Below are 70,960 nucleotides of genomic sequence, written 5' to 3'. Positions count from 1 at the left end.
TGCCTCTGTGTAAAGAAACTGACGTCGCCTCAGATTATTCTTGAGAAAGGACGTCTCATTCCACTAAAAATGTGTTCATCAAATCCTCTTTCCTCGTGCGTAGATGCAATAAAGGGAACTGAGATTCACCCCATGACTGTCTGAACAGGAGGAGGTCACATTTACTGTCTGTAAGTCTGATGTGTGTGTTTGTTTTCTTCACCTCTGCATCATCAAAGCTCAAGCGCTCATTGCTGACCGCCTTCACACAGCGGTTGTCACCCATCTGGAACCAGTTTTCATTATTGATCTTGTGTCTACATGGTATGGCTGGATATTTTGTTTCACACGTCTGCTTAGGATCCCCTGTGACAAAGAAAGAGTGAAGGGAAATGAAGTGTTGTCCGTATTGTGTTCCTGTTGTCTGTGTTGAACATTATGTTGTGACTGTTTGGTTCTTACATGCTGCAGAAGCCGACATGAACATCAGGACCAGCAGAAGAAGGGTGGCAGTTCCCACAATAGGACGCATGGCTCAGGACTCTCTGACTCTCACAGCACTCAACAACTGGAAAATCACCTAATGACACAGGACCAACTGATGCTTTTTTAAAGATGCATTTTACATATATAAATAAAGATGTATATTTTTTTAGAAAGTTACAGCTCAAGTGTTGGTTAAAGCTTCTAAGGCTCGGAGAGAGAAACTGGCCACTAAATTAAATTCTCCAGGACTTACCCCGAACCAACAGGCAAGAAAGACACCTCTGACTCAGATTTCAACTTTAAAGGGTAACTACACCCTCAGATTCTGCTTGTTCTTACACAATGTGTGTATTGTTGGAAAAATCACCTGTATTAACACCATATGGCGACAAGAATCTCTGTAAATACAGAGCGCAACTAAATAATAATGGAGTGTGTAGTTCCTCTTTAAGGATCTCAAATCTGCTTTTTAAAAAAAGCTAAACTGCAACAATGTTTCTCTCAGAGCAACACAGAGAGAATAATACACACTTAGATATCTGCTAGCCTTGACTTTTGTTTTTCGTCATTTAAGTTTGTATCTGTTTTAACATTTTGACATTATACAAATATGCTTTTGATTTACAGTCCTAGAGCAAATAAATCAGACATGTTTAATTAAAACGAAGAAAAATATATATCCCAAACCCTCTCTGATGATGAAGATGTTGCTCCATTAATGTATGTCAGAAAATGATTTGTCAAGGGTTTTTTTTGACTACAGTTACCGACTATCATATTTTCAAAAGACGGTTGGCCATTGCAATGCTCTGTTATATCTGTTCTTCCCCAAAAAGTCATGAATCGGTTACAGTTGATTCAGAACTCTGCTGCTGACTTCTGACTCGGACCAGAAGGAGAGAGCACATTACACATATTTTAAAGTCTTTACAATAAATGAATGAATGACATCTTTATTATTGTGTCATGCATATAACTCTGCCCAGCTCGAATGGGCTTACAAGACACCATAAAATCATACCAGCCAGGACCAGAGTGCAGCGTTTGCATTTCTAAAACAGAAAATGTCAATGTTCATCAATTGTATTATTATCTTTCTATTGATCTATTTTATAGTTTTCATTTCTTCACTTTTATCATTACTATTTTTCGTGCATTTTAGTCTCCACTTGTTTTATGGTTTATATTTGTCTCATTGTTAACTTGTAAATCACTTTGAATTCCACTAACCTGCATGTCAGTTAGTTATTGTGTCGTGTACATACACGACATGAACAGAACTTCTTACATATAGCATATAACGTTACATGGCGAACAAGGAACTTTGTTTTCTGTTCCAAACTCAACAAAACAATTGCCACAAAAAAGCTTCCCCTCCTAAAACACAAGTCAAGGTTTTAATAATCATCCAACCAGAAGAACATTTGACTAAAAATATGAAAGGTGCTACAAACCAAGCGATTGATTGGAAATGTCCGTTCCTGTTCTCCTGAAACAGACACAGTAACAGGACTCACCTCAGGTGTGTCGTCTCGTTCCTCGTCCGTCTGGATGTCAGTCTGATCTTTGACGCGGTTAAATATGAAAGCTGATGCCCTGAATACCTGTGATTTTAATGAGCAAACACAGAATGGTGAGAGAAAAATGTAGTGTCAAAACCAACAAAAAAAACGTCATTCTTATGTAACGAGACCCATGAGACTGACACACATGGCCTGTGTGCTGCAGCCCAGAGAACCCCCTTAACAAGCAGAAGCAGTGGATGGCACCTGGTTGAGTTATCACTCAAGCTTGACAAACTATATGTTGTCTATATGTTTGTGTGAATCATTTTAAGATCCCAGTATCACTGTGACAAGTTTCTCATGTGGTAACAGGAGAATATACAGAGCAGCAAAGAAAAGTCAAATAAAAAAGACAATAGATAAAAGTGGGAGATAACTTACAACTTACATTTTTACCAAGTTTATGCCTCTGAAAATGTAACTGATTATCACTTTTTGATAGTTTAAATTACAAAGAGGTAACGTTCAGAACAGACAAGAATCATGTTATTTTTCTCTTGTACACTATAAACGGGGATTTTGGAGGCCACAGTAAAAGCCTGAGCTCTTATCCAGCAGCTGAACCACTACGGTCACATTAACCGTTCATTCAGCCCCAAAAAGGACACGATGTCACAGTTCTGATGTGGGTAATAAATGAATATTGATCAGCGCGATGACAAACTGAGAGAGCAACAATACAGTTTGCAGTGTGGTAGTGTAATATTACCTACTAAACATGGTGATGAAACACAATAGAAAAATGACTGAACGTAGGACAACTTTGAACTGACACGTGGGCGGTAGAGGTGGGCATAGAGGTGAATGGACCAAATGACGGCATAAATATTTGCAGGAGGGAAGTGTGATGCGGCCGTACCTTAACATGCCGCCCTACATTCATTAGGAAGTGGCTGTAGCAGGGTGGATAAAATACTAATTACTGACACTCAGGACCAGTGAGTTCTAATCCAATTCATGTACTTCTAGTACAATTTAATTCAAAATATATCACTTTCTCCCAGTCACAGCTCACGGTTGGACTGAAAGGGGAGACCACACATGAGCTGTAGGTTTGTTTCAATCAACTCAAAAGGAAAAAGGCAGAAAAGGTAAAAGTCATAAGAGAAACAGAGTGACGGTTGAACAGCATTTAACAACATTATTATTCATTTCTTCTTCTGAGAATGATTCAGAGAAGCTGTTCAATATTTACTCTGTAAATGTCTGTTTGCTGTGAAAGCACTTCAGGGTGAGGAGGATACCTGCACCAACAAAAAACTAATTTCTTAATGACAGTCAGCAGAAAGATCATCAGTCTATTCTAATAAGTTGTGGGAAACGAGGTGAAAGTAATGCTGTGTGCTGTGCTCTCTGTGGCTCTCTGTACCTCTCAGCAAACGGTTTTACTGCCACCAAGAGCGATGTGAAAAGAGATTTTGAGTGTCAGCACACCATCCATGTGATGTGAAGCTGACACCCTTACACCCACTGCCCATCACAGCACAGACATTTACAGACATGTTGACTTGTGCTGTTTGAGAGGCAGGGGTGAAGAAAAGTTTTTAAAAACGGGCACTAACAAAAACACATGCAAAGCAAAAAAAATACAACTGGGGCATTTTCAGCTATAGAGGCATCATGAGGGCACATTGTCCTACACGTAGGCGCATGTGGAGGCCAACTAATTTTCCAGCATGTAGTGCGCGTTTTTTGCGAGTTCCATGTTATTGCTGTATTGCATTTTGTCCACTGGAAGGGCACCCTATCAGACCAAGTCTTCCCCAGAAAGTTCGCCAGTTATCTACATAGCCCACATCATTTGCTAATGGTTGAACTTTTTTCCAACTTGCGTACCCACCGACGCTGTGTGACCATGGCAACCGCAGTGAGGAGAGTGATAAAGGAGCTGATTTATCTGAGTTCCCCGAATGTTGCACCTCTTCACCAGCAGAGAACAGAAACATTAACTAACGATAACGGTCTCAGAGCAACATCACCTTCAAGTTTGACTATCTGGTCTGGGCCACTAAAAACATACTGTAATGAGCCGAAAGTACTCAGAGGTAACACAACGTAGTTTCACATCGTGGTTTTAACCAAACTACGATGTTTCCTTGACTACGATGATACAAACTACGATGTTTCCTTGACCGTAACCAAGTTGAGTTTGGGTCAAAACCGAACCAGACTTGGACCAAAGTGTTGTCACATCATAAAACAGATTTATGTGCTATGATTTTAATGAGCAAACACAGAATGGTGAGAGAAAAACGTAGTGTCAAAACCAACAAAAAACGTTGTGCATTTTTATATAATGAGACCAATGACACTGACACACATGGCCTGTGTGCTGCAGCCCAGAGAACCCCGGCATAAATATTTGCAGGAGGGAAGTGTGATGTGGCCGTACCTTAACATGCCGCCCTACATTCATTAGGAAGTGGCTGTAGCAGGGTGGATAAAATACAAATTACTGACACTCTGGACCAGTGAGTTCTAATCCAATTCATGTACTTCTAGTACAATTTAATTCAAAATATATCACTTTCTCCCAGTCACAGCTCACGGTTGGACTGAAAGGGGAGACCACACATGAGCTGTAGGTTTGTTTCAATCAACTCAAATGGAAAAAGGCAGAAACGGTAAAAGTCATAAGAGAAACAGAGTGATGGTTGAACAGCATTTAACAACATTATTATTAATTTCTTCTTCTAAGAATGATTCAGAGCAGCTGTTCAATATTTACTCTGCAAATGTCTGTTTGCTGTGAAAGCACTTCAGGGTGAGGAGGATACCTGCACCAACAAAAAACTAAATTTCTTAATGACAGTCAGCAGAAAGATCATCAGTCTATTCTAATAAGTTGTGGGAAACGAGGTGAAAGTAATGCTGTTTTGGCTCTCTGTACCTCTCAGCAAACGGTTTTACTGCCAAAGAGCGATGTGAAAAGAGTTTGAGTGTCAGCACACCATCAGAATCAGAATCAGAAATCTGAATCAGAAATACTTTATTGATTCCCGTAGGGAAACTCTTTGTTACAGTAGCTTGCCTTTACGTCAGTGCACACAGGAGAAAGTACTCCATGTGATGTGAAGCTGACACCCTTACGCCCACTGCCCATCACAGCACAGACATTTACAGACATGTTGACTTGGGCTGGTTGAGGGGCAGGGGTGAAAAAAGTTAAAAAAAAGGTCACCAGCTGTCTGCAGAAACACATCCAAAGCAAAAAAAAAATACAACTGGGGCATTTTCAGCTATAAAGGCATGATGAGGGTACAATGTCCTGCACATAGGCGCATGTGGAGGCCAACTAAATTGCCAGCATGTAGTGCGCGTTTTTTGCGAGTTTCATGTCATTACTGTATTGCATCTTCTCCACTGGAAGGGCACCTGTTAGTGCACTGGATAATGATTTCTCCACTGGAAGGGAACCCTAGAGTGCGCTTTATCACATTTTGTCCACTGGAAGGGCACCCTATCAGACCAAGTCTTCCCACATCATTTGCTAATGGTTGAACTTTTTTCCCAACTTTCGTGCCCACCGACGCTGTGTGACCATGGCAACCGCAGTGAGGAGAATGATACAGGAGCTGATTTATCTGAGTTCCCCGAATGTTGCACCTCTTCACCAGCAGAGAACAGAAACATCAGCTAACAATAACAGTCTCAGAGCAACATCAGCTTCAAGTTTGATTATCTGGTCTGGGCCACTAAAAACATACTGTAATGAGCCGAAAGTACTCAGAGGTAACACAACGTTAACTGTCCAATAAAAACACGAACCTTAACTTCACCTTCAATCAAACCAGTTTGGCAACAAGAAACATTTTATTACAACTCCAACGCTTATCTTCTAAAAGGACTTATATCTTATGTTCAAAATGCTACAGAGACATCAGAGCTACCAGAAATTCACCAAAACATTAGCAGACATTATTTTTGATAAATCAACCACATATTCAAAAACTAAATGGATTCATTTAATTTATCGCCTGAAAAAAATACCAATACTAACTTTTAAAATAAGACGGTGTAGTCCCTCATTCGTCCAGGAGTGTTCTACGTAGAAAAGGTTTCAGTCGTAGTCATCTGGACACTGTTTTCATCATCATCAATTTTTTTTCACAATTGAGAATGACTTCCGGATGGGAGCCGAAACGTCTTGATTTTGAAAACAGTGTCCAGATGACTACGACTGAAACCTTTTCTACGATAATACTAACTTTTGTGACAGAATAGCAATTCAGGGAGGAAAATTATAACAGTTGTTTGGTTCATATCACCTGCCATGAGCCAGGTTTTTGTTGGTCAGATAAAAAAGGCATTTTATAAACCAAACAGTTTATCAATGAATCGACAAAATAATTTGCGGATTAATTGATAATGGAAATTATTGTTAGTTTTAACCCAATTTTAACATAACTACGATGTTTCCTTGACCGTAACCAAGTTGAGTTTGTGTCAAAACCGAACCAGACTTGGACCAAAGCGGTGTCACATCAAAAAACAGATTTATGTGCTGTGATCTGTAACAGTTTGGAAGACACAGACAAATGATGTTATTCTTCTGATCCGGACATCAGAAAACAGCCACACTTCTGAGACTGAACTCTGACACGAGGATCAAACACTGCTTCACTGTACATGATATATATTTACAATATTCTCCCTCTTCACAGGGAAGTTAAGGGGAAAAAAGATTAAAGACAGATGTAAATGGTTCAAATTAACTTTATTTCTCTAACTGCATGTGTCTACAATTAAAATGAGGACATTATCTGAAGTTTAGGAACTGAAAACAGTCTTGTGTGAAAAGAAAATGCAAGGGGCTGTGTGGGTTGGGGCTTCAGGTACAGGTGAGGTGATGAAATATGATCCAAGATCCAAGTTTCACAAAATAAATTTGCAAACACACAAATGGTGACAGCGTCACGTTTCACAAATGGCACAAATGACTGCCAGGAGACTTCCCATGATGCACCTCTCTCCTCCTCTCCATCTGTATGCACTCTTATCCCATTACTGCATGTTACTAACTCGACATCTTCTCTCTCCCGTAATTTTGTGCTTTCTCGTCTCTCTCCTCTCTCCTTCTGTCACTTTCAGCAGGTATTTCTGCCTCCAGAGCTGCAGAGTCTGGATCTGTGATTGCGGGCTTCCTACTACCCACATGTTCCTGCTCGACGATCGGTACTACAGTTATTATTAGTCATATTACTATCATTATCATTATTATTCCTATCATTATTATTACCATTATTATTTTTTTAAAAGGTCCAGTGTGTAACATTTAGGAGGAGCTATTGGCAGAAATAGAATATGATATTTGTTGTATGTATGTTTTCATTTGTGTATAATCACCAGAAAATAAGAATCATTGTGTTTTCGTTACCTTAGAATAAGCAGTTTTTATCTACAGAGGGAGCGGGTCCCCTTCCACGGAGGTCGCCATGTTGCAGCGCCATGTTTCTACAGTAGCCCAGAACGGACAAACAAAACACTGGTTCTATATAGGGCCTTACGTGTTTTTCACGAGTTTCGTGGCCAAAGGCGAGCAGTATTCAAATGGTTGAAAACTACAATTTCACCACTAGATGCCACTAAATTCTCCACACTGGAACTTTAATATTAATATTATTACCGCTACCTACCATTACTATTTTATTTATTTTAAAACTCGATTTAGAATTTGCATTGTTCAACTGTATGTTCTCTTTCCCCCTGCTCCCTGAGCCTATAGGTTCTGCTCAAGGTTTCTGCCTCTTAAAGGAAGTTTTTTCTTGCCACTGTCACCAACTGCTTGCTCATGGTGTGAATTGTTGGGTCTCTCTGTAAATAATATTATAAAGAGTACAGTCTAGACCTGCTCTATAGAAAAAGGGCAATGAGAGAACTTCTGTTATGAATTGGTGCAATATGAATAAAATTGAATTGAAATGAATTGATTGTCTTCTGTAAATTACAGATAAACTATCAACTTGTACAGACCGTTGCATGCTAATGTCTGGGTTCCAACTGTTTGTTCTGATTAGTGAAATGTGTGAGAGGAAGTGATGTCATGTTGCAAGTCGCAGCTCAAATGGGCCACAGGAAGTCCAGTTTGATTAACAGATCCGTGAGTTTGAAGGTCAGAGACCAAAACACAGAGGTGTATGCACCTATCAAGAAGCATTTAATCATTCATTTGATCATTTTTGGAAGAAAAAACATTTCCACTGTGAGACTCTGAGGATGTTTGGCTCTGGAGCCAGCAGAGAGCAGCAGGTTGTAAAGTCACTGTGTGCAGGACTTGAAACTACCTTTAGACTTTAGCACCACCTGCTGACAGCATCTGGAAGGACAGCAGTGCATTCCCTGAACTAATCTAACAAACCCCCTTTGCAACAAACCTTGGGTGTTGTATGGGACATAGTTGAACTGCTTTATTTATGTCACACTGATCGCAGTGACACATGACTTACTACTGTGATGCTTCGTCAGACTGCTAAACACACCTGCAGCTTAAAAATCAACTGGCAAATGTTCTTTTTTAAATTAAGTGAAATAACTTACATTTAATTTATTCTATTGATGTTCTTCTGTGAAACACTTTACTGAAGAAATGTAAAAAGTACATTGACACAGATTGCTGTTTGTCCACTAAGTTCCACTCTGACAAAGAGGAATGAGACACAAACCTCTTACAGTATTGTCACACTATATTTATGCTCAGAGCATGGTACACCAGACAAAAGGTTAGTAGACCCCGATGAAATGCCGTTCACTCCCTTTATACCTTGGAATGGTCTTCGGTCTGGTCAAGGTTGCTTCTTCCAGTAAACATTCTTATCTGGTTTGTTCCCGTGTCGGCTGCTGTGGCTGCCCTCCTACACGCCATCAGCCTTGGCCCTCAGAACAGTTGACACATTTGGTAACATTCCTCTGGGACGACACCACTTCTATCAAGAGCACCCGTCTCCCTCCAAGTTTCACTACCTGACTGGTTGTTATACTTTCTTGCAGTGGTGGTCAAACACTTTCCATACAACTTTCTGTTACATCAACAGTACCTTAGTTAAGCTATCAGGCTAAGGCTCACTCAGCCAAAGCTTACTATGTACAAGATTCAAAAAGATCAAACAAAATGAAAATTAACATGTTTTCATGTGAAATAAAAGTATTTAAACATGATTATTTGTGTAGTATGTGTAACTTCCCTTACAAACCGCCTATGTATTATTTCTAAGCATATAAACATTTAATACATGGTTTATGTAAGCAGATATAAGTGTTCTTTTTATTATTGTATTATTGTATTATGTACAGTATTTGTCAACACTTCTAACTTCTCCTATGAAGACATATTTTATTATTATTACAACTGTGTTTTATTATATTGTCATTCATTATCTGTTCATACTGCAGCCTCCATTTATGAGTGTCCACAGGAGGAGTTATAGTTGTTGACAAATACATTAATAAACCCTAAAATCTGCTTATATTACAGTGTGTTATAAACCACTAAATGTTTATGTACTGTTTATGAATGCTAACTGGGGGACTGAAAGTAAAGTGTTGCCATTTTGTCAGATATTTACAGTTTTATTTATATAAACACATTTTCAACATTTTTTTCAGAAATAAAATAAACGGCTGCAGTGAATACAGTTCTGTTGGTGAGATTTTCTGTTAAAAATAGAGGAATAGAAATAGATATTAGATAATAGAAAATAGAGAGAAATTTGGCTATATCAAGTATCCACAAAATCTTGTCTTTTAGTAACAACAAAACTTTCCAATTAATGAAGCTCTAGTGAACATTCTGTCAGGAAGACTATACTCTGCATGCTTAGGCTAATTTAATTCTTATACCTTCCTGCCATTCACTCCTTTCACGCATTGCTCACTCATATTTCCTGCTGTCATCATTCGGGGCTGTCAAATTGGGGTATCAGCTGTTCCATCAGCTGGTCTCATCTATCCAATAGCACTGTGACACACCTGCATTGTCAAACTTATCATCTTACTACCGTCAGTTTAAATATGATTCTCTCTCTGCCTTCAGTACGTTCGTACAACGATTGTGCGCATCTGTCACCATGCAAATCCTTTATGTTGCGTCTATGTATTGCTTTGCTGCTATTCCTCGGGCTGTCACCTTTCCTCATGATGTCAGACCCAGGCGTGACAGCATGGGTCGAAGTGAAGGGTAGAGGAGGTGAATTCGGAGCATCTGAGGAAACCAAAGAAAGCCAGCAGAAACATGGCTTCTAAGGTTCGAGCAGCATGAGGGATGCTGTGTCCGGAGCGGATGGTGTGGATGAAGACTGACAGCAAGTCGGCTGTAAGGCGGCGCAGATTTTGAGCTGGCTCTTGACGTTGAAGTCCTCTGAGAAGTAAGGTTATCTGAGGATGTTTAGAGGCCGGGCCAGGGCTGCCAGTTAGAGGTTTGGAGAAGAAGCTGATACCGCTACGGTAAACTTTGATGTGTGTTTTGATAGCCATCACAGGACAAGGTGACAAGCTCAAACAACGGGAAGGTTGTATTGTTCTGGTTGTGAAAGTGGCAGAAAATCTTCCAAGCTGACCAGTAAATTGAGAGGGTAAAGGGTGCTAAGCTGTTGATGACTGAGATCTGGGAATTGATGATCAGGTGTACAAGGGTAGGATTTAAATGTTGAACGTCAGGGTCGAATGTGGAGGAACCGGTGTTGTGATGTGTATCTGCATTGGGGGGCCAAGCTTCTGAACTTCTGGAATGAGAAACGAGAGAGAGAGTCAGCGATGGCGTTGGAATGACCGAGAACATGTGCTCTGCGAAGAACGTATTGGTGAGTAACGGAGTGCCAGGTTAAGCAGCGCATGAACGGCATGATGGATGGGGTGTTGGAGCGAGCTTTGTTTATTATGTTGGCGGCTGTGAGGTACATGAGGATGGACTTGCGAGACCATTCGTGGCCCCACAGAATGGCTGAAGCTGCTATGGGGTACATTTCAAAGAGAGCAGAGGAAGTGAGCTGGCTTTCACTTGCAAGCTCTGGAGGCCCTGCTAGAGCGAACTGCTGTGGTTGCTGGAAATAGGTGGTGGGGGGTGCTGGCATCCTGGTGCTGAAGGCTCTTGCTGACATGAGCTGCTGGGACTAGTGAAGAGTGAGAGTGGGAGATGGAAGATACTGACATCCCAGTGCCGAAGGCCCTACTGAAGTCCGCTGTTGGAAGTGCACGGCTTGGCTGTGATGGCATCCCAGTGCCAGGAGCCCCAGTTAGAGCAAGCTGCCGTGGTTGCTTAACCTTGCTAGGCAGCTGGACTTGCGAGATCATGAAATCACGATAATCCCTCTTGCCGGGCTTCAAGCTATGCACTATGCGCCACAGTTGGTTTGCACCGATCAGCGTCCTATGAGGAAGTACTGGCAGCTACGGCATGACCTACGGAAGTGCCCTAACGCTAGGTGAGCGTGACAATAAATGTGAGGAGTGACTGTTGAAAACCAGAAAGCTAAAGAGGTTAGCGAGGTTATGCTGCTACCATCAGTTATATCAGAGGTGGAGAGTATTTCTTCTTTGAAGGAAGAGCGGCACTGAAGCTATTCTTGATGGAAAGCTGTTTTTGCTCCTCTCCCGGTTTGTCTACCTTATGGTTCGTTGATCTGATTAGTTGGAGTTTGCCCGAGATAGAAGGTGATGATTCCAATGACCATTTCCCAGATAGTTCTGGCATCCCGGTGCCAGGAGCCCCACCTCGAGGGAGCTGCTGCGGTTGCTGGGAGTAGGCGGCAGGGGACGCTGGCTTCCCAATGCCAGGTTCCCCTGCTAAGGCTGGCTTATGTGATTGCTGGAGTTGGATGACAGGAGGAACTGACAACCCAGTGTAAATTGCCCTGGATGATGTAGGCTGCTGTTGCTGGTGTAGAAAAAACTGATGAGAGGTGGAGTGTCGTTAGTAATGTTAGCTCACTTTTCTGAGTGTGCTCGAGGCGATGTTGCGTGGTGTTGGTTCTGGTGAAGAATACGAGAGCGAAGAAGAGGAGATGGGTTAGGTAGGTATTTATGGAAGTCCAGTGGCTGAGGTGTGGTCCTGCTCCTGAAACTCTGCTAGATAGCTCCAATTCATGTACCAGCCCCAGCACCAGTACCTCAACCATCTACTTCCACCACAAGCGCCCTAGCCGTGCCACAACATTCCCTGGCTTCTGCTGTCTCTGCTCCAATGCTAGGTAGGCCATATGTTCCTTCTGGAGCTAACATCTCTCCTAGCTTAAGGTCAAAAAAGGAAAAGATATTAACCTCATCGGCCTAATCCTCCCATCCAGAAAGTGTGAAAACAAAATTTCCACCGGTGATTAAATCTGCCGATCCCAGACTGTCAAGAGACATGGCAATAGGTGAATTTGAAGTTGCTTTTGGCATTTATTGCGATGTGTTGGACAAGAACTGGACACATATCTGATCAGTGACCTTAACTTGTGGAATGGGAAAAACGTTTTTTACCAATACCACAAAGGTTTCTCCAGCAAAGCAGCTCTTTACATCAAACATCCACTTGACTTATTGAAAATGCACCTCTTTACTCCAATACATGTCCCAGCTCTCGCATCAGAACTGTCTTCTCATCTTGATTCCGTATTTGTTGATCATTTGCTCACTGGTTTTTCCCAAGGGTTTTGGGTAGGGGTTGTCTCGTCCCTGTCCTCCTCGTACATGTCAAAAAACCTGCAATCCACTCTCAAAGAACCAGTCATAGTGTCTCAGCTTCTGAAAAAGCTGCTTGATAAAGGGTATTTAATTGGCCCATTCAACTAGTCCGAAAATCTCAGAAAACTCCAGAAAGAAAAGAATCATATTTAATCTTTCTGCTCCTCAATCCAGGCCAATTCTTAGCGTTAACAGTCTTATTTCACCGGAGCCTTTTTCTCTCCATTATTCCACCGTTGACAATGCTATCAAGCTCATTAAGCTAGCTGACAAGGGTGCATGGCTCTCCAAAGCTGATATCACAGATGCCTTCAAAATACTTCCAATACATCCTTTGGAGTGGCATCTCTTCGGCTTAAAATTGGAATCCAAACTGTATTTTGCAGTCCGCCTCACATTAGGCTGTCCTTCCATTTTTAATCAAGTTTCTGAAAGCCCGAGTTCCCTCTCTTCTCCACCTTCTCGACGACTTTCTTCTGATTGACCCTTCACATGACAAATCTGGCTCCTCACTGTCCAAATTGAAACACCTGTTCAATCATTTAGGCGTCCCTCACTCTGACGAAAACAACTACTGGTCTGGCTACCTGCCTCGAGTTCCTGGCCATTACACTAGACACAGTAGAGATGAAAGCTTCTCTCCCAGTTGAGAAATTGGAGTGTATTCACGAATTCACCCAGTCTTTCAGTGAATCAACAGAAGCGACAAAACAGCAAATGCTTTCTCTTCTCGGTCATCTAAATTTCGCGATGCACGTTGTTCCCAAGGGTCGCTCATTCATCTTCAGACTGCTGGACATGGCTTTGTTCGCGCCCAGTCTGCATGACGTCATTACATTAGGTGAAGTTAGTGGAATGCCGTAACTTTCTTCTATGATGATCTAGTTCATTCCTCCGATTCTCTAAAGTTTTTCACAGATGCAGTGCCCTCTTTGGGTTTTGGAGGGTACTTTCAAGGGCAGTGGTTCGCCAGCAAATGCCAGCCTTATCCCTTTCCCAAGCTCGAGTCCTCTTCTGCACTTCATGAAATCTATCCCATCGCAGTAGCATGTTACTTGTGGGGAAAGTTCTGGCAACTCAAACGCATCTCAGTGCAGTGCGACAATGAAAAATGAATCATGCCTTTCATGAGATGCATCACGCACAATTTCATAATCACAGCCTGTCAAGTGCCAGGTCATGCTAACGTCATTGCTGATTCTTTATCCCGTTTCAAGCTTCTAGGTATTTAAGAGCCTTTGCCCAGAAGCCAGCCCAACACCTACAGCAGTTCCCCCTCCAGAATCATTAGCCTTGCATTATATCAGCTTCCCCTGCAGTTATATCTAGAATCTGCCAGGTTTTAAATGAGAAAGGGTCTAGCCGCATCTACCCTAAAATCCTATGATTTTGCTTGAAAAACTTTTGCCTTGTTCTGTGTTTTTCTGAAATTTGCCTCTAAAAACCTGTTACAATCAGTGCTGTTTGCGCATTTATTTGTCATTGCATGGATGTGCGGCACTACAAGCCACAGTATAGAAGAGGCCTGCTTGCGGGTATCCAGTTCAGTGCTAGATGTTTTGGTCCTTCTTTCCCCAGACTAGTTTCCATCCAGCCATTAAATTGTCATTTAAAGGTATTTATAAAGTTTACCCCTCTAACATTGATAATAGACTCCACATTACACTCTCTATCTTGCATAAAATGCTTTCAGTCTTGAGACACGGTTGTTTTTCTCCCTACGTTGACTCACTCTTGGATTGTTCCAGCCTATTAACCTATTATGGGTTTTTACTTCATTCGATCCAGCTAAAGACTTTTCCTTTTCAGATTTAACTTTTCACCCAGATTTCTTTAGTCTTTTCCTCAAACACGCTTAAGCTGGAGGTGCTTGCGCTGTTATCATTGCTCGCACTGATTCTCATCTCTCTGTCCTTTTAAATCCATGTGTAAATATTTAAAAAACAGATCTGTCTCCGACCGTTATGTCCAAATCTTGGTTTATCCATCATTTAGAGCAGACACCTCTGAGATGTAACATACCCCCAAAGCATTATTCAGGTCATTCATTTAGAATAGTTGCCGCAACCTCTGCTGCCATGCGAGGTCTATCAACAGCTTCCCTTCAACAACTGGGCCACTGGACATCCTCTGCTTATGCTTCCTACGTGCGCCCTGATGCCACTGCAATCATCAAAGCTCAAAGATCCCTAAGGCCTTAACAGTTATGGTAAGCTATTGCATATAACTGGTGATTGGTGGTTTGTGTTGTCTCACCTTTTATTCAGCTGCACTCCTAATTACTAATTCTCAGGTTACTGCTGACCCTTCTGGCCAAATCCATTCATTAATGAATTTCTGTTTTCTATGCCCATTAACATCACTGCTCTCCATTTGCCATTGCCAGCATAGCTATACATCGCATGCAGGGCATTTCGCCCCCTAGCCATTGCTGGCCAAAGCTATAAATTGCTAAAAAGTAAAACATAAAAAAATACAATATTTATTCTTAGAATACTGCGAATTCTATTCTCTTAACCTCAAAAATGTTTTATGTCATGCACTATTATGCTTCATCTCTTAGCAGATTATGCCATCTTGTTTGATTAATCATGGTTGTTTCACTCCGGCTCGGTAAGTAAGCATTCTTTAGAGAAAATATTAGGCTGAATTGACTATATGCTGTGTGATGTATACTGAGAGGAAGAGGAGTCCTCTGAGTGAACTAAGTCTGGTTCGTCTCATGGGAGAGTTCAGATCAACAGAACATATTCTGCGTAATTCTGTGGAAGAAAGGACTTTCTGTCACTAGAGAAAGAGATATCGTGCTTCATGAGGAAGTTGTTTCCTGTAAACCACCTGCCTGTTCTTGGACTTGTTTTTCTCTCTGTAAGAAAACTCCTTCTTAGCCTTGGAGAGAAACTGCACTTCATCTCTGAAGTGTATTCGTCCTGTACAGCATGAAATAAAGAACTGATTCATGGCATCTGTCAACTGTCGACTTCTGTTTATTACACTTTATTTCCGAACTGTTAAATATGGATGCAGTGAATTCAGTCCTGCAGATGAGAATCTCAACTTAGTTTTGTTGTTAGCCAAGGTTGTCATTACTAAATAGAAATGAGACTACTGTATTACAAACTGTATTCTCTGTATATTTTTCATTATTATTCCTGCTTCATTGTGTTCTGTTTCATAAGTGTGTGTTTCCTCTGGTTTCTCATATTATGAAGCTCTATGTTTTGTATTGATGTCATGACATTTTTTATCTGTATTATACTCCCTTCTCTCTTTTTATGAGGATATTATTCAGCCATAGTCATATTATTCTAGTTTGGTATAGTACTTGCCTGTGTTTCCTTTGTGAGTCACCTCAGAGTGTAATGGTCTGTGAATTAAAATGCACATTTTCTGCATCGTTTGGATATTTGTGTTCATAAATATCCTACAATTTATAACCGAGCTGAAGATATTTCAATGATTTGAAATGCATAAGTTATCTGTCCGATCCAATCGATTCAGCGTCCTCTAAAACTTCTAAATTGACTGAAACTTCATAAAAATCGGCCCACTGGGAGTTGAAACATGGCCACTTCTGGATTGAATGGACATTTTGAAAATGTCAGAAATGGATTCAAGATCCTCAATAACCCCTCAAACCTCTCCAATATTGTCCAAATCTGCCAAGCAGTTGCTGAACTATTATTCATATAGGTGATTATGCTAATCAATGCTAATTATGCTAATTGCCCAACATATGCAAGTTAGCATCCAGCTGTTTCTAAATGCTGGGTATGCATACTGTACATTTCAAACATAAAACTTTGGTATACTCAAACATTTCCAGGTTCACATTGCTGGCAAGTAGACTATTAGGACAGATGGATCTACGATGGCTACAAACAGAAATAAAACAACATGTTTGCTGATGATGAACATTTATTGCAGTAAATGTCAAAGCTTGTGTTTGCAGTGGTTACAGTGAAGTTGACTGGTCCAACTACAGCAGCTCTTCGTGTTCACTCTGAACTAAGCGATCCTCACTGCACACATGTAGGACCTCTGCTGACCACAGTAAATGTTGTTCCACAGCGTCCACTCTGGAAAACAGGAAAAACGTGGTTCAGTGTCAGTGGGGTTTTAAGGGTTAATGGTAATGTCCCCCTTCTGATGTTTCTCAGGTGTGTGGAGGAAAATCAGCAGTGGATGAAGTACTCAGACCTTTTACTTAAGTAAAAGTAGTAATACCACACTGTAAAAATACACGATAAACATGATGTACTCCCAGGTTCTCCCTAGCCACTGTACATTTCTGGAAACCACGGATACGTTGTTGTACGTTGAATTGTAAATGTTGAATTTCTACGTTTGAAACATTTAATCTCTACGTTTCAATGCTGTGATTGTTGAAATGTTGATATGATGAAGTATTAGATGTATATAAAACGTAGAGATTCAACGTATTTGTGGTTTGCAGAAACGTACAGTGGCTACATTTCATTCTGGCGACTGGGCTGGCTTTGTCCTTCCCTTGAACCTGTGTCTCTTTTCCTATTGAGGAAACCCAGGACTCTGATTATATTGATGTACTGTCCACTCCTCCCTTACGTAATCCATGCATTGCCTACATACTCAGTGAGAAACCGTCTGCTGCATCACAGACATATTATTATTATTTTGTTCAATAAAACTTGCATTATAAACACATGTCACTTTTAAACATCATCTCTTATCTTCAATTCCTTTATAATAAATGATAACCTCTCCCCCTCAGCCTTTTGTTTACTTACCCGTGTAGTTCATCTCAACGCATTCTTCTCTGAGCAAAAACTTGACTGGCTGGCCAGAGACCCATCTGCTGAATGTATTATCAGTTCCATCAGTCCAAACATATTTAAAAGGAGAACCACGAACGTTGTTCTACGAATAAAAATAAGAATAATCAAATATCAGAGGGTGACTACTTTGCTGTCATTCACAAGGCATGTTTTTCAGATGAAAAATGATTATTACAATAGCCCCAGTTCGTCCCTCGAAGAGTAGGACGAGATGTGAGGCAAAGATAGTGTTACTGAAGTGAGTAACCAACTACAAGTAAGACAAAGAATAATAATTGGCGCAAAGAACCCATTAATATTACCCTTTGTCATTACTATCAATAAATCTTTTGGCAATGTCTCATCAACATGTTTTTACACTGATCCTCTATTCATTCGTAAACAGATATTTGCCCTGTGTTGAGTGCATTAAGAGAAGACATATGTCATTTCTGGCTACTATCTTTGTTTGGATCAGGAAAGTTGCAACTTTCAAACAAAAAACTGGTTTAAAATGTATTTAATTGTGCAGCAGATGGAATATTTTTTCATCACATGGTTAAAAGAATCTTTGAGGGTCTTGGAAATACCTTCAGAACTGTGGTATGTGTTGTCAAACCACCTCTTGGGCTTTTCAAAGATCACTGTGTGTTTATTTTTCAGAGAAACACATGCTTACCTCTGTGGCTCAATTGTAAACCCATTAGAGGCACAGACTGGGCGCGTATTAATGATTGAACAGAAACATTCAATGCTTACCTTTATCCTTTTGAGTCCGATCCAGTAATGATCTTTTTCAGGGTTAGCTCTAAACATGGTGCACGCCGCTTGGCGCAGCTCCACATCATCGTGGATTGACACCAGATTACCCATAAAGTTGCCATGTCTGTACTTGTTACAGGTTTTCTGAAATCAACAGAAATAAGAAGAATTAGTCGTCACCGACACTTCACCATGGGTGTATCCCAATTCCCTTGTTTGATCTTTCCTCGCTCGACCCGGGGATTGATCTGGTCCACCATCATGAAGGCCGTTCAAATTCCCTTATCTCTGCTCTGAGGAGACCATCGTTAGAAACAATCTCTAAGTCCAACACAGAAGCTGTTTTTCTGTTCGACCACCAGTCCCAGCCCAGGTGGGTGCTAGACATTTTTTAATACCCCATTAGCTTCTGCATCACAGGAGCTATTCTTGCTGGGGTCCACGCAATTTACATGGTGACAATACAAACAAACATTTACATTCACTCTACTCATCACAATACACTAACCTAACACATTGTAATGCACATCTACTGTAAATAAAAAAATAACAATTGACACAATTTAAATAACATGAACACAAAAATCATGATCTGACAGATAAATCTCATCATTTAACATAGAAAGCCCATGAAACCCTTACACACCAAAGAATACTTATTAATGACTAATGTTTCTATTTAAGTAATGCTCTTGTGGCGTTTTTTTAAAACCATAAATATTATGTTGTTGTGTAATATGATTTGGGAGTGAATTCCATTTTTGCATTGCTCTATATATTACTGTACGTTGAACTGATGTTTTGGATTTTGGCAATGTAAAACAACCTCCAGCAGCATGCCTCGTTGAATAATTGTGTGTATCTGTACTAAAGGATAGATTTTCTTAAAAAATAGATGGAGTCTTTCTTGTTACGACATTCCTAATGAAAACCATCAATGAATACAGCAGCCTATTTTTCACATCAAACCAAGAGAGACCTTCATGCATTTTAGTAACATTTGTTCTCAACCCACAATATAGAGCTACTCGTGCCACTTTATTCTGCACCAGATGCAATTTTCATATATTACCTCATGATGTATTGGACCAAACTGCTGAGCAATAATCCAGGTGAGACTAAACCAAAGCTTGAATTTCTCGTTTGATAGTTTGTTGTGTCTGATATTTTGCACTAGACATTGGTGGTGGTTTGAGGTGACTTTCCCCGCTCCACTGTCAGCACTTTGAGTATTCAAGATAAAGCACTATATACATGGAATCCTCTTCCGTTACACATCTACATTTCAGTTCAACTTAATTTATATAGTGCCAATTCATAACAGAAGTTATCTCATTGCACTTTTCCTATAGAGCAGGTCTAGACCGAACTCTTTATAATATTATTTACAGAGACCCAACAAATCCCAACATGTGCAAGCACTTGGCGACAGTGACAAGGAAAAACTTCCTTTAAACATTTAAACTTTTCAATTTCCATGCGCTATATAAATAAAATTGAACTGAATTGAATTTCAATAACGATTTGACGTTTTTTTTCCTTTTTCTTTTTAACATTTAATTCTGATTATCTTGAGTATTATAATGATAATTTATTCACCATTTATTTTATTTTTCCCTTTTAATTTCAATTCTTCCCTCCATAGCCGTGCCTCTGTGTAAAGAAACTGACGTGGCCTCAGATTATTCTTGAGAAAGGACGTCTCATTCCACTAAAAATGTGTTCATCAAATCCTCTTTCCTCGTGCGTAGATGCAATAAAGGGAACTGAGATTCACCCCATGACTGTCTGAACAGGAGGAGGTCACATTTACTGTCTGGAAGTCTGATGTGTGTGTTTGTTTTCTTCACCTCTGCATCATAAAAGCTCAAGCGCTCATTGCTGACCACCTTCACACAGCGGTTGTCACCCATCTGGAACCAGTCTTCATTATTGATCTTGTGTCTACATGGTCTGGCCGGATAGTTTGTTTTACACGTCTGCTTAGGATCCCCTGTGACAAAGAAAGAGTGAAGGGAAATGAAGTGTTGTCCGTATTGTGTTCCTGTTGTCTGTGTTGAACACTATGTTGTGACTGTTTGGTTCTTACATGCTGCAGAAGCCGACATGGACATCAGGACCAGCAGAAGAAGGGTGGCAGTTCCCACAACAGGACGCATGGCTCAGGACTCTCTGACTCTCGCAGCACTCAACAACTGGAAAATCACCTAATGACACAGGACCAACTGATGCTTTTTTAAAGATGCATTTTACATATATAAATAAACATGAATATTTTTTTTAAAAGTTACAGCTCAACCAGGATAAAACTGAAGTGTTGGTTAAAGCTTCTAAGGCTCAGAGAGAGAAACTGGCCACTAAATTAAATTCTCCAGGACTTACCCCGAACCAACAGGCAAGAATGACACCTCTGACTCAGATTTCAACTTTAAAGGGTAACTACACCCTCAGATTCTGCTTGTTCTTACACAATGTGTGTATTGTTGGAAAAATCACCTGTATTAACACCATATGCCGACAAGAATCTCTGTAAATACAGAGCGCAACTAAATAATAATGGAGTGTGTAGTTCCTCTTTAAGGATCTCAAATATGCTTTTTATATATATATAAAAAAAGCTAAACTATTTTTCTCTCAGAGCAATACAGAGAGAATAGGACGATGTAGTCTCTCATTCGTCCAGGAGTGTTCCATTGTAGAAAAGGTTTCAATCGTAGTCAGGGAGGAGTCTTCTGTTTACTTATCAGACCGCGTCCTGACACGGGCAGAAAAAGATGTACTCTCCAAAGCGCTCAACCTTTCAGTTACGTCCAACCACATGCCTACAGTGGACTACATCACAGCCACAGAAACAGCCATTAGGAAGAACAAGGTGATAGAAGCAGAGGCTGCAGACCTGAGGCTACGTGTCAGGGCTAGTTCTCAGACCATTTTCACAATTGAGAATGACTTCCGGATGGGAGCCGAAACGTCACTTCACAGTGATGAGGGAGGTGCAGCCAGAAAACAATAGGCCTGATTACTGGGCCATCATGGAAACAAAAGAAGGTCAGTTTCAGGTGAAACTAGGCAGGGTAAACAGCAGACACTCAGGAAGACTCCTCCCTGAGGGCAGGGCCTAAGCAACACAGAGTAGCTTAAATTTCTGAGTTCTCAGACCATTTTCACAATTGAGAATGACTTCCGGATGGGAGCCGAAACGTCTTGATTCTGAAAACAGTGTCCAGATGACTACGACTGAAACCTTTTCTACGACAAAGAGAATAATACACACTTAGATATCTGCTAGCCTTGACTTTTGTTTTTCATCATTTAAGTTTGTATCTGTTTTAACATTTTGACATTATACAAACATGCTTTTGATTTACAGTCCTAAAGCATAATAAATCATACATGTTTAATTAAAACAAAGAAAAATATATATCCCAAACCCTCTCTGATGATCTTCAGATTTGACCATCACTGAGTACAACAAAGTTCATAAAGTGCTGATGAAAACATTTACAATGTAGTACTGGAAACATCTGAATAAGTACTAATTATATAATCCATCCTGCCTTCATTCTTTTCCAGGCTTTTGAGATAATGTTAACAAACAGTTTCTGCTCATCTGTACACCAGAATATTGCAAGGTTTGTCGAGACATTTCATGGAACATCGACTCTCTTAAATCAGCATAATTTGTTCAACACAAAAGAAAATGGAACTTACTTTCCACTTCAATCGGCATTGGTTTTCTGTCAGTTTTTGTACTGATTTTAATTATGGTACTTCATGGTCTTGCAGCAGCAGTTTGTGTGACATGTTTGAACCAGGACTCCCCCCTCAGGTCCTCTGGATTCTTTTAGTGTTAATGCCTGACGAGGATCTGAGAGCAGCTCAAAGTGTTGACATCTTTAAACTGAAATTTAAAACTCTTTTGGCTGGCTTTTGATTAGAATGCTTTATGGAAATTAGTTGGTATTTTAGATTTTTCTTTCTTGTTCTTTTTATTGTCCTTCATCAACTTTTTTATTATCTTTTTATTGGTCTATTTTATAGTTTTCATTTCTTCACTTTTATCATTACTATTTTTCGTGCATTAGTCTCCACCTGTTTTACGGTCTCATTGTTAACTTGTAAATCACTTTGAATTCCACTAACCCGCATGTCAGTTAGTTATTGTGTCGTGTGCATAAACGACATGAACAGAACTTCTGACATATACGTAAAGTTAAATGGCAAACAAGGAACTTTGTTTTCTGTTCCAAACTCAACAAAATGATTGCCACAAAAAAGCTTCCCCTCCTAAAACACAAGTCAAGGTTTTAATAATCATCCAACCAGAAGAACTTTTGACTAAAAATATGAAAGGTGCTACAAACAAAGCAATTGATTGGAAATGTCCGTTCCTGTTCTCCTGAAACAGACACAGTAACAGGACTCACCTCAGGTGTGTCGTCTCGTTCCTCGTCCGTCTGGATGTCAGTCTGATCTTTGATGCAGTTAAATATGAAAGCTGATGCCCTGAATACATGCAATTTTAATGAGCAAACACAGAATGGTGAGAGAAAAATGTAGTGCCAAAACCAACAGAAAATGTTGTGCATGACAAGAATCATGTTATTTTTCTCTTGTACACTGTAAACGGGGATTTTGGAGGCCACAGTAAAAGCCTGAGCTCTTATCCAGCAGCTCTCCAGTTGAGCTGAACCACTACGGTCACATTAACTGTTCATTCAGCCCCAAAAAAGGACATGATGGCACAGTTCTGATGTGGGTAATAAATGAATATTGATCAACGCAATGACAAACTGAGAGAGCAGCACTACAGTTTGCAGTGTGGTAGTGTAATATTACCTACTAAACATGGTGATGAAACACGATAGAAAAATGATTGAACGTAGGACAACTTTGAACTGACAGGTGGGCGGTAGAGGTGGGCATAGAGGTGAATGGACCAAATGACGGCATAAATATTTGCAGGAGGGAAGTGTGATGTGGCCGTACCTTAACATGCCGCCCTACATTCATTAGGAAGTGGCTGTAGCAGGGTGGATACAATACAAATTACTGACACTCTGGACCAGTGAGTTCTAATCCAATTCATGTACTTCTAGTACAATTTAATTCAAAATATATCACTTTCTCCCAGTCACAGCTCTCGGTTGGACTGAAAGGGGAGACCGCACATGAGCTGTAGGTTTGTTTCAATCAACTCAAAAGGAAAAAGACAGAAAAGGTAAAAGTCATAAGAGAAACAGAGTGCCGGTTGAACAGCATTTAACAACATTATTATTCATTTCTTCTTCTAAGAATGATTCAGAGCAGTTCAGAAAGCACTTCAGGGTGAGGAGGATACCTGTACCAACAAAAAACTAATTTCTTAATGACAGTCAGCAGAAAGTCTATTCTAATAAGTTGTGGGAAACGAGGTGAAAGTAATGCTGGTTTGGCTCTCTGTACCTCTCAGCAAACAGTTTTACTGCCAACGAGCGATGTGAAAAGTGTTTGAGTGTCAGCACACCATCCATGTGATGTGAAGCTGACACCCTTACACCCACTGCCCATACAGTACAGACATTTACAGGCATGTTGACTTGTGCTGTTTGAGGGGCAGGGGTGAAGAAAAGTTTTTTAAAAAGGACACCAGCTGTCTGCAAAAACACATGGAAAGCAAAAAAATACAACTGGGGCATTTTCAGCTATAGAGGCATCATGAGGGCACATTGTCCTGCACGTAGGCGCATGTGGAGGCCACGAGTTCCAAGTTATTGCTGTATTGCATTTTCTCCACTGGAAGGGCACCTGTTAGTGCACCAGATAATGATTTCTCCACTGGAAGGGCACCCTAGAGTGCGCTTTATCACATTTTGTCCACTGGAAGGGCACCCTGTCAGACCAAGTCTTCCCCAGAAAGTCCGCCAATTATCTACAAAGCCCACATCATTTGCTAATGGTTGAACTTTTTCCAACTTGCGTGCCCACCAACACTGTGTGACCATGGCAACTGCAGTGAGGAGAGTGATACAGGAGCTGATTTATCTGAGTTCCCCGAATGTTACTCCTCTTCACCAGCAGAGAACAGAAACATCAACTAACAATAACGGTCTCAGAGCAACATCAGCTTCAAGTTTGATTATCTGGTCTGGGCCACTAAAAACATACTGTAATGAGCCAAAAGTACTCAGAGGTAACACAACGTAAACTGTCCAATAAAAACATCAACTTCACCTTATGAAGTTCTGCATGTTACTAACTTGACATCTTCTCTCTCCCGTAGTTTTGTGCTTTCTTGTCTCTCTCCTCTCTCCTTCTGTCACTTTCAGCAGGTATTTCTGCCTCCAGAGCTGCAGAGTCTGGATCTGTGGCTCCTACTACCCCCGTGTTCCTGCTCGACAATCGCTACTACAGTTATTATTAGTCATATTACTATCATTATCATTATTATTCCTAACATCATTATTATTACTATTATTATTTTATTAAAAGGTCCAGTGTGTAACATTTAGGAGGAGCCATTGGCAGAAATGGAATATATTTGTTTTATGTATGTTTTCATTTGTGTATAATCACCAGAAAATAAACTAGATACACATTATAGTGCTAAAAAGAGGATTGGGTTCATTGTCCCAGAGGGAGATTTGTTTTCACAGCCAGTTCTAAACCAATACAAAACACAACAACATACAGATAAACACAAAGCATAAAGTCCCCATGAACACACACATACAGTGGTGTGAAAAAGTGTTTGCCCCCTTCCTTATTTCTTATTTTTTTGCATGTTTGTCACACTTAAATGTTTCAGATCATCAAACTAATTTAAATATTAGTCAAAGATAACACAAGTAAACATAAAATGCAGTTTTTAAATGAAGGTTGTTATTATTAAGGGAAAACAAAATCCAAACCTACATGGCCCTGTGTGAAAAAGTGATTGCCCCCTAAACCTAATAACTGGTTGGGCCACCCTTAGCAGCAACAACTGCAATCAAGCGTTTGCGATAACTTGCCATGAGTCTTTTACAGCGCTGTGGAGGAATTTTGGCCCACTCATCTTTGCAGAATTGTTGTAATTCAGCCACATTGGAGGGTTTTCGAGCATGAACTGCCTTTTTAAGGTCATGCCACAGCATCTCAATAAGATTCAGGTCAGGACTTTGACTAGGCCACTCCAAAGTCTTCATTTTGTTCTTCTTCAGCCATTCAGAGACCCCACAACAACATCCAAAGAACTGCAGGCCTCACTTGCCTCAGTTAAGGTCAGTGTTCATGACTCCACCATAAGAAAGAGACTGGGTACCACTGTATATCCCAGCTCACAGCATAGTCAGTGAGGCAGCTTTTTCAATGCTGCAGTGGCAGAGGGGACAACACCCCTGCTGTAGCAAAATCTTCTCCATTTTAAGGTCCTGTATCTCCATCGTCCAGATGGCAGTAAGGTGAAGTGATGATGCTCTTGTGAGTGCTGGGCATGTGATGGCTCTGTCATTCATATCTGAGAGTTTGGGTGTGGGAAGGCAGATGATTTTAGAGGCAATACGTGTGATGTTAATAAGTTGTTGTTTTTTTTGTTGGAGCTGGTTAACATGGTGTAGAAGCGGGGGAACAGTAACGGCAGGATGGGTTGAATTATGCTTTTGTAAAGCAGCGACAGGAGGTGGGAGGCAACAGACAGTGCTCTAATTTTACAGATAACAGAGTCTTTGCTGGGATCGTTTATGGATCGGAGTGATGTGCTGATCAAAACTACTTACAGCACATCGCTTCTGCTGTGGCTTAGTGGCAGAGCTGGTCGTCCACTAATCGGAAGGTCAGAGGTTCGATCCCGGGTTCTCCGAGCCCACATGTCGAAGTGTCCTTGGACAAGATACTGAACCCCAAATTGCTTCCGAGGGGTGTCCCTTCGGTGTGTGAATGATTCGTTTCTTTGTATTGATGAATGTGATGTGTAGACTACAAAGGCACTATACAAGTATAGGCCTTTTACTTCTCATTACGGTTTTATTTTCATTTATCAGGGTATTTATTTCATCCAACCACCCACTGACCCACATTAACAGAATACTCCACAGATTTATCATTGCACTGACGCCGACTCAAGTGACATCACTTGAGGACATTTATCAGACTTCACACAGCTCCCTCTGGAGATAGTAAAGGCTATATAATATATTTTTCATGCAGTAGCACTCCCCAACAACTGGAAAAACTAAATCAGCACAGTTTCCCTTAAACTATCCACTCAGTCAGCTGCATTATGGTTGAATGGAGGCATTCGCTGCTTACTGTTGTTAATTTGAGTCCGATCCAGTAAGGTCTTCTGCTTTGGACTCCAGTTCACACCACTTGATCCAGCTCCACTATGTTGTGGATTCACACCAGCTAACTCCTTGCGACAGGTTCCCGACAGAAATAATAAGAATTAACCTTCACTGACACTTTACCATGACTGTCTGAACAGGATGAGGTCACATTTGCTATCTGTAGTCTGATGTGTGTGTTTGTGTTTATCACCTCTGTATCATGAAAGCTCAAATGTGGTGTGGGGGAAAAACGCCTTCACACAGCGGTTGTCACCCATCTGGAACCAGTCCTCATCACCGATCTTCTTTCTGCATGGTATGGCCGGATATTTCGTCTTACACATTTCAACAAGATTTTCTGTAACACAGAAAAAGAGAAATATTGTCAGCATGGCTCAGGCTCCCAGACTCTCACAGCACAACTGGAATATCCCCGGGAAATGACACAGTTCAGCTCTGTTACAGCCAACACGATTTCTAATTTAAGTCATTTTATTAGTTTGCAGCTGTTGAAAGAACTGATAACTTTGATTATATTTTTAATGTGCTGTGTAAGATTTAAACCAAAACATGGAGGTTCTGAAACTGCCAAAAGCACAGCTGATCCATTTGCGTGTGTGTGTATTATGTTGTGTGCATTATTATTATTATTATTAATTATTGACACACTTATGATATGAGCCGTCACCTTCAGAAACTCCAGGCTTCTTTATCTGTTTTGTAAGCCAAAGATTTCAGAACAAAGTCATTTTCTGTTCTCCTGATACCTTCACAGAGAAAAAGAGGACTCACCAGAGGTGTGCTGGTCTCGTTCCTCCTCCCCAAGTCTGATGCCCTGGATACATGTCGATTTGAATCTTCAAACATTAGTCTTAGAGTGACCTTCCACTTCATCCCTGAAGGGGGTCTGACTGACCCATTGTAAAAGTCAGCAGCTGTCCGGTGGATTTGAACCACCAGGTTTGTTTTGCCAGGAAAAGGGAACAAACTAAGTCTATTATAGTTATAACAAACATTATAATATGAAGCAGCTGTGCACAGGTGGGTAAAAACAAAGTACTTTTTCCAACAATTCTAGGTTTTGGTAGATTGCAACTTTCCAAATGCAGTCTACATGTTGATGTGTATAGGACAAACTAAAAGAGCTCTCAAAGGCCATATTTCTGAGCATAAAACAACAGAACATGAAATCTGGACTACGCAACAGACCTTTTTCACAGCAGACATCTTGGCTTGTCAAAACCAGAGGGGTGTTTGATAATATTAAAAGCGACTGTATTTCATTTAGGTGAGCTGGTTCCAGGGTCCTGGCTCACTGGGGCACACTGGGAAATTAGTTTCACCTTTTCCTGCTATGACAAGTCAAAATGCTGTGAAAAGGGTCTATGGTCAGACATTACATAGAGGCCAAACATGGCCGAACATTGTCTGTGTTTCATTGGCCTTGAAAAAGTGAGTATACAACACACACACACACACAGATTCACTGTACAGTTATTGTCAGTACTAATCTATGCAATTTCATTGAAGCACCTTGACATACCAATACAAGATAACATACAGTATGCAGCACTAGGCTTGCACCAACCATGTGCAAAATATATATATTATGAGGCACTAATTTAGTATTTACTTAAGATTATCATCCTTTTTTGTTTTATTTCCATCTTTAGTTAAGCTCTATAGTTACTCACGTTTCTTTCTGTATTTCTTATTACCTCTTCGAGTGTCCTTATGTTGTTTTGTGATTTATGTTTACAATTGACCTGTGGATCTATCTCTCTTTCCTCTTTATTACAAGCTTTTATACAAACCCTTGGCTTGATAACGTTCAGCCACATGTCATGTACTCACATTTAACTGCAATATAATTCTGTATTATACACATTGGCTGATCTGGCTGGGGTGTTTAATGATTATATTACTGTAAGTATATAAAAACTATAGTCAAATATATACAGATGGCACTAAGAACCCTGAAACAGGGGTAACAGGAATGGGTGTGGTGGTTCCAGCAAGAGGAACTGAAATCAATAGAAGAACATCTAATAATTTAGCAGTTTGTACAGTGGAGATGGTTGCAATTTGGTCGCATTACGTTGGGTGGAAGAAGCAAAAATCGACAGAATCATAATATGTACAGACTCAGCTTCAGCTCTAGTTAGTCTAGTATCGTTCCATTCAAGTCGACAGGATGTACTATATGAAATTCTCTACTCAGTTACAAGAATAACACACCAGGGAGGGCTAGTTAAATTTTTATGGGTTCCAGCACACATAGGAGTGAAGGGGAATGAAAAAGTGGACAAGGTCACAAAGAAGGCATTAAAAAAGGAAAATGTAGAAATGCAAATAAGAATCAGTAAAGCAGAAGTAAAATGTATAATCTGGGAAGAAAGGGAGACATTTATACCATATCCAAAAGAGTATTAAAGTAAATAAGGAAGGAGGGGGAAACAGAAAAGAGGAAACGGTACTAACGAGACTGAGGCTGGGACACTGTGCTCTAAATAAAACATTAAAAATGGAGGGGAGACATCAGACGGGTATGTGTGAGGAGTGTCAGGAAGAGGAATCGGTGTAGGAAACATCAGAGGGAGAGAGTGATGATGGATAATAGACTAAAGGAACTAGGGGTGCAGAAACTACTACTAAGTATGAATGATAGAGCACAGGTGAGAGAATTGTTGGGTTTTTAAGGGACACTGGGCTTTATTATAGGATATAATGGTAGCTACCCTACTTCCCCCCTCAATCCCTGGGAAATTGTAGATTATATTTAACTGACTGATCCACACTCCAGAACAGAAGGTGGCGGTAATGCACCATTAAGCTGGATGGCAACCGCCTTTAAAGAAGAAGAAGAAGAAGAAGAAGAAGAAGAAGAAGAAGAAGAAGAAGAAGAAGAAAATGAAGAAGAAGATGAAGATGATGATGATACACATTGACCCCTGTGAATGAATAATGTGGGCTAAATGTGACCAAGATTGATTCCAGCCATACGTAGTGAACTTTCTGGAGTCAGAAGAGGAATCAGAGCGCGAAATTAGAAACGAGGACCCGAGAGGATTTGAAAGTAAAAAGAAAAGGAAGAAGAGTAACTCAAGTGAACCCAGTCAGAAAGAGGAGAAGTATCTTGTCAGGATGGTCGCTGTGACACAAACAAACGGCATTTCAAGAATCCACATGGTTGGAAAGTTTGTAGGAGGAAAGCTCGGAGATGTCAGATCGGTCAGGATAACAGGAAGTGGGATGGTCATCGCTGACTGTGTGTCAAAGCGTCAGAGAGACAGAGCCCTGAAGATTCATGCATTTAGAGATCACAGCGGTGTGAACTGCTTCCCACTTGGAGCAGAAATAAAGAAGAAGAGAGCAGTAAGCGGCGTCATTTCGGGAGGTTGAAGGTGTGTGTGAGGCAAGAAGGATGACAAGATTCAGAAATGGGGAAAAGGAGGACAGTAACTTGATGTGTTTGACATTTGAGGAGGAATTACCGGAAAGAGTGGACCTAGATTATGTGTGTTACAGGGTGAGAGAGCTCCTCTCAGGTGTTTCTACTGTCAGGAATATGGACATGTTGCTGCAGGATGAAGAGGAGGCAGAAGATGTGGGAGATGTGGGAAGGAAAACTGTAACGTGGAGGAGTGTAAAGTGGAGAAAGAGCAAGCAAAGTGCCTGCACTGCGAGGGAAACCACCATACGGGATCAGCACAGAGCCCAGAAAGAATTAAGGAAATAAAAATGAATAAGATCAGAGCGGAAAAGGGATTGTCATATGCGGAAGCTGCTAAGAGAATGGAGAGAAACGGTGAAATGGTGGCAGTGCAAAAGGAAATGGAAATGATCAGTATGGACAAGAAACAATTTCTGGCATTTATTGCCATGGTTATAAACTGTGCGGCTGAAATAAAGGGGAAATCAGAAAGGATTAAGATGGTGCTGGACGCTGCAAGAAGATTCTTGAATGTTGTGGACATATCTGGAGAGGATCTGGATGTTACACTGAGGGAAGGAGTTGCAACAACTCAGACAACTGGGTCCGGGTTACAGAATTGACTATTGCATGGGATCACGTTGGGTGGACACTGTAAATAGTTTAAACTGCGAAGCTGTTAAAATTCAGTAGGTGGCGGTAATGCACATTTATGGATGCCAACCGCCATAAAACGCAACAGAAGAAGAAGCAGAAGCATGAATAATGTGTACTTTAGTCACAAACATCCGTGGTACTTCTCCCCATCCTCCTCTTCTCTTCGAGTGTTTTACGACAGTACCAGTGTCTTTACGGCAGCCGGTTTCTATAACATCAAACAACATGGCGGATGCGGCGCCGTGTCCCGGTGCTGAGGAGGTTTTAATGCAAGACCAGGAGAGTCCGGCAGCGGGGAAAGACAGCGGGACACCGGGAGCAGCTGCCCGGGACAAACCCGTGTGTCTGATCGTGCTGGGCATGGCGGGCTCCGGGAAAACCACCTTTGTTCAGGTCAGTTAGCGAGTGTGGCTAACGGTAGCTAACTGCATGAGTTAGCGTCTTTTAGAAAGTTAACAGTTCACATGGCTGTTTGAGGAAAAAACCCTTGTTCTGCTCCAAGTTCCTGTTAGACATTAGGGGATGTGATAGAAAAAGGGCGGGTTTCATCGCCGAAATCTGTCGCGTTGCTTGCTAATACTCACTGTTAAGTGTAGCTTTCAACTGTAGGCTAATTCTAGCTAACGTTACAGCCTCTCAGGTGAGCGTCGTTTGTACATTTCAGACTTCTGTATTAATGAGGACATTAGAGCTAACGTTACGTTAAGCTTTGGCTTCAGAGGATGAACGCAAGCTAGCTTAACTTTTACAAGCCTCGTTGTTCATTTGACAACACTTAACCGCAGTTTTGAAGACATTTTGTAATTTTTTTTTTGCCGACTGAATCCATACCACACCTGCGGTCTCGAGCACTTAAATGCGCGTTCACGCGGCAACAGGTGGTGAGCAGGTGTCTCACCTCTGAAAAGTGCCAACACACAGTTTACTTAACATGAGTCTGGTGATATTCTACATTTTTCTTATTTTCAACAAACCCGATGAAAAGACCAAACCATCATGAACGTTTCTGCTAACAGGTGTGTGTGTGTGTGTGTGTGTGTGTGTGTGTGTGTGTGTGTGTGTGTGTGTGAATCACAGTTGATGGATCTTCTTCCTCCACTGTTGTCCAGAAACTGTTAAAACACTGTTGCACTGGGCGACATGTTCCTTCATCACCATGAACACACACACTGTAGTTTATTCTGCCTCTGCCCCACACACACCGTCCTGCTGCCCCAAACACTCACTACAGCACCACATGTGGATTCATCCGCCGCTGGAAATAGTCCCCAACAGATGCTCTGTTTCCTCCTGTTGGTCTGATAAAAACTACAGCGAGCAGCTGTTTGAGGAAACTACTGAGCCTTTTTAAACAGGAAACTACAGATCTGTGTTTTTAAAGATTTACGTCTTCAGCGGGAACCAATGGGCTCGCAGCTGAGAGCCGCAGACAGGAAGTGAGACGCTGCTGAGAGACGGACTAATACATGGTTGTCTTAAATCTTTTAATGGGATTTATTGACAATAATAAAATTGTAGAATATCACCAGCCTTTTCCTCCAACACACTTAATGCACACATATCCTAATATTCAGAGGCTGTTGGATCCCGCAATTCACCACAGTCTGCAGCACCACAACAGTCCAGTTGTAGGCGGTCATGCACCTATACACAAACGTGAATTTTAAATTTAAGACCTCTTGGATTTAGGCTGAATATTATTATTATTATTATTATTATTATTTTATTATCATCCAGACATCACAAAATGATCTCAAAACCCACAGACAGTTATCACTTAATACACAAATCTAACCTTTTTGATGAGGCCTTATTCCTTCTGTAAAACTTTTACTAAACAGAAACCACTGAAAATAATGTCTAAATGTATAAATCTTTTATGTGCAGTAGCTCTGTGTTCTGATCTCAGTGTTTTTTGATTTCTCCAGAGGCTGACGGCTCACCTTCACTCTCTTAAAGCTCCTCCATATGTCATCAACCTGGACCCTGCCGTCCACGAAGTACCCTTCCCTGCAAACATCGGTGAGGGCCGGTCTATTTCCTGGACACACAGAACATATATTTCACAGTCGGTCCAGACAGTTTTTTGTTCGTCCTGCTCTCTGTAGTCTTCAGTCTGTCTGTCTTCGTTCCCGCAGACATCAGGGACACTGTGAACTACAAGGAGGTTATGAAGCAGTACGGCCTCGGACCAAACGGAGGCATCGTGACATCACTCAACCTGTTCGCGACACGATTTGATCAGGTGACTCAGACTGACTCCACCTCCTCTGCGAACTGTTTAACCAAGACTAAAGCTCTGGATTAACTAAACCAAAGCTGTGCGCTACTTAAAACAAAGATCTAAACTTTTCAAACTAAAACTTTGGACTGTTTAAACTAAAGTTCTGAAATGAATACAGTCCACAGTTTTGGTTTAAACTGCCCAATGCTTTAGTTTAGTTTAAAGGTCTGAACTATTAAAATTAAAGCTCTTGGCTGTTTAAATTAAAGGCCTGGATGTTTTAATTAAAGCTCTCGACCATTCAAACCAAAACTCTGGACTGTTTAAGTACGGCTGTAATGTTGAAGGTATTTTGTTTGATTTTTTTAAAAATAGTTTGTTTTGTAAAAATGGTTTTGTGTCTCAATTTCCCATTTATTTATGTCAAAATTAAAATTCAAGATAAATATAATACATTTACTGCAAGTTATCCACACTGTGCCTCTGTTTGCCCCAGTTAGTTGCCCTCAAAGATTTGGTACATGTTTCCTTAGTTATGAAGGATTAGGATTTCCCTCTTACGGTCCCGTTCGGAGAGGGTTAACATCACAGGGGGAGGTGGGGAATAAAATATTCACTGTGCTCCTCAGTGATTTAACTCGTCACTGCGACTGGCATTTTAACCATGAGGAAATTACAGGATCTGGTCTGTAACAGACATGGACATTCAGCAGGACAAAAACAAAAGAGAAAGACTGAAGCCTCCCCAGGGGGGCGCTGGAGAGCTGAAGGGGAGGCAAAGATACTGCAGGAGGTGGATTTGAGTCAAAAATCTTCTCCTTCTATAAATAACTCAGTCAAATCTGAACACACAGACATGAAATCCACTTAGAAATCAGACAAAAAAGCGTCTGCAGAACCTGCCTGAGAATCCTGCTGTTTCTAAGTTTCCTTCAGTCTCACAGTGATCCAGAGACAGCTGTCTGTCCGTCCACGGGTCCACTGCAGACAGGAGCTGCTGACTGCTGGTTCGGCTGCTCTGATGGGACAGTTTGACTAAATGTAAACAAATACAGGTTAAAATAACGGGTCTCAAAAGAGAGTAGTACCTTCCTGTAGCTGACATCACAGCAGCACATTTGATGAGCTTCACGAGGTCTCGCTCTCCTAACGGCTTTAATTTTTTCTGCCGTCATATCGGATCCCAAATAGGCCTGTATGCTGGTGTTAGCGTGTTTCTATGTATCAGATTAGCAAAAAGACTTCTCCATTTTCACACAGAAGTAAAATTTCAAACTCATCTGATTTTAAAAAAAGAAAAAAGCAGTAGGACAAAAGTCAGGGATTCACTTTGAAATACAAGGACATCTCTCCGGGCGGGATTTAAATTAAAGGAGGACCAGCCAGTTCATAGAAAAACAGGAGGTAATTGCGGCGGTAATTATTACTAGGGTGGGGGCTAAAAAATGACCCACATACGCGCTCTGGACGGCATTAAAATCACTGACCAGTTCAGGTTAAAATCACACCACCTCCGCTCGAGAGAGAAATCCAGTCCGAATGGGGTTTAAGACAATAATGCCTGTCCGCCTCTGGAACTGCATGAAACTGTTCTGTTTTTAGTTTCCAGACGCAAAGTGTCCGACGAAATCGTGACAAACGACAGACTGAACGAACTGAGATCATATAACAAGTGTGTGTGTTTGTGTGTGTGTTCTTCAGGTGATGCAGTTCATAGAGAAGAAGCAGCAGAATCACCGGTCAGTATCAGCAAGATGTCGTATCTTGCATTGATAACAGGAGAGGTCGTATTAAGAAGCGACCCGTATCCCTGTATAAAATTGCCTGAAAAAAAGCAGTAACGATTGACAGTAGATCAGGAAATGTAAACCCCACTTGATTCCCGTGCTTTGTTGATGTTTGTTGTCTCCTTATCCTTTTGTTAAATAGATTAAATTGTTACAAATAAAAATAAAAAACACCACATAAGTCATGGTTCAAATTGGGAACATGGTAACCTCACTTGAAGGCCCCAGCAGGTCACTGATTTGAACTTTGCCCTCTGCGTCACCCACCCGTCCCCTCGCCACCTGCTGTGCTGCTCATATAGACAAACGCAACGCTCTGTTTACACGTGGCTTATCTCTCCCGTGTATTGTTGTGTCTGACGACCTTTGACCTCTGCAGGTACGTGCTGATTGACACCCCGGGTCAGATCGAAGTCTTCACCTGGTCGGCATCTGGAACCATCATCACAGAGGCTCTGGTAGGTCTGCACACTGGGTTTTTCTTTTGCTTTTCTATAATATATAACATCAATCAGTTTACATCCGCATGTGTGTTTCAGGCGTCATCCTTCCCCTGTGTCGTGATCTACGTGATGGACACGTCCCGCAGCGTCAGCCCCGTCACATTCATGTCCAACATGCTCTACGCCTGCAGGTACCAGACTGGACTAATCACTAAATCATCCTCAGTGCAAAAACCCCCCTAAAAAAAATCAGCTTTATTGACACTTGGATGTTATTTTGGTAGTGTTGTCCATCATTTCTATCAGTAATAATAACATCGTGCTCACCAAGTTAATATGAGAGATCTATGAAGAGGGTGACATCTCTGAAAAGAAGTCAGACAGGTCAACAAACACAAGGTTGGAGACAAACCTCCAGGTTATTTGGAAGCAATCAGTCACTTTTCTCCCAGATCTCAGACATTAACTTGGTGACTACAGTTACCAGAACCGGCAGGAGCTATGAAAAAATAAATAAACCCATGTTGTAATTAATACCTTTTTTTTTTTTAAAGTAATGAGAAATCTGTTGGTAAAAACTAAAACTACAATTGTACAACTCACATTTGCAAAGACCACCACAGGGACAAACGCTGGAATCCTCTTAAAATCATCTTAAGATCATATAAACTGTTATATAACATATTTCTCACTTTTTCTGTGTCAAAACTGAAACCACAATTGTACAACTCTCATTTTCGAAAAAACACCTAACAGGGACTAAAAAACAAGACTCCTCTTAAATTCCTATAAAATGTGTTATATATGTGAAATGCACATATTGAACTCAACAGATAACCATTGATGTTTTCAATCGTGTATTAGCTGTGAGACAGCAGTGACTTTAGTTTTCCAGCAGGGGGAGCTAACAGAACAGATAAGACAACTGTCCCAATTCCATACGACGTATTAGCTGCATACAGTGTGTACTTTAGAGTAACTGTTCATAGTGTACTGTTTTCACAGTTAATGCTAAAAAGAAATCACAGTTGGTGCACCAACGTGCATTCATCAAACTGTGACTTTAGAATGCCATTAAAGCCCCATTCAGACAAGATTGACTTTACAAGGGGAGGTGGGGAACGAAATACGTGCTCCTCGGTAATTTAACTCATGTCAACTCTGTCTGTAATAGACATGGACATTCAGCAGGACAAAGAAAGACATTAGCCTCCTGAGGGGGCGCAAGAGGAGAGGCACAGAGGGTGAGACATGAGGCACAGATACTGCGTTACGTGAATCTGATTCAGAACGCAACACACATTGATATCATTCAGCAACACACATTGATATCATTCAGCAACACACATTGATATCATTCAGCAACACACATTGATATCATTCAGTGTGACTTACTCTTCCCGAGGACATCATTATCTCTGATGTCCATCCAGAGTAAATGGCCATAAATCTGCTTAGAAATCATAGAAAAAATGGAGCTTAAGAGACAACAAAAACAATTCCAATGAATTAAAAGTTACTGTTCTTTGTTTTCTGATGTGTTCCTGGAGCTGTTTCGCTCAATTAATTTGAATTTTTTTCCAGCTGTGAACAGCTCCTCCGTTTCCCCTCTGCATTGTATTGCGGGACAATAGTGTCCATCAACAGCGACTTCAGTTTTCTCACAGTTATGGTTTCAGTGTCTTAGTCTCAGCTGATGTTTCTCTCCTTCAGTATTCTCTACAAGACCAAGCTGCCCTTCATCGTCGCCATGAACAAGGTGAGGTCACTTCCTGTCTGCTATGTGGCTTGTTTTGATGACTTGTTGACTCGTTGTTGAACTGTTTATATTTTATCTTGTGTTGTTGTTGAGTTATTTCTCTCTTGTTGACACTTTACGTTGTCGTTGTTTGTGCAGACTGACATTATCGACCACAGCTTTGCAGTGGAGTGGATGCAGGACTTTGAGGTTTTCCAGGATGCTCTGAACCAGGAAACCTCGTATGTCAGCAACCTGACGCGCTCCATGAGTCTGGTGCTGGACGAGTTCTACACCAACCTGAGGGTAAGTGGACGAGGACGTTTCAAGAGTTTTCGTAAAGGTCTCCATCCACACAGAAACACCTGAGGTCTGTGCCACGCAGCGAGATTGGTGGGTAGCCACTTATCTTTGGGCTTAACTCTGATGTTTCTGTGTCCTGAAGCTGGCTCACTCTTAACCGGGAGAGATCACCATGGTAACCTACGCTGCACAGCTAACCTGTTTGGATCAGGTTAACTTCAGAGGATCAGATCAAAATGTACAAACAGCTAGCTTGGTTCCAGGCCTCTGAAACCACCCACATCTCCAGTTTGTTGAGTGATTCAAATAGATCTGGTGTTGCGCTCAGTGACAGCTACGTCCGCTCTACAAAAATGGCGCGATGTGGATGAGATGTTTGCAGCTGTACAGGTCGAATAGAGAGATAACAACTCCTAAATCAACATATTTCTTTGATCGACATGACAAACGTTCCTAAAAACCCCTACCACAGTTTCTGTGTCCACTGGAAATGACGTAGATGGATGAATACATTATATTAATATAAGGGTAAAGAGAAGTGGAACCCAGTATTAAAGGTGGACTCCTCCTGACAGAGTTGTCTCTGTGTCTGCAGGTGGTGGGCGTGTCCGCAGTTACAGGAAGCGGATTGGACAAGCTGTTTGTTCAGGTGGAAGATGCCGCGGAGGAGTACGAGAGGTGAGTTAGTAAACAGTTACAAACTATTTTCCAACCTGTTTCGCTCATTCAGCACATCAGGTGGTTTTCTGTCACATGTTCGGTATGCAGGTACATTAACACAGCTACTCACCTCTGGTGTTTACACCTGACGTTTCTCTCAAACTCTGAAGAGTTGATGTTGGATCATATTAGTGCTGGGCAATTAATCAAAAAGGCACCAAAACCAACATTATAACTCTCTAACCGGCCTAATTTCATTCGTGTCGGTATATTCGATAAACTCGTTCCTTCATACAGGCTGCGCCTGTAATGCAACAACGAATACAGGCGGGTGTGGATTCATTTCATTCAAGTCGAGTCTGCATTGTTCCACCTACAGTGCAGCTTAAGGGGTGTAATTATGTGTGTCCAGTGTGCAAATGTTGGAGAAATGTAGCTGGGGCCGGGTGCAGGTGGAAAGAACAAGTTCAGAAAGAAGATGCCATGTCGGTTGTGTGGACACAATTATTTCAGTATTGTCTGCATTTAAATAAAGAAAGTTCAGGCTCATCTAATAATTTATTTGTTCAATTTCTTTGCAGAGAGAATCTAAGGGACTGTACTCGCTTGTTGACAGAGCAAGATATATCTGGGTGTCATCTGCATAATTATGATTGTTTTGTATAATGTGGCCTTTCAGAGCGCCCTCTAGTGGGCCGCTCATGTCATCAATTTGAAACGCTTAATTTGTTGACAGGTACGCTAACCGGTAGGCTGTGTTGTGGCGAAAATATTGTATGGTCACCTGTGTCAAAGGCAGCACTGAGATCTAATAGGACCAGAACCTGATATCTTGCCTGAATCAGTTTCTGAACCAGGAACAGTAGAAAGAAAATAGTTCCTACATGAAACCGCTCACAACAGATCTGTGGATTATCTTCAGTAACCGGGTCATGATTTTGGGAAAGAGACGTTGCTGTCGAGTTTTTCTAATGTATTTTTTTGCTGCTTTGAGCTCCACAAGCCGAGCGCCATGTAGTCCCATTATATTCAAAAAATGCAGACATCTCTCTGGCCAATATCTCCAAAACTCGGCAACTCACAGCAAAACAATTTTAGATGGATAAACAGCCCTACAGGTGAGAGGGAAAATGTGTATTTTTGATTTTGGGGTGAACTGTCCCTTTTTTAAGAAGGTATTTGATCGTTTTGGTCACAAGATTTAAATGAGAGACGAGATGTGAGGTAGTTTGGAAGCTTCATAGATGAATATCATGAGATGGTTTCTTGTCAGTGAGGAAGTCCATCCAACCTTGTGATAGAGCAATTATGAAACGTGTCTTTTGTGATAAAGCGTAACACGCTGAACTACTTGAGAACCTGAAAGTGATGAAGCGGGAAATAGCAGTGCTAAACCTCCCGATATGAAAAAAAATGCCAGAGTTTGATAAAAGGTTACTTTTCATTTGTCGCCTGTTTCATAAATGCAGATTAAAAAATGCCAGAGTTTGTTTGTTTCCTTTATTCTCATGCTGCTCGCTGCGCCTTAAAACAACTGGATGCAGCTTATCGTTGCGCTTTGCGTTTCATTACAGGAGATAATAAATATCGTCCTCATCACTGTGAACTATATGAAACGGTCGGCTTCTCTTCTCGCAGTTAAAACCACTGCTCAGCAGAGCTGGTCTCAGATCTGTTTAACTCTAGTTACCCCTCGGCGTAAATACTGCCTTCCACTACTTTGCTCCTTTTTATACGTGGCATGAACTACAGACGATTTTAAACTTTTAACTTCAAATCTTTTTGGTGACGTCTGTGATTGTCTCTGATGCTATATGTGCTTTTGTTTGTCTGGATGTTTGTTTTTCTTTCTCTCTGCTGCGCTCAGGTCTGTCTCACTGAGATGACCTGATTAAACAGGTTAATAGTCATATATTCTCTTTTCATAGAGGAAACAAGTTTGTGTGATAAACTGACTTCCTCCTTCCTCAGGGACTATCGACCCGAATATGAAAGACTCCGCAAACAGCTGGTGAGTGTGTTTGTGTGTGTTTTCTCTATTTTTTTTCTTCTCTGTCCTCATGTCTCCATGTTTTAACTGACTTCCTGTCCATCAGGCGGAGGCTCAGACCGAGAAGCAGCAGGAGCAGCTGGAGCGGCTCAGGAAGGACATGGGAGCTGTCGACATGACGACCACACCTTCGACAGGTAGAGCTGACTGATACAGAAAATAAAATAATATTTGATGGTAACACTTTATTTTACAGGTCTGAAATTTCCACTTTTCCACTAACACTGGGAAAATAAACCCAAATATTTATTCTTCATACGTTTAATCCTATGCTGCCTTTGTAATTGGAATTAGTTAACTGTAAGTCTGTAAGACTCTGCAACTAACAATGAAAACTAACATACAAAGAGATAATTACAAAATGTAAATAGGTTGAATGGCTGTTGCTGAAAAAATACAGATTAATAGTATCAAGAACAGGGTTTGATTTCATGGAAATCTTAAGTATCATAACTTTAATAACAGGGAGGTGATGGTGGGGGAGGGGATTAAAGTGCAAAGTTTGTCGTACTGTATTTTATTGTTGTATTTTGTTGATTGACTTCCTGTCTATAGAGGAAGCTAACATAGCCGGGCCCAGTGACCTCATCATGACACGCGGTAACCCTGACGAGGAGGAGGAGGAAGAGGACAGCGACACGGACGACATCGACCACAGCGGTGAGAAAAGAAACTCCCGCCGCCTGTTATACACTATAAAAAACACTAATATACACTGTAAAAAAACAAAAAGAAACCTCAGTGATCGCCTGTATAAAAATGTGTGGAAATAACACAGTTGAAATCTGAAGGAAATCTATTTTTTAATTTTTCTCTCTAGCCACGGAGGAGAGCAAAGAGAGCGACGCCTTTGGAAACTTCCTGATTGAGAGGAAGGAAGTGGTTCAGGTCCGAAACAAAAAGTGTGCGATTCCAGAGGGACCCTGACCCCTGACCTCTGACCCCTGACCTCTGCAACCTGACATCTCACTCTGCCAGGAAGAAAAGAAAAGACAGAGACAGCAGGCTGGTGAGGGAAATAAGAAACCTCCCGAAGGTTTCCCTCTGTGGGATACCGACTATCACCTGGAACAGATGCTGTGGAAGTGCAGAAGATTCTTCCATCAGCGATGGTTTTTCTCAGATGTTCAGATATGAAACTCTGAACTCTTTGAGCCGAACTTCCTGTCTGATCAGGTGACCTCTGACCCTGTGACCTCGCTCATTCAGTAAAGCTGATTGGCTGCTCCTCAGTGTCGCTCCTTCCCTAAAAAGCAAAAGCTATATTTTTATATCAGAAAAGACTCTTCTATTCTGCTTTTGTTGTGTTTTTCATTACTGTTGACTTTTGTGAAAGCACTGAAGTGATTTATGATCTGCAAAATAAAAGTGAGCTTTTAGTTCAAAACTGGTTTTAATTAAGACTATTTGTGACATTTGCAGCAGCTGTTCATAAGTTCAAACTTTCTCTCGTTCTGACGTCAGTGGAGTTTCATCGTCACTGCATTAAAACAGGCTGCAGCTCACTGACTAGTTCTCACGTACAGATTAGTTGCTGCTAAATATCTACAGCCGCTAACTGCAGGTGGAGCTGTTGTTAGCTAACTGATGCTAATCTGTTGTTAGCTAACTGATGCTAATCTGTTGTTAGCTAACTGATGCTAAACTGTTGTTAGCTAACTGATGCTAATCTCTGAGCCGTTTAGCGTAAAAGAGGTGATCTGGAGTTCGGTCGACGTCTCTGACCTGAAACTTGATAAATGCTGTTTAATAACGACGTCAGTCTGGAAGTTTTTGAATTACATTTCACTGAAATAACACGACATGAGTAAATAACGTCAGTTAGCTTAGCATAATCAGATATTTCCCTCATTATGAACTGAATCCTTCTAACTCTGAAACAGATTTCTCCACGTTTGCAGACGCAAACATTTACACAGATTTATCTTTCAGCCTCTGAAGCTGTGATGTTTGGAAGCTACGCTAGCTCCCGATGCTGCAGTGACTTCCTGTTTACATAGCTGAACGCTCCTGATTGGACAGCTCTACAGATGTTTCCTAGCAACAGATCGACGCATTACTGAAGTCTTTTCAAGTTTTAATGGTCCAACCTGATAAATCTCTAGTTTGATGCTAGCTGGTCGTTCCTGAGAACTCGAGCGGCTGCAGCTCAGGCCTGAACAGCTGCAGCGCTGCAGCGTGTGGAGCTCCACTGGAGCGATGAACAGCGTTCTTCCAAAAGATTTCCTTTGGTGTTGAGATGCCGTTGGCGCAGAGCACTGTCGAAAACATCGCTCCAAAATCAGATGGGTTGAGATCTGATGACTGTGAAACATGAAGTGAATTTTCCCCTTGCTGTATTTGAGATTTTTATAAAGAACTATTTGATTGAAATGAATAAAAAAATAGAAGGAATTCAAGAAACATTAAAAAAAAAAAAGCTATATGCAACATATACATAACATAATATTCAATCAAAAGAAGTTCAGTAGTGCAACTGGCAGTCATGATGCGTGAGCTATACACTCAGTGTCCAGTTTATTAGGTACGCCGAGCTAAAGCCGATGCAGTCTAACGGTCCCGCAGTGAATCCTCCATCATGAAGGCGCTAACGTTGAGTTTGTGTTGAAGCCGTCAGAGACGTGTTGACTCGACTCTTTTGGAGGATGCAGTTTGTGCTGCTGTTGAACTGGACTGTGTTATACTGAGAGGCGTTTCTGTTATTTTGTCCACTCCGTTTGCATCAACGAGGGGAAGCTAAATAACAGAAACTCTGTATGGAAGAAAATCAACTCCCACACTCTGTTTGCTTTATTAAACGTACGATGTTTTGATCAAAAGAGCATCAACAGTCGTTTGCATTGTCCTCTGCTGTTTTTGCTGGTATTGATGTGTCTCTGCCGATAGAAGCAGCTCTCTGTTTGTCTTCATTCATGTCTGAGCTCTGTGAATGGACTCCGATTCTCCGCCTGCCGACCATCTGCCGACACGCTCTGTTCTCTCGCCTACACGCTCGCTGAAATCCGGCAGCGTGGTCGGACTGAAGAGAAGCTGAGTCACTCTCCGCCCGCTTCTTTCAAAAGCAGCGGGTGGAGAGTAACTAAGTACATTTACTCAAGTGCTGAGTACAAATTTGAGGTACGTGTACTCAAATGAGTATTTTCTTCTCATCCCACTTTCTACCTCTACGACAGCTTTAGTTGTTACTTTACACATGAAGAGTTTTACACACAAAACATACAAATAGTTTATAAATCATGATGTTTTGTTATAAATTAAACTCCCCAACAGTTAATACAAGTACAGCTGAAACGACTAGTCGATTAATCAATTTTGATTGACAGAAAATTAATTGGCAAGTGTTTTGATGTTTGAAGTCGTTTCTCCTGTAAATCCCTTCCTGGCTGCAGCTCCTCAGATGTGCAGATCTGCTGCTTTTCCTCTGAACGACTGTAATAACTGTGATGTTTGTTAATAACGTCGAGCTTTGGACTGTCGGTCGAACACGACGACACGGTGAAGGCGTCGCTTTGGGCTCTGGGTCGTCGTGACGGCGTTTCTCACCGTTTTCACCAGTTTTCCAAACCGATCGATCGATGGATCGATCGATGGAGAAAAGAATCAGCTGATTAATTTTGGAAATCTTAATGCTACAACATAATGATGTTTTAGACAATAACGTCAACAGTTTGTGTTCCTCCGTGCACAAAGCCAGCTCCATCAGGGTGCAAAACTCTTCACACAAAATGTTGAACTGAAAACTGTTCAAATGAAAAATTAAATTAAAATTAGGTGGTGCATCCCAACGTTATATATGTTCGTTAATGAATTTTAATAATCAAAACAGACTTGCAACTGTCATTTCCTCAGAGATTATACGAAAAGAATCGACATGCAACTCAACGATGACTTGACAGCTTTTAATTTGTTTATTTAGTATTAATGTTTTGAATTTAAGTATAGATAATAAAGTGAGAGAGTCTTTACACAACAGTAACTCTCACGTCAATCCTACAGTTTCTCTTCTGCATCAAAAGTTTGATTTTATTCAAAACATCAGACTTTAGGAAACTTTATTAATGTGCAACAGTTTGGTTCAGTGCAAAACTCTTCACACAAAATGAGCAGGAAGGAGACATCTGCAGACATTTCTGGAAGACAAATGAGCACTGTTGGTTTTGAATCAAGGCTCAGTGGTCTGCCTGTCTGCCTGCCTGTCAGCCTGCCTGTCTGCCTGTCTGTCTGTCTGCCTCTCTGCCTGTCAGCCTGCCTGCCTGCCTGTCTGCCTGCCTGTCTGCCTGCCTGCCTGCCTGTCTGTCTGTCTGCCTGCCTCTCTGTCTGCCTGCCTGTCTGCCTGCCTGCCTCTCTGTCTGCCTGTCTGTCTGCCTGCCTGCCTGTCTGTCTGTCTGCCTGCCTCTCTGTCTGCCTGCCTGTCTGTCTGCCTGCCTCTCTGTCTGCCTGCCTGTCTGCCTGCCTGCCTCTCTGTCTGCCTGTCTGTCTGCCTGCCTGCCTGTCTGCCCGCCTGCCTGCCTGCCTGCCTGCCTGTCTGCCCGCCTGTCTGTCTGTCTTTCAGGTGAGTTTCTGGAAGCCTCCGCCTGCAGTGGCAGTGACTCACCTCCGCTGACATTCAGCCCACACTGTTGTCTGTTCTCTCTCTCCTCCTCTTCTGCCTGCAGCTCGCTCGCCCCTCCCTCCCCTCTCCCCCCTCCCTCCTCCCCCTCTCCCCTCCCTCTCCTCTCTCTCTCTCCTCCTCCTCAGTGGGCTGAGACTCGACCACAAACAGAAACGCTGAGAGTCACGACGCCTCGCCGACACAAATAAAACACACGACTGCTGGCGGAGAGTCAGGCTGCTCATTCATAGTGGAGCTGAGCAGGACACACACACACACACACACACACACACACACACACACACACTGGTAAACTGGTTTCAGCTGGTTTAAACTGGTTTCAACTGGCTGACAGCTACATGAATCTTCCAGTTCAGGTTTCTCTCTGCAGCTTGTCACTCAGAAAACTTGAACCTCTTTCTTTAACCCGAGAAGCTTAACAGGAGTAACGAACGCTGTGTTCACTCTGACAGTTACACACATTCACACCTGAAGCTGCCCGGTGCAGCCAGGGTCCTGCTCAAGGGCACCTCGGCAGCGCTCGCGAGTCGGGATTCGACTTTTTCTCTCCTCAGGCCGATACCGATCTGATACCACTGCTCTCGTCTTCCCAGATCGAACCTCTGTAAACCTCACTGCGCGGAGGCTGTTCTCATTATGTCATCCGCACGAAAAGTAATGCGCTACAATTCGTATATAACCCTCGTAATCGGGAGCCACGAGGCATTTATCACTAGGCGGCGACCTCGAGTGGCCTCGGTAATTATGACGGCATCAAAGGAGGAAGTATAAAGAGCGTCAAAGTCCATGTCGACCGGGGTTCGTGTCCCATGTGAAACCAACAGTCAGCGTTGACTTATTTTAAGTTACGTACGTAAGTTAAGTCACGCGACTCACTGTGAGTTACTAACTTATTTTAACTGTAACCGTGAGCTTTTCCTAAACCTAACCAAGTGGTTTTGGTGCCTAAACCTGACCAAACTGCGACCGTTTCACAACGTTAACCCCGTGTTTATTGTTACCGTGACGCCGAAGATCCGTTACGCCTGTTGCTGGACATTGGTAGGATTAAGAACGAAAAATGGTGCATAACTTTTCGTAAGATGTCTTCGAACCGTTGTATGAGGTTACGTTGCTGTGTGGAACTCATTGGGATTATGTTTAAGTAACATGGGAATGCTGCCATGACTTATTGAATGTAACTGATAGTAGAAACACTGAATTTTATTGTGGATCGGTGACTTCTGGCCCAAAACCAATGAATCTGCTGAAGGAGGTCGGTGTCGGTGGATTGGATCGGTGCGGCTCTAGTAACCCAGACTTTTCCTGCCTGCCTGGGAGTCGAACCAGCGATCTTCCAGTCATCAGCCTGGTTCTAGTGGTCTAAAGGCAGTGGTGGAAGAAGTACACAGATCCTTTAGTTAAGTAAAAGTACCAGTACAACAATGTAAAAATAACTAGATACAGTTTTTTAGTAAGGGGTCACAAGCCAGAAAGAAGAATTACTGTTACTTATTGTTCTGAAGAAACATTGAAACAAGTACTCAATGTACTTCTTCCAGAAATATTTTACAGTGTAGAAATACTCTATGAAGTAAAAGTACTCATTATGCAGAACGGCCCATTTCAGAATAATATATATGATATTATTGGATTATAATTATTGATGCATTAATGTGTTCATGACTTTAATGTTGCAGCTGGTGAAGGTGGAGCTACTTTTAACTACTTTACATATATATATATATATATATATATAATGTAGCGGAGTAGAAGTGTAATGTAGCAGAACATGGAAATACTCAAGTAAAGTACAAGTACCTCAAAACTTGTGCTTGTCAAGTACTTAGTTACTTTCCACCGCTGGTGGCAACGGGTTTTTTTGTGAAGGAAGTTTTCGTACGGAGGTGGTCGGGTGGATGGCAGCAGAGATCGGGGTTCTGTTCAGGCAACAAAAACACGTAAAGGTTCGGGAAAGAGCGCAGTTTGGGTTAAATGCTAGTAAAGTAAACAGATCACGACCTACTGACCCAATGTCCTTTCCTTAGTTGTCGATACAAGAGGGAAGCCCCTCCTCTCGCCAGGACCAATCATGGATCTGTTATAGTTTGAGGGTTTTTCATTTCCTGTTTTATTTGGATTTGGATGTGGATTTTGAACTTTGCCTGCTCCCTATTGGACTTGGTTAGCCTCATTTGCTGCCCCTCCACCATCCCACCCCACCAGTGTCAGCTCCCGTCTGCAGCTCCCGAAGGAGGGACATCCAAAATCTATCTCATCGACAGGGTCGACGCCAAAGTGTCTGCATTCTCGTTAACTTGACTGAACTATTTTTCAGGCAGCAGCGCAGCTCAAAGCAGCTGAGCTTCACAAATCAAATGTGACTGACGACAAACTTCACAATCATTTCTCCGATTCAACACATTGGCTTGTTTGTCGCAGTGTGTTTCTGCCACAAGCATGTGCGGCGAAAGGCAGCGCCGCCTGGGAGTCTAAACTCAGGGCGCTAAAGTAACCCCTCGACCTGGATGATAATGAGGAACGCAGAAACATCACGCTGTTAATCACGTTCTGTTGATCAAATAACAAACGTTTAAAATATTTTAACAAAGAGGCAACACACACACATGTTTGTTTCACTAGCCCCGTGGGGGACAGCCCACCACCCTAACCTGAAGCCTAAAACCAAGTCTTAACCCTCAAAGAGCCGTCTCTACCTGTGGGGACAGGTACCCGTGGTTAGTGTGCCTTCGGGCTAAAGTCCCCACCAGGATATAAGAACATGAAACGCACACGTGCTTTTTATCAGCTACACGCCTTTCTTTCCTTTCTGTCACGTTTTCATGACATCACTCCGTTTCAAGCTCGGTGCAGTGACCTCATTGTCAGTGACATCATCGTGCGGACTCAGAGGTGATGTCATTGCTTCCAGTTAGTCTGCTGCTGTTTGTCCTCGAAAGCAGCCTGCAGAGCCAGAGCCCCGCCCCCCCTGTGTTTTTCTCACTTCTTTACTTTGTTCTACTCTGTTCTACTCTGTTCTACTCTACTCGGTTCTACTCGGTTCTACTCGGTTCTACTGTAGCAGCTCTGTCCTGTGGAGAAAAAGCTGCCTGCAGCTCTTCAAAAAACATTATTCTGCAGATGTGTTGTTGTTGTTTCTGCTGAATCCTTAACCTGATGTGACTTCAAAGAGACACACACACACACACACACACACACACACACACACACACACACCCTGACAGTGTGGCTCTGAGAGCTCTCAGCTGATTGGCTGCAGGTGACATCATCAGTTGGGATGTGGGGGTTTCTCTCTCTCTCCTTGTTGCTGCAGCCTCTCACTCACCCTGCCACCTCCACCCACCTCCACCCACCTCCACACACACACACACACACACACACACCCACCTCCACACACACGCATGCACGCACGCACACACACACAAACCTGGAGCACTGCAGTTGCAAACGTAACCTCAGATCCACTCAGAGGCCACAAACAGCTGCTCGGCATGAAGGCGTGAAGCTGAAACTGGTCCTCACAAAGATAGACTTACAAGAACACACACACACACACACACACACTGCAGCTGCATTACATCATCTGGTTCAGTGCGAAGAGGAGGAGGATCAGTGTGTGAGAACACTGTGTTCTGCTCTGGTGCATGATGGGAACTGCAGTCCTCCGTCAGTCACGTTCTCCACATACACCTGGGAGGTCCTGTTGGTTTATCTATTACAGAACCGGTCAAATGATTCGTTTTAGGTCTTTAATTTAACTTTAACTAGGCTGAACTTCACCAAACTCATCACAAATCATACTGCAGTGACGAAATTAATCTTTCGGTTGGCAGATTTCTTGTGGCCGTGGTCTCTGATGAAAACACAATTTTCACCACATTTAGAGGACGCAAGCAAATATGATCTGAGCCAATCTGATGGTGCTTCGCCCACAGGTGGCGCTACAGTAACATGATACATTTAAATGGATGTAACTCGGTCACGAGTCTGACTCACTTTAAATAAAGTGAATGTTGTCTGATGCACGACCGGGAGACACGTTGCAGGTCCAGAATTTGGGACCTGATCTGAAACCCGAGGAAAAGCTACGCAAACCTGATCTGCAGACGTAGATTCTCTAAAATACAAAATGCGTTGGACCCAAACAGAGAGAGAGAACAGCAAAACTGGCAGCAGCATGATGCTCCACCAGGTCTCAAACCGCCCAGAGGACCCCTGAAGACCCCCAGACCCCCAGAATAAAGTCATGCAATAAATAATAACAGTCCCACCGACTGACGGCACGGAGGCGTTAACGCCTAACGAAAGCCTGTGGCCCAAATGTTGCTTTTCCAATAAATTCACCTGGACTCTGTGGAGCTGTGAGCTCTGAGGGTCTGAATGAAAAGCGACAGACCGTCAACCAGAGCAACAGATGGAGGCGTTAACACACAAACACAGATCTGTGTGTGCGCGTGGTGAGTCTTGCAGTCAGGATGAGTAACGGCTCATTGTCAGCCTTTAAATTTAGCGCTGACATTTTCCTCAGAAGCACATCGACCCGGCAAACCAGATCAAACCAGACCTGCTGGATCCAACCAGATCCAGTTCCCCCTTTCATCGTCGTGTTTCAGAAGTTTTACTGTGTTTTTATTTTCAGTTTTCTTTTAGACGCAGTCAGATCGGAGGTGTGTGTGCTGTGTGTGTGTGTCTTCTGTTGTGCTCTCTGAAACCTGAAGCGTCTTTTCCTGCTTCTGTGCGTTTCCTCACAGGGGTCAAAGGTGAGCCGGTGCAGGACCTCCTGTCTGCGAGACTCCATCTGATTAACAATACAGCACAGTAAAAAAAAAAAAAAAAGCATAAGATGCAACATAAAGCACTTTGCAGAAAAGTAAATTACAAAAAGAAACAACCAATCGTAGCAGCGCAGCCAGCAGCTGACTCCACGTGGAGACAGCGAGTTTGTTTTTGACGTTAGCGTCGCAGATCAGTCTGGGAGATGCTGCTTTTTCCTTTCTGTGCGATTTTTATACAGGTTTATTTTTGTATATAAAACCTGACCGATCACTCTGCGTTTAGTTTTCAAGAGGTTTAGTGTGAATCTGCTTTCTCTGCTTTTGCACAGGCTGCCGTGTCAGTCAGGTGTTATTGATCGGCTGAACGATGAAGCTCTCGGCTCTGTGATGAGCGCTGATGTAAGCTTAAAAACAGAACTATCCAGTAAAATCACTGTGACTGATGAAGAGCTTTCTGTCAGTGAGCAGGAGGATTCCTCTGAAATTAACCTCCACTGCTGTGACCCCCCTCCTCCTCCTCCTCCTCCTCCTCCTCCTCTTCCTCCTCCCTCTGCCCTGCTGGACCAATCGCAGCCCAGCATCCCTGCCGGCCAATCAGATCACTCCTGGGTGATGTCATGCAGCAAGCTGCTGTTTGGTGCTGATGCTGCTGAGCTGCAGATCTTCAGTCTGAACAGAGACCGAGCATCACTGCAGGGTGAGTACACACACACACACACACACACACTTACACTGATATTCTCATGTATTTGGGATTATTTGATGTTTTTGTTAGCTTTCTGCATGTTTGCAGCTCAGACGGCGGCAGCCTCTTTTAAACAGAAATGTGAACCGATGAAAGCCGGTTTCACTCATCTGATTCTATTCTCTTCATTCTTTCGTCCATCTGCAGATTCTGTTCATCGCTTTGATCTTTTCTGTCTTTCTGTCTCTCCTGCATTGTTTCCTTTTTGTCTTCTTGGTCTTTGTGATTAGTTCAGTGTTTGTGCTGCACGCTCAACTCACTCTTCTCTGCAGAAGGTGATGCGCTTACTGGCAACAATGACATCATTGCTTAGTCTCTGCACACACACACACACACACACACACACACACACACACAAAGTTTGAACATTGTGTTTTTGCATCAGTCTTTACAGGAGAATCAATTAAAACATTTTGATAACAGGTTTGTGTTTTTCAGTCTTTTCCTGCAGAAAAATTGTAAATATAATCTAGTTTCTGTTTCTCCAAACTGCTGCTGTTTGAAATCTGAATCTCTTTGTTTTTATGATTTAATTTAAGGAATCAGTTTGGATTCTAAACATGGGCATCTGGCTTTATTTTGGACGTTGCAGAGATTAAACAATTCATGCTTAATAGATGACTAGATAATAGAAAATCATCTTAAGCTGCAGCTTTAGTGTTTGTGCACATCAGCAGACAGTTTGTTAATGTTTCTCTGGATTTCCGTTATATTGTGCACTAAATGACTTGGTAAAGTGAAGGTTCGTGATGAGGAAAAAGCTGCTGCTGTTGTTTAAAATCAGCCAGTTTGTGCAGCAGCTGGATGATGTGATGATCCGGAGGCTGAATCTCCTGCAGCGTGTCGTGCCGCTGTGTTTGTTGCTGATTCAGTCTTCACACTTTGGATGAATTATTTTTAGCTGCTGAATCAAAAACAGCTCATGTTTGCACGAATGACTCAACTCGTAAAGATCTGTCAAAATCTGACCTTTAAATCCAAACGATATTCAGTTTAGTAAAGAAACAGAGACATTCTTTCAGAGGAAATCTGCATAAACTCCAGTCCCACAAAAAAAATTAAATGTGAGATATGTTTGTATCATTGTTTAACATGAGAAGGGAGCTGCAGATAAAACAGGCGGAGCTGACCGAATGACAAAATGATGCATTAAAGATTTTAAAAAGTATGTCTCTATATCTGGCAAACAAATAACAAAACAAGTTTAAAGCTAAATTGCAAAGTGACGTTAAACTCCAGAAGGGGAAGACCTCATGTTTAGGGCGCAGTGGCTCCTCTTACTTCCACTTTTTTCTTTGCTCTTTTGTTTCATATCTTTCCTCTTGTTTAGTTTCTTCAGTTTTCTAAGAAGATTCAAACAGCAGCTGCCCGTTTCGATTTTGTGGGACTTGTGTTCCCTGAGTTTAGCTTGGCAGGTGTCCTTAACTCGGAGGTTCTACACCTACCAGCTCAAGCTGCTCAAGCTGCTGTCGTGAGATGTGTGTCATTGCCTGAGAGGCTTTACCCAGGGCAAAATGAATGCCTTTCCTCTGCAGGTTTCCCTTGACACCAGAGAGTAACTCTGAACTGATTCTACTGGATTTACTTTCATTTGACTCCTCTGTCTCTCCGTCCCTCCTCAGGAACAGACTCTACCTCACCACAGTGTCTTTGACAGAAAACAGCAGCAGCAGCAGAATGACTCTAGCAGGTAAAACCTCAGTGATTTCATTCGATTTTTGGTGGCGTTTTTTGTTTCTTGGTTTTGTGATGTGTTCATCTGACTGAATCTGTACAGATTTGTGGCTCAGCTGCAGTTTTTCTTTTCTCTTCCTCTCTCTGAATGTCCCAGCATACAGAGAGAAGATGCGAGAGCTCCCCCTGGTGTCTCTCTTCTGCTCCTGCATCCTTCCCGAACTCAGAGACACTGCAGCCGACAAGAAGGAAGGTCAGCAACACTATTTAGTCCTGTGGCTCCCAAACTGGAGGGGGTATAATTGCTGCATTACAGAACAATAATTGCTGGAACAGAGCCAGCATACAGTCTATGGGCCATAATTCATGTCATTAGTTCTGCCTCTGCTTTTCCTGCTGTGAAAAGTCAAAACAAAAGCCTTTTGTGTGTAAAAACTCAGTTAGGACAAAATTAGAACAGAAAAAATGTGTAAACAGAAGCATTAAGTTCACGTCCTTGATAAGATTACTTCACTAAGATTAAACTAGGTTCTTTTTGTTACTAGTTTTCCCAATATTGTCGGGGTATTATGGTTCTGTCTGTTTATCAGTCCAACACTTAAGACTTTCTGTCTGTTCCAGATTTCATGGTTAATCATCTAGAATAATTCTACTGACATGTGTCAGCCTATCCCAGCATGCATTGCAGAAGTGAGAAGGGGGGGTACACTAGTCTATCAGTATCTAGTATCTCCAGTTCACCTAACCTGCTTGTCTTTGGACTACACGTGGGGGGAAACTGGAGCACCCAGAGGAAACCCTCAGACATTTCAAATCATCAGAGTCAGAGTTTGTTTCCTGCTGCAGAGGAAATAGAGAAATGAGTTACTGGTACTTATTTGGTCTCGTGTTCTTCTTGCAGCAGGCGTGGTGGACTTGAACCTGTGCAACATCCGGGACATGGAGGTGATCGAGCTGAGCAAGCGGACGAGCGGCCAGGCCTTCGAGGTCATCCTGAAGCCGCCCACCTTTGATGGTGGCCCCGAACTGAGGGCGACTACGCCGCCCCGCCAGAAACCCTCGCTGGAAGAGATCCAGAAGAAACTGGATGCCGCCCAGGAGAGGAGGAAGGTGTGTGGAGTGTTGGGGGTGGATTTCAAGAAAATTATTGTTATTGTAAGGTCACACTAAGTGATGATGATTCTCACGACATCCTTCACATTACACACAGTCATTTGATCCAATATAACAGTCTACAGCCGAGCTAGCAGCTCTGTGAGGCTGTATGCTGATGCTAAATGCTAACATCAGCATGCTAACATGCTCACAGTGACAATGCTAACATGCTGATGTTTAGCAGCTTTACCCTCCTAGTTTAGCGTGTTAGCATGCTAACATTAGCTACTTAGCAGTAAACACAGAGTGCAGCTGAGGCTGATGGGAACGCCAGCAGCTCTGCAGGTGTTTGGTCAGAAACCAAAGTGTCGGACACGTTAACATGTCGACCTGATGGTGGCGCTAGATGGAAAGTCAGAGGATCAGCAGAGTTATTACAGTTCATCCTGAGGGGAGCGTGAACGATGAAGCACGTCTCATCACAGTCCAGCAGCTGCTGAGATGTTTCAGTCTGGTGGACCGACCGACCAACTGACAAGAAGTTATTTTACAGTCTAATGAGTGATGATTATCTATTGAGACATAAACTTTCAAAGAATTCAAGAAAATGATGGCCACAGCGCTCTCTTTTAGCCAGATTTCTGACTGTCATTAAGTCTGCCACCTAGTTTGATCGGAGAAGGTCTTTTGAGTTTTTATTGGCTTTCAAATCGACCGAACGCAGAGCATTTCTTTGGTGCGACATCATGCAGTGGTCATTTCAGAAGTGATGCTACCAGAAAATAAGACCACCAAGAAACTAGTGTTTACGCTCAACAAACTCATAACGACTGACCCAAAGAACCCACATGCACACACAGGTAAAAGCTCACTGTACACGTTCCCTCTGTCTCCCTCTAGTGTCAGGAGGCGGAGCTGCTGAAGCACCTGGCCGAGAGGAGGGAGCACGAGCGTGAAGTCGCTCAGAAAGCTCTGACCAAAGAGCGTCAGGAGCACCGGGCCGACGCCGACAAGGAGCAGAGGAATATGCACCTGAACGCCTCACAGGAGCGGCTGCAGGAGGAGGTGAGGACGCAGATTTTATTGGCAGTTTTCACTCTTGTTTCCTGAGACGATTCAGATTCTGTGTCATGGACATGAATCACTAAAGGGAGTTTGTGATGTTTGTGTCTTTCAGGACAAGCACAGCGTGGAGGTGAGGACAAACTGGAGGAGGAGGAGGGGATTCTGGGTAGACGTACTGAGACAGAATGTGAAGACGTCGGTGTGATAACAAATATATCGAGAGTTTAACAAAATGATGTTAAATGGAAAAGCGCATTTAAAGTAACAGCTCGGCATTTTGGGAAATACGCCTGTTTAATTTATTGCAGAGAGTGTGTTAAGTACAGAGCTGGAGTCAGGATGTGGTTAGCTTAGCTTAGCATAAAGACTGGAATCAGGGGGAAACAGCTAGCCTGACTCTGTCCAAAGTTCAAAAATACACCTACCGACACCTCGAAAGGTCACTGATTAACACGTTACATCTCGTTTGTTTAAGCCAAACAAAAACCAAAATGTAACAACGGCAAATTGTATTATGTTCCAGACCTTTTCTTGGTTTTGGTGGTAGATTCATATTTACAGACATGAGAACGGCGTCTTCTCGTGTAACTCTTGAAACAGTATACGAATAGGCCTGTTTCTCAAATTTCCCTTTAAATTTATAGATCTCGCTTTGAACTTCTCAAACAGAAGAGGATTAAATGGGTCTCCTCCCAGAATATCTGACACAGTTTGCTATAGTGAACTTGAGAGTTCTCAATTTACCTTCAACAAACTATATGAATCAAAGTACACCACATGGCCAAAAGTAGGTGGACACCCGTGGACAATTGGAGTGCTGTCCTAGTTTTCCTTTTTTCTTGTGTATCATGAAGGATCCAGCACCCAGGCTTCCAGGTCTAATTGTCATTTTCTATGAACTAAGCGACTCAAACCAGTAAAAACCTGTCTGCTCCACATTCCTTTGGCCATATAGTGTATAAGTTTTCTCTTTCTATTGAGTGTAAACATGGTAATTGCATCATCATCCTGAAAAAAATGTGTGAACAAAATGTGTGCTGTATGGCCAACAATTTCAGCGATCCACAAAAAGTTGGGTAGTGTCAACTTCCTCTGTGACGAGCTGTTGAAATTCACGTTGAAAGTCAGAAATTTGAAAACTCTGAATATAATTTATGCTGAATCAAGATAAACGTGGACGTCCTGCCATTCTCCCGTGTGCATGAGTCAGCATGTGTTAGCTGTGTGCTAACTCCACCCCCTTTCTTCTGCTTCCAGGTGTCTTGATGGCCTGATCACAACACAAGCTGAACTTTATTTGGAAGCCATTTTGGACGAGCTGAGGTTTGTTGTGCCAGCAACCCGGCGCTGCTCCGACTGGGAGACTGACAGGAAGAGACACTGACGAGAGTGAGAGGAGAAGAAGAAAAAGAGGAGGAGGAGGACTGAGGGCGAGTCCGACTGCTCGACCTCTTCTGTACAACCAGGACTCTTCTCTTTATAACGAGAAAAACTTCTGAAACTGAAGGACGCTGCAGATTCAGTCATCATTAGATGGTTCACAGAGGTGTTACTGTGCTTTGTTGCCACGCCAACAGTGCCAATGTGTGTGTGATTGTGTACATATCAAGGATTCAACATCTTCGAGTCTGAAAAGTTGTACCCCACCCAACCAAACCAAACATGAAATGGACCTAACAGAAACCGGACCTGAACCCAAAGGGAGGAGTCCAGAAAACAGCCTGGGCCTCTTCTGCTATGTGAATATGGACGAGTCTCTGCCGCCTGGATATACAGCTAATCTGCGTTAGCCAGCTGCATCTGCTGGACAGTTCACATTATTACATTTACTTTAAAACAGTACGACAACAGGAACGGTTCATCAGTCGCTCTTTAGTGACATTTGCTGGCAGCCGTAGGACATCACGGCAAAATCAGCAAACGTGCCTGTTTCTCACAGGGCTGTGGTCAAGACCACTTAAGCGAGTCTAAGACAAGTCCAAGTCAGATCGAGTCCCGACACAGGTCAAGACCAAGTCAAGAACAATACCAGAAAAGCCAAAAACAAAGTCAACTGGACTTAGGCGAGACCAAAGACTGTTATAGACTAGATTAGTGTCTGAGACTGAGACAAGTCCAAGTCAAAATGCAGACAAACCATAATGACTCAAAACACCCTTGAGACCCTGAACAAGTCCGGTTGAAACCACCCACCAAACCAAGACAAGTTTGGGTCAGAGTCAGAGTCAGAACACCCATTAGAGTCAGACAAGTCCAGTTAAAAACACTCACAGGATCGAGACAAGTCAGAGAGACGAGAGCCAGTTAAAACATAGGTGATACCGAGTTCAAATGAAAACACTCACGAGACAGAGACGAGTCCGAGTCAGAACATCCACGAGACAGAGACGAGTCCGAGTCAAAACACTCACGAGACAGAGACGAGTCCGAGTCAAAACATCCACGAGACAGAGACGAGTCCGAGTCAAAACACCCACGAGACAGAGACAGAGACGAGTCCGAGTCAAAACATCCACAAGACAGACGAGTCCGAGTCAAAACACGCACGAGACAGACGAGTCCGAGTCAAAACACGCACGAGACAGACGAGTCCGAGTCAAAACACTCACGAGACAGAGACGAGTCCGAGTCAAAACACCCACGAGACAGAGACGAGTCCGAGTCAAAACATCCACGAGACAGAGACAGAGACGAGTCCGAGTCAAAACATCCACGAGACAGAGACGAGTCCGAGTCAAAACACCCACAAGACAGACGAGTCCGAGTCAAAACACACTTAAAAAAATAAGGGTTATAAAATGAAGGGATAAACGATCCCTGGAGATTAGACCTGAGTACTGCAGCCCTGTTCTCACAGCCCCCAAATTTTATTTTTCAGATTCTACATTTTTATCCGTCTCATGTTTCTGAATATAAAGACAATGTACTAAAATTAGCATGCTAGCATTATGCTACCGTTTGAAGCTACATCTCTGTATGTCCTTCCTGTGTAAGCTGGATGAGAAGACAGGAGTCCTGCTGGACGTTTTTAAGTTGCTAGCGAATGACACTCTTGCTATGTTACATCAACAACAAACAGCTAGGTAGCTCATGCGGCTAACATTAGCTACATCACAGGATACCTGCCTGTCCAACAATCATTATACCATGAATGAAGTTAACTGATAATCGATTGTGTACATTGTTTACAGCTGCAGTGGTGTGTCTCTGTGTGTGTGTGTGTGTGTGTGTCAGTCTGTTTCCCTGGCAACGTCAATGTAAAGGAGTCAGGGTGAGATGATGATGCTGATGCTGATGATGATGACAATGTACAGAAATCACATTATATTTTAAATTCAAGAATAAAACATTGACAATTTACTTATTTGTCCGGTTTTTTTATTGCGTTGCAACATTCAGCCTCTGAACTATAAATACATTAACATTAATATAACATCACCAATAAATACCTACTGAAGATCAAAACACTTAAATAAAAGGTAATTTAAATAATCTGAAACCATAAATACAACAGAATAAATGTAAAACATCCAATAATAATCTTTTAAACTTCAGCTCCTGAGTGTAGATGTTCTGATCTCCACTTTTCTGTTTGCTGTTTCGATACAAATTAAAAAATATAAACAAAACAAAACAAAAATGATATATTGAAAAAATGAAATTGAAATAAATAATAAAGGAATAAGAAGACAGATGAATTCAGCATCCAGCAGATCACAGAGCAGCATGTTCAAACTCAGCGAGCAGGAAAACTTTCACCTCACGTCAAATCAAATACAGATTAAATACTGATTAAAAATGGAAAATAATAAGTTACTTATGCGTTTTCTGATGATTGTTAAGTTTAAATCATGAGTTACTAACTACTAACTCTAACTTACAATGTGTCATTATTTTAACTTACTAACTTATGAGATACTAAGTCATATTTTTGGTATGATGTCTAAATTATGAGACTCTCGACTCTGGTTATTCTCCAGCCACGGTATATTCAATATTTGAGTTCAATATATTAAAGAACGTTTCCTTCAAATGAATTCAGATGAATCACAAGTTATTGTCATACACCCCTAAATCATATACTTCTCATTATTTCTCTCTCCTCGCAGACATTTTGGTGTTACTTTTAATAATAAGCTTCATTTTGTTTCTTTAATCTTATTTATTTATATCGTCCACTCTGATTTATGCATTTTTTATCTATTGAAAAGCACTTTGTAAGTTTGTAAGTTATCTTTAGCACGTTATAATAATTATATAATGTGACACATTGTCATAATTATGAGATGTCCTAATGTTTGACTTGATGTATTGTAACTTTATCATACTATAAGTTTATGATAAAGAGATAGAAAGTAATAGTTTCTACTTATTAAATCGCAAGTAGATTATACAAAATCAGAACTTTGACTTTAACTTTTAGTCAGATTTTAGTTTTTTTTCTGGCGGTACTGGTCTTCCGGACCCAACAGCCGTTCTGGTCTCTGCTGGTCTTCATTGTTGGTGCTGGACGATGGGTCGTACGCAGGTGCAGCCCACAGCGATGAGGCGGGACTCCAGCCGATAGTGGTAGCTGTGTCCCGCCCCTGACCCCGCCACCGCAGACCTGACCCGGCGCAGCAGCAGCACCTGGTGCATGATGGGTCTGGATTCCAGGCTCAGGTCCTCCTGGCCCTCCAAGTCCAGACAGCCGCGCAGCAAACAACGAGCCTCTGACAGCATCGGGGGGTACAGAGAGTCATCACGGGAGATGCTGAGGACGGAGAGAGAGAAGGGACAAAAAGCTATAAATATCACTTAATCTAAATCCTATGATTAAAGGACCATTTTCTTTATTTTGGCTCCTGAAATCCTTTACGAGAGTGGTTTCCTGTGTGTGTGTGTGTGTGTGTGTGTGTGTGTGTGTGTGTGTGTGTGTGCGTGTGTGTGCGTGTGTGTGTGTGTGTGTGTGTGTGTGTGTTTCCTTACTTGTATGCCCACGGGGAGATGGAGGCGTTCTCCAGCGGCCTGATGTTTCTGGTAGGAACCAAAGCGTTGGGGTCAAGCTGCAGTGGGACCGTTTCTACCACCGCACCATCAGAGGACTTCCTGTGTGTCTTCGCTGAGTGTCTTGATTGGCCGCCAGCTTTCGGCATGGCTGCTGCCTCAGTGGTCATCATCATCACCATCATCATCATCATCGCCACCACACAGGCAGCCTGAGGAAGAGGAGGAGAAATTAACCTTCAGACCTTGCATTTTGACAGGAACATGGGATTTTCACATATTTCACATGTGAAATGTAAGAAATCACACATGAAAGCGAATGAACAAATCAGCATTTAACATGTGATGAATTCATTTTTGGACATTGCACATATAAGTATAATGTAGAACATTTGCTTTTTTGAAGGAAATTTTAATTGAAATTTTAATTTAATATTTGTTAACATAGTAACAGAGTTCATTTTTATATCATAATGTCACTTTTCATGACTTTTGAGGCACCCTCGCCTTTCAGCCAATCACATGCCCCGATGCAGCCCCTCAGATTTAAAAATAAACTCCTATAAAACCCTGCTACTGAAAATCAGAATGATGAAATAACATTTCATAATGAGTTGAGTTTTAATAATTAATTTCACAGTTTATTGGTTAATTTATACATTTTGATCTTTGTATTGATGTAATTATCTATTTCAGAATGTCTTATTTGTTCATGCTGAGATTTCTGGCTTTTAAAACTTCATATTTCGTCCTGAACTCAACATTATTTGCACAGATTTAAATGAGGTGATAGAAATCAAAGCTGCTCTTACCGTCACTTTGCAGGAGTTTGATGTTGGAAACATGCTGACAGTTTGGACTCTTGCGCTTTGAGTGTCCTTGTTGTCCTTTTTGGTTCTTATTCAGATCTGGTTTTTTGTCTTTTTGCAGATCTTTCAGACTTCACTGCGTCCGACTCTTCAGGGTCCTCAGGCTCTGCTGGAGGTTCAGGTCAGGAGCTGTAACCTGGAGGTCCGATGGTACTCGATGCCGACGTGCAGACCTGAACTGTGTCCTCTGCTGGTGTTTGTGGAGTTGCAGGTGGTCTCCTTCTTCTGGTTGTTCTGCTGGACGTTGGGTTGAGCGCTGACTTTTATCCTGATCAGTGCATCAGAGTCAGCGCTGCTGTCGGACTTCCTCTGATGATGTCACCATCTGTCTTACTTTCTCGGTCTGTGTGTCTTTGATCCGCCTCTCTAAACCACACAGACCAGACTGCATGACAAAGCCTGACGGTCGACCCACTTTCACAATCGATGCTGAGGTGAAATTATTCTGCACAAAAATGTTGCAGCAGATTTTCTAGGTCAACGTATCCTCTACATCGTGAAGTCTGCGCCGTAAAACATCACGTTATATAAATGTACTTCATCATTGGGAAACTTTGTTGGGAAACTTTCTCACAAATTTCTGCTCGACGGGCTTCTCACGCTTTAGTGCACTTCTGGTCTGTTTTTCCTGGTTTGCTCGAATCAAGAGAAATCTTAATGCCAAAACCTGCAACGATATTTTAGACACCAGTGTTCCTCCATCTTTGTGTCAACAGTTTGCGTCTCTTTCCTGTTTGAATATGACTCAAAGCAGCTCCATAAATTTATGCTTTTCCCAGTTTGGTGTTGGCCTGCACAGAGTCCTGACCTCAACTAGGGGCGGTATGCCGGTTTCGTCAGCGTCACCGGTGTCACGTTCTTCCACGACATGGATTTTACTGTGGCTGCGATAACATGCAGGTAGATGGCTACGCACGTACTCATAGAACTGGAGTTACATCCAGTAACTTACTTACTATTTTCCTCGCTAACGCCGTCTCCGGTAACACGAAGATGTGGAAGGTAACGTTATGAGCAAAGTAGCTGATTTCTCTGCTGTTGGCTGCAAAAAGCAACACAAAAGTCTTCATCTACTCCCACCACCTGAGGAAGTGAAGACCCGGTGGATAGTGCAGGGCTATGGCGTCTATTATCCCAATGGCTGGGACGATGTTGGACTAACGTTGTAATATTGAGGGACAGTCAAGAGAAACTGTGAACGTTAAGCCTCATCTGAGAACCAGAGTAGTAGGATGGATGCAGAAAACTGTTTTTTCACGTTGCTTTTTGTGGAACTTCATACTACAACAGTTAGCTCAGCTGGCTTTATTGTTATGTGTGTGTGTGTGTGTGTGTGTGTGTGTGTGTGCTGGCCTCCAATCAGAAACTGACACACTTGCTGCCCACCTGCTCTCGGCGATTCCTTCCCCACAACTGGTTGCTCTTTGTTTTTACAATAAACCGAAACTAACCACTTCAACTCTCAGTGCTCACTTACAAAATCATATTTGCCGCAGTAGATATATGCTGCTTGAAAATTTCCAGTAATATGTTTGCGAATGGCAGACCACAGCTGCTGCTGTATGTGTGTCTGTTGCTGCCGTATGTAAATGTACTTGAGAGAGATAAATTAAGTACCAAGTGGGTATAAGTATAAAATAAAATAAGTGTGAAGTACAAATAAGACGGTGTCGTCCCTCATTCGTCCAGGAGTGTTCTATTCTATCGTAGAAAAGGTTGCAGTCGTAGTCATCTGGACACTGTTTTCAGAATCAAGACGTTTCGGCTCCCATCTGGAAGTCATTCTCAATTGTGAAAAAATGGGCCGGGAACTCAGAAATTTAAGCTACCCTGTGATTACTTAAGCCCCGCCCTCAGGAAGGAGTCTACCAGAGTATCTGTTGATTACTCTGCCTAGTTTCACCTGAAACTGACCTTCTTTGGTTTCCATGATGGCCCAGTAATCAGTAATCAGGCCTATTGTTTTCTGGCTGCACCTCCCTCATCACTGTTAAGTACCTGATTAGCATATGATTGGCTTGACCACGGTGTTAATACACTGTGGTAAACTTTGGGCAGATTGAATCTCAGACCACCATTTCTGTTCAAAGAGGGGTTTTCTTTTTTCACAAAAATGGCTTCTTTGACTCCTCTTTCAAACCAACTCTTCTCTCTACTTCGAATCTTCAATTTTTTTTTTTAACATATCCCGACATGTTCCCAACAACACTGTAGGTGTGTGGTCATACTTTGTGAAGTACAAAGTGGGTATAAGTTAATAGTGCATGAACTGTCAAGTTAAGTATAGCTTATTAATGAACCATCGTAGAAAAGGTTTCAGTCGTAGTCATCTGGACACTGTTTTCAGTGGTTGATGGAACACTCCTGGACGAATGAGGAACTACACCATCTTATTAATGGACCTACATTAGGGGACAGTCTACTCAAAACACGTGTAGGCCATTACCTCATTTTAATTCCTATTTGGAGCCAATAAACACAACATTTGAATCATTTTTGTTTCTTAAGATATGTTCCCTTACATTGCCAATGGAGTGAAAAGAGATCATGTTTTGAGTGGAGTATCCCTTTTATCTTTGTAATACCGTGATATAATACTGTCACCGTAAAAACAAATATATAATAATATATTATAATGATATAAATTTTAGGTCATATCGCCCACCCCTGACCTCAACCCCATCCAAACAGCTTCGGGATGAACTGGAACTACGAGCTGAAACGATTAGTCGATTAATCGAGTAGTGGGTCGACAGAAAATTAATTGGCACCTATTTTGGTAATCAACTAATCGTTTCTGTAATATTTCAAGCAAAAACGCCAAACATTTCGCAGTTCCAGCTTCTCAGACGTGAGGATTTGATGCTTTTCTTTGTCGTGTATGATAGGAAACTTTATGTCTTTGCGTTTTGGACTGTTGCAGTATATCTACCTGGCTCGTCTCACCGGTCGTCACCAGATCGTCCGTTTACCCAAGTGGTTCAACATCTGCTGGAAAGACTGAAAGCAGAGCAGTGGAGGCTGTTAGAGCAGCTCATTAATGAACATGATGATACTGTCACACATGGAGGGAATGTTTAGCGGTCCAAATAGTTTTGGCCACTTTTGGTGTTGTACTTTAATTCATATAGCTTGTTATTTGAAGGTAAATTGAGAACTATCAAGTTCATATTAAAGCAAACTGTGTGAGGAATTCTGGGTGGAGTCCGATTTTGCAGAGCTCTGCTGAGCTCACTTCTTTCTGACTCCACACCAACACATTTGTTCCATCTTCAAACTCGTAGTCTTCAGCCCCGACCGACGCAGACTCGAGTGACATCACTTGAGGATATTTATCAGACTTCACACAGCTCCCTCTGAGACACTGAAGGCTTTGTACTGCTTTAAAACGTATGCAACAGAACTCTCCAACACCTGGAAACAAACACTGAGGTGGAAAATGGAGTTCACCTTTAAGTAAAACCCCATAAAGCACAACACGCAGCAGCCGCGTTCTGTGATGCCCAAAGCGCACATCAAATGCATCGTGCAGACAGAAGAAGTCAGGATGTGCCAATCCAGAGAGGTAATGTGATAAATTCATGTTTTTCTGGCGAGTCTATGTGCATCATGGCTGGGAAATAGGACACTGGTATCCCGACATGTTCCCAACAGCACTGTAGGTGTGTGGTCATACGTAGAAAGCAACGGCTGCGGGAAAGGTGTCTCTGGTAGTGATGAACCTCCAGACAGTTGAACCTGAAGCTCTCCTCGGCCTTACGGAGCTTTATAGTGAGTTTCAACACATTGTTTATCCGTCCAGCTGCAGCTTTACTGTTGTGGTTCACTCTCACCCAAGCATGGTTATCCACCGGGCCGAGTGGGCCTCCGACCACCACGGGCCTTCAAAACCCCACCAACTGTGGCCTCATCCTGTCTTTGCCTCTTTTTTTTATCAAATCAAATAAATTAATTGAGTGTGTGTGTGTGTGTGTGTGTGTGTGTGTGTGTGTGTGTGTTGAAATATGAACCAATGAATGCAAAGTTAGTTTATTTGCAAATGAGAAAAACATTATGATTGGTTTGCTGGCTGTCTGTATCATGATATCGCTAGGAAAGAGCCTGGCGAGGACGATGCTAACATTGATCGCAAAGACGAGGACAGTGACCCAGCAGCCACTACTAGTTCAGCTGTCCCACCTCGACTTGAACCAGACCTGCGACGGCCATCTGTAGAACGTAGAAACAGCTGTTTGCGGCTTGACTGTCCAAGATGTTGTGCCCAGGGGCCTCTGCAGCCTTAATCCGTGCTTGCTCTCACTGGTGCTATGGGAGTTGTTGCTAGGGAGTCTGCCGTACAGTTGCTTTAATGTCGTGTGTCTGATGCAACTTGACAAACTCCCCAACATGACAATATTTTGGTCATGTCCTGGGCCCCTGAATGGCTCAGGGTTGCCCCCTCTGCCTTCACCTCTGTTGGAGTGTTTTAGATTTGCTGAGTTGCGTCCGCAGCAGCAGTCATGTGATGCAGGATGTGAGCGTGTTGCAGAGTCTGACCTGGTTTACAGTCGTGTTGTGAGTCAGGTTGGTCCGGATTGCAGCGTCATCACTATCAGGGGTGTTGTGTGTTTTTTTTTTCAGCCCACGCTGCCAGCTCGACTCTGACCTGGTTTGATTGATGGGTCGATGCTTATCAGGGATCTGAGAGACGTCCTGTTTCCTGCCAGTTTATAGCCTCCAAACATTTCACAACAGTTTCTCTTTGATGTCCACTCATCATCAAAACTCTTTCAGGCCATTAAAGGAAACATGAGTGTCGCCACACTGAAATGTATTTATTCTTACTGAAATACTGGCAGGCATGTTTCTTTGATTTTATTTAACCAGGAAAACCTCACTGAGCTGCAAACAAACAACATGAGACAGACGACACGATATAAATATCACGAAACTACAAAAGACATCACATAAAGAGATTATTTTAAAGCCATCAAACAAAGCAAGTAACTCTTGGGATCAAATGAAGGGGCCAAAAAACGCCTAAAGCCCCAGGTTCACTGTGTCAAACGTTTTAAGTAACTGATTTAATTGCACGTTTGTGAAAGAATCGGAAGCAGTTAAGGACAATATCAACTACGGCCCAACAGCAAATGTTTGCTCTGGGGCTCCCTGATCCGGCCCTGATCCATGAAGTGAGAGAGGCGGTAGAGATGCACAGCACGGGGAAGGCTCATCATTCCCACTTTTCACCCTTTTTCACCTCAAAACACTCAGATCTTTCTAAGAGGAGCAGCAGCTTTAAGCAGACTCAGACTCCCTCTAAGTCAGTACAGTGTTTGCGCTGCAATAAAGTCCTAGATTTGAATGATCTGCATTTAAACACATACCTGTGTGTATCCACGTATGTTGTCACTATAAAGTTAATTGTATTTGGAAGCTCAATGCTGTAACATGTGTGTGTATGTGTTTGTGTATATGTTTGTGTGTGTGTGTCCTGCAGCTGTGGATGAAGTACTTACAGCCTTTACTCATTTATAAACTGCTGGGTTTGTTATTTTGTAACCTGATCATGTTTTGTATGTAAATTGTTAATCTGCAAAGTAATTAGTATAGTTGTCAGATAAATGTTCTGAAGTAAAAAGTAAACTAAAATGTAGTGAAGTAGCACTAAATGGAAATACTCAAGTAAAGTACCTTCTAACCCACAGAGTGACTCTTTAAAAAACAGTGAGAACAATTAAAAAAGGGGGTCACAAGAGTTTCCATAGAGACAGATCAGAGGAGGCAGCTCGTTGTGGCTCAGCTGTATGTGTGTCATCCTCACAGTGAGGTGTGGTCTGTTTGATCAGGGAAGTGTTCGTCTTTCTAGGACTGCTGCTGCTGTGGTGACTGGAAACACCTTCATAAAGTGACTCGTAGGTCAATGTGAAGCTGCAGCAGGGGGGTTTCTGAACAAAGAAGAATCTCTGCTGTGGTCTCTGTGAACCACAAACCCTCTGACTGACAGCGGCGCAGGAAGTATTCAGATTCTTTACTTCAGTGAAAAGTATATAAATAATAATAATAAAACTTTATTTATAGAGCACTTATCAAAACAAAGTACAAAGTGCTTCACAACAAGAGAAATAAAATACCACAGTGAATGATGAAATATGCAGGAAGTATTCAGATTCTTTACTTCAGTAAAAGTACTAATACAACACTGTAAAAACACTGTGTTACAGTAAAAGTCCTGCAGTGAAAATGTAAAAGCTGTGTGAGAGTGTGATCAGGAGAAAGTGCTTAAAGCATTAAAGCAGTGCAGCGTCCCTGTGGCTGCTGTGCTGTTATATATTCTATCATCAGGTTATTATTCCTCGTGCATTAATGTAAAGCAGGATGTTGCTGCTGCAGCTGGTGGAGCTGGAGCTCATGTTGAACCGGTTTGTATCGGACTGCAGCTGATGATGCTTTTCATTCTGGATCCATCTGCCCATTCTTTTCTCCATCGACCGATCGATCGATCGGTTTGGAAAACTGGTGAAAACGGTGAGAAACGCCGTCACGACGACCCAGAGCCCAAAGCGACGCCTTCACCGTGTCATCGTGTCCGACCGACAGTCCAAAGCTCGACGTTATTAACAAACATTACAGTTATTACAGTCGTTCAGAGGAAAAGCAGCAGATCTGCACATCTGAGGAGCTGCAGCCAGGAAGGGATTTACAGGAAAAATAACAACCATCCAGTTAATTTTCTGTCAACTAACTAACTAATTGATTAATCGGCTAATCGTTTCAGCTGTACTTGTATAAACTGTTGGGGAGTTTAATTAATAAAAAAAAACCATCATATTTTATAAACTATTTGTGTGTTTTGTGTGTAAAAATCTTAATTTGTAAAATAACTAGTGATTAAAGCTGTAATAAATGCAGTGAAGTAAAAAGTACAATACTTCCCTCTGAGATGTGGTGGAGTAGAAGCAGAAAGTGGCAACACAAGAAAACACTCAAATCTCAAATCTGTACTTAAGTACAGTACTTGAGTAGATAATAATAATAAGTGGGACATTTTTCGTCCCACTAGTGTCAGTGGTGGAAGAAGTATTCAGACTTTGGTGATAGTTCTGTCATAGTCTGGGGTTTTGTCCTGTTTCCTGTTTTATTTTGTAGTATTCTCCTCCCCTTGTGTGTCTTGTGGTTTTACTTCCTGTCTTTGTTTGCTTTCCCTCCTGTTTAGATTGTTGGCCCTTCCTTGATTGTTTGCACCTGTGTGTCGTTGTCTCCCTTACCTCAGTGTATTTAGTCCAGGGTACCCACCTGTGTGCCTGCAAGAGCACACAGGTGAAACTTTGTTTCAGAAAAGGCAGAAGGCAGCAGGTTTGTGCGGGATGTCCCGTGTCGCAAGTGACGATAACGATTCTCTCTGACCAATCAGAGGTCTGCAATGTTTTTACTCCACCTTTTAGTGTCGACTCAGCTCGCTTGCAACTCGGACCAAGGTGATATCAAAAAACGTGCCAGGTACCAGGTACTATCCACAACTTTCACCAATGGAAAACCAAGAAAGAACAGCTCCGAGTCGAGCCGTGCCATGCAGAGGAAATGATCAACTGGGTCCTGCATTATCATGCAATCATGTGGCCCCCTGTCTTGTAGAGGGGTCCTGTATGATTTCTGTGTATAAACAAACCAGAATTTATAATCAGCATACAAACATGTAATAAATGGTTTATAACACACTACAATGTAAGCAGATATTACTGGAAGCTGCTGTATAAACCAACCGTCTGTAATGTATGTGCCACGCTTTGTCTTTTTTTATAGCTTGGTGGTTTTGAGACAAGACTAAATGTTTATAGTCTGCCATGTTGTTGTCCTGTGTTGCTCTGTGTACAATTGCACAGCTGGGGACACGCAGTTTCTTTACTGTCGCCGAGTGGAAATTGTTTTTACAGTACGTACGCTTACTTTTAGTAGCCATACAAAACACAGATAGATGTGCAGTACATCCACACAGATGCAGCCCAGAGTACAGCTGAAGTCTAAGTGCAACAGATTTTATATATTGTAGATACAACATGAAGTCTCCTCTGGCGCCACCCTCAGGACAAACTTCACATTTTGTGTCCAACTAGTGTCAGTGCTGGAAGAAGTGTTCAGATCTTTTACTTAAGTAAAAGTATCAGTATCAGTGTAGAAATACTCTTTTACAAGTAGAAGAAAAGTAAAAGTACTCTACTCCGCAGAACGGCCCGTTTCAGAACAATATATATGATATTATTGGATTCTAATTATCGATGCATTATTGTGTTCATCACTTTGATGTTGCAGCTGGTGAAGGTGGAGCTACTTTTAACTGCTTAATATACTGCTGGGTATTTTGTGAATTTCCCTCCAAGATCAATAAAGTCTGACCCTAACCAATAAAATTACATCATCAGTTATTTGTTGATCATATTTTGTATTATTAATTTGAATCTACAAAGTATATGTAGTGGAGTAAAAAGTACAATATTTCCCTCTGAGATGTGGTGGAGTAGAAGTAGAAAGTAGCAGAAAATATAAATACTCAAGTAATGTACAAGTACTTCAAAATTGCACTTGCGTATGCTAAATGTACTTCATTACTTTCCAGCACTGATTAGTTGTTGGGATGTCTCTTCAGTTCAGGTCCAACAGTTTAGTTTTCTGGTCTTTAATGATGATTTCAGCCTCCTGGTGTCGCTGCTGAGGCTGTAGACGTTGGCTGTACAGACTCAGGTCGGTGACGTTTCCTGGTCTGTGTGAAAAGTGCTGACGGCTCTGACAGTAACCAGCGGCGGCTTCAAATCTGCTGATTTTTCAGATGAATCCTCATTGCTTCTGGTTTCCTCTCTCTGAGTCAAATCAGGTCAGAGCAAAGCTGCTGACGACTGACAGAGTTCAAACCTCAGCGTCGACCACATCACAGCTAAAAACCACGCAACACCCCCGCTGTGATGTCACAGTGCGGGGCGGGGCCACAGCACGGGAGGCTATCTGAGCTCCATATATGGAAACAGGAAGCTGAATACAGACTGCCGTCTGCATGATGGGTTCAGTTAGGGAAATTAATTTATTGACTTTCACCAGTGCAAATGATTTGTTTGTTAGAAATAAATGATTATTTATTCATAAAAATCGTCTTTAAAAATTTTGTAAAACGCTGTTTAACTGTTGCTGTATTAAAGGCCCTATGTGTTTTTTTTTTCATTTAAAATCTTTTAATTTCTTCTCTTTTTTGAAGAACAAAACAATTCTGGGTTGTTGTCCTCCGACAGTAAAACTGCATTAATCACATTTATTCTCCTTTACATAAAGCAACACTTACATCTACATGTGAGCAGGAGAAGCAGGGAATCGAACCAGCAACCCTCTCGACGCTCTGAGCTACTGCTGCCAGACGTCATGTGAACAGTGACTACATATACATATTTAAATTGATCTTTAACACAACATCCCAGAAGTCAAACTGGTTCCTATTAAAATATAATGCACTTACAAGCTAAGACAGATATGAATGTCTTTATTTTAAAAATAAATGTGTTTTCATTTGAAAATATCACATTTGTGGTGAAAAGATATTTAGACATCTCTTGTGACCCACGGTGGCGTCCAGGCCCTGAGGTTGAGAAACTCTGGTGTGCATGTTTAAAACAAGTATCCGTTAATTGAATATTAAATATAAATGTTAAAAGAAAATCAAAGTACGAATCTAAGTTTGAAGAGCTGATTATTGAGTTATTCCAAACAAAATTCAGGTTCAAATCCTCAAACACAAATTTAGAAAATATACTGAAACTTCAGCACTCGAAAATACAGTTTATACAATTTAAAATTCTGAAATAAAAATTCTGAATCGTCCAAATAAAATCCAGTTTCTGCTTTTACAAATATCTGAGATTGATCTTAAAGGCAGAAATGTATTTCTTATATATTTCAAGTAAGCATATATATTTGTAATTGATCAGAATGAGCTTCTCATCTCCTCCACAGTGAACACAAAAACTTCTTTTTATTGTTTCTATCTGTCTAATGTGGTTTAATAAACTTTTATTGCGCACTTTGAGAGAAAAAATATAAAAAATAAATGGTGCATCCTCTGTTCACAAATTATTCAGCATGTGACATCAATGTTCCTTCAGCATCTCTTACAAAATATTTAGTTTAGTAAGAAACAACCAAACTGAAGCGCACTGACAGTAAAAACAGACAGAAGAGGATAACTTAGAAAACAACTTTATTGATCCCACGCAGAGAAACTGAAGTGTCGAGACAGCAACAGGAAGTGCGACAGATGCATAGATAAGACACTATACAAATTTTAATACATTATGAGCATCTACAACATACAATATGAAGCAAGAAAAGTAAAACTAATAGGTTGTACAGTACATACACCGTTCAGTCGCACGGCAGAAGTATTGGTTAAATTTGTCTTCTTATATTTATGTTTTTATGATTTGTATCTTATATTGCATGATTTTATATATTGTGTTTTAAATGTTTTTATTGCTGTGCTTGCTTTTGTTTGCATGCTTTTAGTTTGAAATGTACTTGTCGCTTAATGTTTTAATGCATGTCTACTTCCTGCCGCCGGGCATGTGACTAAACACCTGGTTGAGCTCTTACCATTTGATAGACATTGCTTTTGATTGATTGATTGAACTTCTTTATTGATCATTAATATAAAAGTGGCCCCTCTGTCCAGAGATGCCCCAGATACACAAATCATCAAAAGGATAAAAACACAATAAAGCCCAAAGGCTTATTTCCATTGTGGTCCTTTCTTGGGGAGATAGCCCCCTATCTAGGAGCATCACGAAAAGGCGGCCAATAGGCTGCTAGCAGCTTCTAAACATACATATTTCATTTGAAAAGAAAGATCAATCACAATCCAATTTACAACGATATTAATCCATAAACATTCCAATATACAGTTCTGATAAAATACCGTACTCCTCCCAAATTCCTCAACTGAAAAACAATACCTGGAACATCGTCCTAATAAATATTTCATCACAAATCTTCCAATCACAATATTCACTATACAATACATGAAGTTAAATTAATCCATACAATCATAACAATATACAACAGCCTCTTATACCATGGTCTGGGTGAATACTCAATTCTGATTGGCTCCATTATCGGGAATTAATGGACACCTACTAAGTAGTTCCAGTGAAACAGTCTAAGAATTTGAATTTCTTACTGACAACACCGAGCGTCGCCCTCTGAACACCGCGGGATGGCGACTGCAGGAAGTACACTGCCCCTCTGAACTTACTGATACCTTCACTTAAGCATCATCTCACCTCCCATTCGCTATTCAA

General features: G+C 41.8%; 5 protein-coding genes across 7 annotated transcripts in view; 2 read left to right on the top strand and 3 right to left on the bottom strand.

Moving 5' to 3' along the window:
• Positions 1–2,061, bottom strand: part of LOC122880017 (C-type lectin PAL-like) — a 5,659-nt gene extending 3,598 nt beyond the window's left edge. The window contains exons 1-3 of one of the 2 annotated variants that reach the window (XM_044204747.1): positions 1,983–2,061; positions 442–577; positions 203–345 (exon numbers count right to left, since the gene is read on the bottom strand). In XM_044204747.1, coding sequence (XP_044060682.1) covers positions 203–345; positions 442–511 — 213 coding nt within the window. In that variant the 5' untranslated portion in view covers positions 512–577; positions 1,983–2,061. The remainder of the gene's footprint in view (positions 1–202; positions 346–441; positions 578–1,982) is intronic. The other variant, XM_044204739.1, reaches the window with a different exon arrangement.
• A 14,528-nt stretch (positions 2,062–16,589) lies between these two features.
• On the bottom strand, positions 16,590–22,715 carry LOC122877522 (snaclec bothroinsularin subunit alpha-like). The gene is made up of 6 exons (XM_044199184.1): positions 22,675–22,715; positions 20,337–20,454; positions 20,098–20,240; positions 18,245–18,391; positions 17,459–17,588; positions 16,590–16,768 (listed from the first exon to the last, which is right to left on the bottom strand). Exons 2-6 carry the CDS (start codon positions 20,404–20,406, stop codon positions 16,698–16,700), a joined length of 561 nt encoding a protein of 186 aa, XP_044055119.1. The 5' UTR covers positions 20,407–20,454; positions 22,675–22,715; the 3' UTR covers positions 16,590–16,697.
• Positions 22,716–30,794: 8,079 nt separating this feature from the next.
• On the top strand, positions 30,795–41,214 carry gpn1 (GPN-loop GTPase 1). The gene is made up of 13 exons (XM_044199171.1): positions 30,795–31,015; positions 32,551–32,644; positions 32,761–32,867; positions 34,548–34,585; positions 35,013–35,091; positions 35,173–35,267; positions 36,790–36,835; positions 36,974–37,120; positions 37,713–37,795; positions 39,749–39,788; positions 39,874–39,964; positions 40,383–40,487; positions 40,648–41,214. Exons 1-13 carry the CDS (start codon positions 30,848–30,850, stop codon positions 40,752–40,754), a joined length of 1,200 nt encoding a protein of 399 aa, XP_044055106.1. The 5' UTR covers positions 30,795–30,847; the 3' UTR covers positions 40,755–41,214.
• Positions 41,215–49,779: 8,565 nt separating this feature from the next.
• Positions 49,780–57,153, top strand: LOC122878458 (stathmin-4-like). Of its 2 annotated transcripts, none has more exons than XM_044201267.1 (7): positions 49,780–49,911; positions 51,582–51,649; positions 51,791–51,886; positions 52,538–52,743; positions 53,629–53,793; positions 53,906–53,923; positions 55,051–57,153. In XM_044201267.1, the coding sequence occupies exons 2-7, from the start codon at positions 51,637–51,639 to the stop codon at positions 55,057–55,059; spliced, it is 507 nt and encodes a 168-aa protein (XP_044057202.1). In that variant the 5' UTR covers positions 49,780–49,911; positions 51,582–51,636; the 3' UTR covers positions 55,060–57,153. The 2 variants fall into 2 exon arrangements, with proteins under 2 accessions (XP_044057202.1, XP_044057194.1); XM_044201259.1 differs by having other exon boundaries at positions 52,535–52,743.
• An 88-nt stretch (positions 57,154–57,241) lies between these two features.
• il17a/f1 (interleukin 17a/f1) lies at positions 57,242–59,986 on the bottom strand. Its single transcript, XM_044201246.1, has 3 exons — positions 59,592–59,986; positions 58,762–58,991; positions 57,242–58,546 (listed from the first exon to the last, which is right to left on the bottom strand). Exons 1-3 carry the CDS (start codon positions 59,622–59,624, stop codon positions 58,288–58,290), a joined length of 522 nt encoding a protein of 173 aa, XP_044057181.1. The 5' UTR covers positions 59,625–59,986; the 3' UTR covers positions 57,242–58,287.
• Between the last annotated feature and the right edge of the window lie 10,974 nt (positions 59,987–70,960).

The sequence above is a fragment of the Siniperca chuatsi genome, linkage group LG1 (assembly GCF_020085105.1).
Source record: "Siniperca chuatsi isolate FFG_IHB_CAS linkage group LG1, ASM2008510v1, whole genome shotgun sequence".
NCBI classification, from domain to species: domain Eukaryota; kingdom Metazoa; phylum Chordata; class Actinopteri; order Centrarchiformes; family Sinipercidae; genus Siniperca; species Siniperca chuatsi.
Note: the sequence above shows the minus strand (reverse complement) of the source record. Positions and strands in the feature narration are given on the sequence as shown.

Excerpts from the sequence above, each read along its gene's own strand:
- LOC122877522 (XM_044199184.1), bottom strand. The coding sequence starts at position 20,406 with ATGCGTCCTGTTGTGGGAACTGCCACCCTTCTTCTGCTGGTCCTGATG. Across the intron at positions 20,241-20,336 it reads CATGTCGGCTTCTGCAGCAT|GGGATCCTAAGCAGACGTGT; the intron begins GTAAGAACCAAA and ends TCTTTGTCACAG. Across the intron at positions 16,769-17,458 it reads CGTTGAGATGAACTACACGG|AGTGGACGCTGTGGAACAAC; the intron begins GTAAGTAAACAA and ends CCTGTTTTCCAG.
- gpn1 (XM_044199171.1), top strand. The coding sequence starts at position 30,848 with ATGGCGGATGCGGCGCCGTGTCCCGGTGCTGAGGAGGTTTTAATGCAA. Across the intron at positions 31,016-32,550 it reads GGAAAACCACCTTTGTTCAG|AGGCTGACGGCTCACCTTCA; the intron begins GTCAGTTAGCGA and ends TGATTTCTCCAG. Across the intron at positions 34,586-35,012 it reads AAGAAGCAGCAGAATCACCG|GTACGTGCTGATTGACACCC; the intron begins GTCAGTATCAGC and ends TGACCTCTGCAG.
- LOC122878458 (XM_044201259.1), top strand. Across the intron at positions 51,887-52,534 it reads TGCAGCCGACAAGAAGGAAG|CAGGCGTGGTGGACTTGAAC; the intron begins GTCAGCAACACT and ends TTCTTCTTGCAG. Across the intron at positions 52,744-53,628 it reads CCGCCCAGGAGAGGAGGAAG|TGTCAGGAGGCGGAGCTGCT; the intron begins GTGTGTGGAGTG and ends GTCTCCCTCTAG.
- il17a/f1 (XM_044201246.1), bottom strand. The coding sequence starts at position 59,624 with ATGTTTCCAACATCAAACTCCTGCAAAGTGACG. Across the intron at positions 58,992-59,591 it reads CAAACTCCTGCAAAGTGACG|GCTGCCTGTGTGGTGGCGAT; the intron begins GTAAGAGCAGCT and ends CCTCTTCCTCAG. Across the intron at positions 58,547-58,761 it reads ATCTCCCCGTGGGCATACAA|CATCTCCCGTGATGACTCTC; the intron begins GTAAGGAAACAC and ends CTCCGTCCTCAG.